At 42.3% G+C, this 72089-nt stretch overlaps 1 protein-coding gene across 3 annotated transcripts; it reads right to left on the bottom strand.

The window, feature by feature from the left end:
* Positions 1-17703: 17703 nt before the first annotated feature.
* On the bottom strand, positions 17704-57922 carry LOC132832860 (uncharacterized). Of its 3 annotated transcripts, none has more exons than XM_060851049.1 (7): positions 57677-57922; positions 43352-43527; positions 40622-40735; positions 37330-37516; positions 24890-25592; positions 23738-24022; positions 17704-20054 (listed from the first exon to the last, which is right to left on the bottom strand). In XM_060851049.1, the coding sequence occupies exons 5-7, from the start codon at positions 25439-25441 to the stop codon at positions 19869-19871; spliced, it is 1023 nt and encodes a 340-aa protein (XP_060707032.1). In that variant the 5' UTR covers positions 25442-25592; positions 37330-37516; positions 40622-40735; positions 43352-43527; positions 57677-57922; the 3' UTR covers positions 17704-19868. The 3 variants fall into 3 exon arrangements, with proteins under 3 accessions (XP_060707032.1, XP_060707029.1, XP_060707031.1); XM_060851046.1 differs by having other exon boundaries at positions 17704-20057; positions 57677-57921; XM_060851048.1 differs by lacking the exon at positions 43352-43527 and having other exon boundaries at positions 17704-20057; positions 57677-57921.
* Positions 57923-72089: the final 14167 nt, after the last annotated feature.

Consider the following 72089-nt stretch of genomic DNA (forward strand, 5'->3'; position numbering starts at 1 on the left):
TCCTCTTTCCTCTCTCAAGAACCTGCGGTAGATACCATGTTACTGCTCTTCAAGAAACCCAACATCACTTCTTTCTTGATTTCGAAATGTCCCAGCATATTAACATGCTCCACACTAATCCCATAATACCTCATCTCCTTCTGTTGGGCAAATACCGATGCAAAGAAACTCATACAGGATCTCAGTCACATCCTTGTCTTTCCTCCTTACTGGATTACACCGGCCCTGGCTTTCATCAGCAGGTATTTAAGCGATGTCCTCATGTCAAATGCGACTTTGTCAAAATAACGCTCTCTAGCTGCTGCCTAACATTGCCTTAATTTGCCCTCCAATTTAGTTCCTTCTGCCATGAGAAATGCAAGGTTACAGAGATGGAGTGCATCTGGGTGGGATGATTTTTTTGAAGGGTCAATGTGGGCTCGATTAGCCCAATGACTTAACTCCCCACTGTAAGGATTTTGTGAACTAAAAAAAAACTTTTTTTTTAAATCAAAGAACTGTGGTGCAATTAAAGTTTTATCGCACATTCTTGCAACTAAACTTTTTAGGTTTTCAATTTAAAGCCCAACTTTTCTGAAACAATATTTTATGTTGACTCTCATATTTTCAGATAAAAATTTCGTTGCAGATTATTGAACTTAAAATGTAATGCAGTTTCTGAAAGGAGCTGTCCGAATGTAATTTCTTTTTTCTTCTTTCACACAATAAACCTGGAAGATGTTGATGAATGTTAAACCAGAGATTCTCTGATGGGTATGAATGTCAGCACTCTGAACATAAGTTGAAACAGAATGTATATGTTCTCACATTGTGCAGTCGGCGATACTTTCTCTTTTCCGATATTATAATAAAGGGTCGCTTCCAAATTAGGATAGGGACAGTTGTGTTGCAGGCGTTTCAAAGTGTTGACGCCCCTGCATGGAGTTTCATAGATCTGATTATAAACATGCCAGTGACTGACGACAGGTCTTAGTTGTTGTAGGATCTCAGTGTAGTTGTGTGGTTATGAAAGCAGTACAATGGGAATTGGTGGTAAATTAAGGAACTAAAGGAGTTCTTGCCGAAAGGTCGCACGGGGTCATACACCATTATTGGAATAGTAATATTCCTGGTGCTTTATGGATTGAAAGAACTCATGGAAAATGCAATCCCGTGTCCTTGTACTTCCCCAAATACAAATTTAAACTACGCTGGTTTATTCTTCGAGTTCCCCGCAGGTGTATTGCTTCAGATCAGTCTACTGCTGCATGTTGAATCAAATCGATTCTGCTCCATTTGTAAGATTAACTAGCATTGCTGTTGTAAGAAGGGCGCAAGTCGCACGAGCATCAAACAATCTTCCACAAGCACGGACAAAGGTAACGGGGTCAAGGACAAATGTTGCAAAACGTCGTTTTTTAAAAAATTTTTTTATTATCCAGTTCCCTCAGAGCCAGCTGTCAGAGTGACCTGAACCTCTGACACTCCTGTTTATTTTGTTGTTTTTTTTTCTTCCTTTTTTTAACCCCCACACTACCGCCTAACTGCGATAGTGCTTATTTTTTTCCCTCCAGCACCCATGTTGTGTGTGTGCAGGTGTGAGACAGTGAAAGACACACGGTGCATGAATCTTTGTTCAAATTTCCACCACCAGGAAGAAAGGAAACCCCCAAGTGGCCAGTGACAAGCAGTGCCCTTGACATCAAAGGGCAATGCTGTGTGATAAAACAGTGAAGGGGAGGGAATGATTCAACCAAAGTAGAGTTGGAGGGGGAAATAATGCACTCCACTAAAACGTCGTTTTATTTTGTCAAGTGGTTGTTCTGCTCACTAAATTATTCATTGCCCCAATAATATGGCTCAGCAAACTGTTTTTGGACGGTGATTATTACGCCTGTGCTTTGATAATGAGAGACGGGAAAGTGGACAATAAAACATGTACAGAATTCAACTGCAAAAGGGATTCCAACAAATTTTTAACCGGGCAGCAGCATCATTGTGATTATTCGCGGGTGAGTACTGTTAGCTCTAGAGAGTCATTGTGTGGGGAATTATAGCACTGACATCAATTCCCATAACATCGTTAATGAAGGAAACGCTTCAATTTGTTTTGCAAATGACTATCAGATCCAACTGGAGAATCTGGGTGGAGTGCACCCTATTATCAAAGGATAAAGAGACCCGTGCGAAAGCTAGAGGTTCATATGGAGGACCGATGAGCACACCGCACCAGCAACACCATTCATCTGCTTTCTATCCCCTTATTAATCAACAACCTATGAAGGTGTACAGCGTGTAACAAGTTGTTACAGTTTTGACAATATGGATGAAATATCTTCATCATCATGAAGAATTTTCATTCTTGGGACCAAGTGGTTGAGAAACATATCAGCTATGATAAGCGTTATCCAAAATTTAGCATCTCAGTATAATCTATATACTTTAATAGGTAACCTATTACATATGGCACAAATAACATTTTCCTCCCTGGTTATCACTGTGTTCTTTAGACAGTGTCTTCTCACCACATGATGATGTTTGAAATAGAGCCATACAGTCACAGAGCTGGAAAACACAGAACCAGACCGCTTGGTCCAAATTATTCATGCTAACAAGTATCTGGTCCCATTACAGCATTTGGCCTGTATCCCTCTAAACCCTTCCTATTAATATACCCACCCAGATGCATGGGGGAGACCAGCATTGCACAATATTCCATAAGTGGCTGAACAATGCCCTCTTTAACCATAACGTGACCTTCCAACTCCTGTACTCAATGCTCTGACCCGCAAAGGAAAGCATACCAACACCCATGTACACTATCCTCTCTACCTGCAGCTCCTCTTCCAAGGAACTATGAGCCTGCACCCAGCCCCCACCCCCACCTCTTTGGACCTTACCTTTAAGTGTATAAGGCCTGCCCTGATTTGCCTTTCAAAAAGGCAGCACCTCACATTTATCTAAATTAAATTCCATTTGCCACTCCTTGATCCATTGGACCATGTGACCAAGATCCCATTGTACTCTGAGGTAACCTTCGTCATCTCCAATTTTGATGCCATCTGCAAACTTGCTAACTGTACCTCTTACGTTCATATTCAAATCATGTATATCAATGAATTTAAAGCAGTGGACTCAGCACTGATTCTTTTGCACACCACTGGTCACAGGCCTTCTGTCTGAAAGCCAACCTTCTACCATCACCCTGTGTCTTCTACCTTTGAGCTAATTCTGTATCCAAATGACTAGTTCTCCCTATATTCCATGTCATCTAACCTTACTAACCAGTCTACCATGAGGAACCTTGTCAAACATCTTACTGAAGTCCATATAGGCCCCGTTCATTCCTCTCTGCCCCATCAATCTTATTCATAATTTTTTTCAAAAAAAACTCAATCAAGTTAGTGAGACGTTATTTCCCATGCACAAACCCATATTGAATATCCTTAATTAGCCTTTGTTTTTCCAAATGTATGGATATCCTGTACCCCAGGATTCCTTCCACTGATTTGTCCCCCACTGACATTAGTCTCACTGGTCTATAGTTCCCTGGCTTCTCTTGATCATTTCTCATAAATACTTGCACCATGTTGGCCATCATCCAGTCTTCCAGCACTTCACCTGTGTCTGTCAATGATATAAATAATCCAGCAAGGCGCCCAGCAACTTCCCTAGCTTCCCACACAGTTCTCAGGTAACCTTGATCAGGTCCTGGGATGTGTCCACCTTTATGCGTTTTAAGACATCCAGTGCCACCTCTTCCATAATACGGACATTTTAAAAGATGTCACCATCCATCTATATTTTCCATGTCTTTCTCAACAATAAAAACTGATGCAGAATATTTGTTTAGTATCTCCCCCACCTCCTGCAGTTCCATACATAGGCTCTAGCTGATGTTTGAGGGGTTCTATTTTCTTTTTAGTTGCCCTTTTATCCTTAATGTATTTATAAAATCTCTTCAGATTATTCTTGACGCTATTGGCGAGTTATCTCATGTCTCATTTTTGCCCTCCTGATTTTCCCCTTTAGCATATTGCTATTGCCTTTATCCTCTTCTAAGGATTCACTCAATCTCTTCTGTGTATACCTGACATAAGCTTCTTTATTTTTCTTGACCAAATCCTCCATTTCTCCAATCATCCCACATTCTTTACACCTTGTCTTTCACCCCGACAGGATCATACTGTTTCTGGACTCTTGTTATCTCATGTTTGAATGCTTTCAATTTTCCAGCCATCCCTTTACCTGCAAACATCTGCTCCAATTCAATTTTTGGAAGTTTTTGTCTAATGCAGTCAAAACGATCCTTCTTCCAATTTAGATCTTTAACTTTTAGATCCTGTCTATCATTTTCAATTACTATTTCAAAACTCATAAAAAACATGGTCACTGCCTCAAAAGTTCTCTCCTATTGACGCCTCAGTCACTTACCCTGCCTTGCTTTCCAAGAGTAGGTTAAGTTTTGCTACGAGAAAGTGCGAACTGCAAATGCTGAAAGTCAGAGTTGGCTTCACACGTCATCTCTATAATAACTCCCCTCAAAATGGTGATGCACCACAATGCAGACAAATGATAATTCAGTAGTAGTATTGAAGCATTGCGACAGAATTAATGGTGCACTCTCAGTTAATTAAGGCCCCATTTGCCACTTGAATAAAAATCATTCCATTGTGGCATTTCACGAAAATACCTTTTCTCAGCATTATTTGGTAAATCAGCATTATCAAAGTCGTCTTATCATTTGCTCCAACTGCAGATTGGATTTTGCTGCACATATATTAACTATTGTGTTTACTTTAAAATGAAAAGCTCTGCATCCAATAAACAATCCTACTCAATATTTTCTCTGTATACATAATCATAATTTTCGTCAACTCACTTTTTTTCTTTATACCACTATAAATAGCAAAAGGAAATTTACAATTGTCATGCACATATAACAATGTACAGATTTTGACAAGGGTGGGCAGTCATTTCTGCAGCATAATTAGCATTGGTACATGGGGACCCTGCTGTATTCTCAGCATACCAGACTATAAGCAATTTACCTGGAAAATGAAAATCCCATGAGGAAAATCATGTACGCCCTCTGAAAGTATCTGACCATATTCTAAAATCAGAGTGAAAGAGGCACACAAACCTACAGAAATCGTAGAGTTTGTACAAAGGTGCATGAGTGAAATAATTTAGAACAGTCGAGCACATGGTGTCAAAAAGTAAACATGTTCAAAGTAACTAACTGCACCCTCAGAATAGTTCTGAGCTCAGATCCTTTTGGGCTGAGTGACATACCAGAGTGAATTCCTACCCAAGTAGTAGCAGCTTTCTGCTCGATCAATGTATACTTGACTAAACATGTTCTGTGGAATTGAAGAAGGGTGATTGGCAAAGCATTACATTTTTTTTGTAATAATTGGCATTGACAAGGTGCAATCTTTATCCCTTAAAACATGCTCAGATCAATTAAACTAACATGTGATGCTTCTCCATGTGGAAGAAGTGCCCTGATCTCTTATTTTGTCCACTGCACTTTTTGTGAGGCCCCAATCTGAGTAATAGCACTTAGGCTAACATTTTCTGAATGAAATTGTTGATGTCAACTCACACTTGATTCATTGTGCCCGACCTCATATCCAATGTACTTAAAAGCCCTAGTAATGTGGCATCCAATTTTTATTTTGGAATTCAGCTTATTTAAGATAATTCAAGCCCAAACCCACACGCACACATGCACATGTCTCACAAAGATGCCAGAAAGCTGCTCTCGGGGGCAGTAAATAATGGCAGGGTCTGCTTTTTACTGGAGACAGCCCAATATTTGTTGAGAAGAACAATAATAGTCAGTGGAGCAGAAGGGCACTTCTGCAGCAGAAGATGTGACACCAAGACGGTGTGCTGCCTCTCTGTTGCCAGGGCCAGGGCTGTCATGGAATGGCTGCAAGGCATCCTGGAAGGGGAGGGTGATGAGATAAAGATTGTGGTATATGTTTGCACCAATGACATGGGAAAAGTGAGGAAGAGGATGTTGCATGAAGAATTCAGTGACCTACGCTTAGATTAAAAAGCAGGACCTCAATAGTTGGTATATCTGGATTACTCCATGTGCCAACGGGTTTATAAAGGGGAAAACAGGACGAATGAATAAATGGCTCGCAAGTGGGAAGGTTTTAGATTCCTGGATCAATGAATTCATTTTTGGCTAAGGTGGAATGTTTAAAAATAGGTCAATGTCCACCCGATCCACACTGGGATCAACATCCTTGCAGATAGGTTTGTTAGTTCTATTCAGAATAGTTTAAATTCATCTGGCAGAGGGAAGGGACACAGAATATCTGTGAAACAAAACACATCATGCTACAAGCCAGGAAGCAAGTCACACTCAGCTTTGCTCTGGTGAGTGTCAAGGGAATGAGAAAAGCTGGATGGTCTTTAATGTTAGGAGTGTAATAGGTAAAGCCAATGAGTTAATGGCATGGTTTGACACATAAAATGAGGTACTGACACCATCACAGAAACATGCTTGCAGGAAGGACTGGAGTAGCAACTGAACATTTGGGGAAATAGAAACTTTAGGTGTGAAAGGAGGATAAAAAGGGTAGTGTACTACTATTGATTAAGGAGCCAAAAACTGCAATAAGGAGATATAAAAACTTGGAAGGGTCCTCAAATGAGGCTACGTGAATGGAACTTAGGACTGTTACGGGGGCATCTATGTTACTGGGCCTCCATTAGACAGTTCTCACAGACGTGTAAGAGTAATAATCATGCAAATATACTCAGGATTCCAATTTTCCACAACATAAGTCGGGATAGTCATCATAGACAGGGCGCATTTCTGGGGAACAGAAGGTCCAACATGTAGAAGGCCCAACAAGGACAATGTGGTACTGGATCTGGTTCTGGGGGAAGAACATGAACAAGTATCTGATGTAGCAGTGGGACTATTTCAGTGATAGTGACCACAGGACGGTCAGATTCAAATTTGTTCTGGACAAGGGAAACGATGACCTGGAAAAGACAGCTTTGGATTAAGAGAAGACAGATTCTCTATCACTGTTTTCCCCCATTTGTAATTTTAAGACACGAAAACAAGTTGCTGGAGAAAATAAACAGGTCTGACAGCATCTGAAGTGAGAGAAAATGCTAATGTAACCCTTCATCATAACGGTTCTGTCCTGGTATGAACTGCTCTGTAGCAGAGTCACTGAACTCGCAACGTTACTTCTGCGAGTTTCGCCAGCGATTTCTGCTTTGTTTCAGATTTACACAATTTGCAGTTCTTTGCTTTTTTTTGTTTAGTACAATTTTGAAGACAGGGATTTAATCATATTTATGTTGATCCTTAGCAGCAGCAATACAGGTGATGATGGATTTTTGTAACGTTTTATCTTTAGAAACCGTAACTCAAGTGGCATAAAAATAAGAATAAAATATTCCTTAAGAATAATGTCGAACACTCCGCATATCATCTGAGTTACAATATTTCTGTATCATCAGTGCTTTGTTTATTACACATTTTTGCAAACCATTGCCCCATCTCCAGCTTCACTCCTCTCTAATGATTTTAAACATACTTTAATATAGAAAAGTGGACATTGTGATGACCATGTGATGCTCTGTTGTTCATTCAACATGCAGCATCGATCTGCAGTACTGGGGGTGTGAGTGAATTTGTCATATTGCGGAGACGCTATTAGATTACTTCTAGTCGATTTTCACTTTAGGCCTTCCAAGCAATGGAGCATATCAAAGAATTGCCCATATCAGTGGCAAACGTTTATTTAATCTCGAGTTTGGCTACATTACTATTTAGCTGTATGCTATCAATTAGGGTTCAGTTCACCAGATTGAGGCATCAACCGTTGGGTTATCCAAAACTCCCATGAAGATGAATTTCTGGGATATGATGCCATGATTTACAGGAATTGCAATGATCTGGAGTATATTTATGTGTCTTGAATTATACTGGCTTCCTCAGCTGCATTGTGCATGGAAATTGTGGCCTCAAAATAGCTTTCATGACTCTACCAATGGGCAAAACTTCAATTTCCATCTCAATATGGGGTGACGTGTCTCCAGTGTTCATATGGTGATGAATTTATCAACCCAATGCGAGGCTTTTACTTCTTTGTTTCTGGTTCCGTGTAAATTAATCCCATTCTATGCAGGAAGCACACCAAAAATATACAGGATCGGCCTCTCTCCTCTGGTATGCTGTGTTCAATTTCACATCCATTTCAACAAATAAGTTACGCAATGAGTTTTGTTAAAGGTGTGCAGCATTCCCTAAACGGAGTATTGTGTTCAGATGGAAACTAATAAAACCTGATAGAATTGGACTCAATAAGTAAACAAAACGAAATTTTCTACAATATGTACGACGACTGGTAGTTTAAACTGTCAGAGATGCCTGAACAAGCTAAGAAATAGAAGCAACAACAGAAGTTGGTGGAAAAGTTCAGCAGGTCTTGCAGTATTTGTGCAGAGAAATCCAAGGTAACATTTCAGGTCCGGTGACCCTTACTCAGAACAGCAAATAGAAGGCTGCGGAAAACTGAACTTAAGTCTTTAGGATTATCAAGGTTTTTGATGGAATAGACATTGAAAAAAGACATACACATGTTATTAAAAAGAAAAAGCGGAAATGTTATCTGTCCATAACAAATTTGGTCAGGATTTACCAGTCTATGATTCGCTGCATTACCTAGCGATCTAATCGAGTAGTGCGTGATAGTCCTGTGCAAACGCACACAAAGTTCTTTCCTTTCTCAACTTTGGGATAAAGAGGCTGTTAATGACAACATGGATACAGGTTTTACTTCAGAATACAGCACCAGGAAAACCATTATCAAAACCTACTTAAAGCACTGAAATTCGCGGAGGTATATGATGAAGGCCTATTAGATTCATAGAGTTATTCAATTGTACAGCAATTGTACTCCGTCATGCCTCGGTAGACCTAGTTCCATTTGCCACATTTGGCCAACATACCTCCACTCTAACTTCATCCACATGCCTTTTAAATATTGTAATTGCACTAGCCTCCACCATTTCCTATTGCAGCCATTTCCTTCACACACCACTGTCTTGAAAAAGTTGCCCCTTCGGTCCCTCTTAAATATTTCCACTTTCACTTCACGAGCAAACAGCAATTTTCAGATGTAACTTTTTGCAACTTAAATGCACCGATCAATCGCGGATTATCTTTGCTAGCTTCATCTTAATTTCAACATTTCCAAAGCTACAGTTAACATACATCCGTACTGGGGGCACGCATTGGTCTAGCGGTGTTCTGCTAGATTACTAATCAGAGATTTACATTATGTTCAAGGGGAAATGGTCCGAATTGCACCTCAGTAAAATTTGCAATTGAATCGAATTGGGAAATGCCAGTCTAACAATGATGACCACTAAACCGTTGTCGATAGTCTGAAACCCTGATACCAAGAAGCAAATCAAACTTAAACAAAATGGGAGCGAAAACATGGAATCGGGAAAGCCAGTGCGCAGTCTTTTAAATATTTTGTGGATTAATCCTCCCTTGTAGAAAACAGGTAAACGAAATGTGGAATATATATGAATATATATATGAATATATATGGTGAAGCCCCAGTGGAGTTCTCATAAAATTTCCCACAACAAAGTGAGTACTCAGGCTGCTGATGCAGTCGGTCAGCCATCCACATTAAGTTGCCCGCTGGCAAACATTCAGACAGCATGTGCGTCTGTGACAGTTTGCCCGACTTCTGGCCACAGTGGGAAGTCGGTGGATGGGAAGCCCTTACTATCCTAGTCGCTGTTAAATCACACTCTCAAGTGCTCAAGAACAAGAGTATGGAATTGTTTAAATCACGAAACATCCTGCAGAGAATATAAGGGCAGGTGAACTGAGCAAGCAGGATGCTGACAGAGAAAACCATGGCTGCTCCTATTCTCCAACAGTTAGACATATTCGCTGTGAGGCAAACTAAGGCTCACGGCGGTGACATGACTTAAAACAAACCCGGGAAAGAACACCTCTTGCCCAATATGACAAACAACTCGTTCAAAGACGCTCCTTGGACTGAAACCTGTTGATCTTCCAACTGAAGGAGTTGACCCCGACTGAGTGTTGCAGACAGGCACATTCCAAGGTCCAGGACTACGTGTTGAGGGGCGCGTTGAAGCTTGGGGCAGCTGTGTACCTGGACACCTATATCTCTCTGCTCATCTATACTACCAAGTCTCTTACCATTAGCCCAGTACTTTGCATTCTGGTTACTCCGACCAAAGTGAATCACCTCACACTTGTCCACATTAAACTCCATTTGCCACCTCTCAGCCCAGCTCTGCAGTTTATCTATGTCTCATTGTAACCAACAACATCATTCATCATTATCCACAACTCCACTGACCTTAGTGTGGTCTGCAAATTTTCTAACCCACCTCATGCCCTCATCCAGGTCATTTATAAAAATGACAAACAGCAATGGACCGAACACTGACCCTCGCAGTACACCACTGGTAACTGGACTCCAGGATGAAAATTTCCCATCAACCACCACCCTCTGTCGTCTTTCAGCAAGCTAATTACTGTTCTAAACTGCTATTTCTCCCACAATCCCATTCTTCGGCATTTTGTACAATAGTCTACTGTGAGGAACCATATCGAACGCCTTGCTGAAATCCATATACACCTCATGAACTGGCTTACTCTCATCTACCTGTTTGAGAAGGTGACCAAAGAACTCAATAAAGTTTGTGAGGCACGACCTACCCTTCACAAAACCGTGCTGACTATCCCTAACCAAATTATTCTTTTCTAGATGATTATAAATCCTATTATAACCTTTTCCAACACTTTACCAACAACTGAAGTAAGGCTCACTGGACTATAATTACCAGGGTTGTCTCTACTCCCCTTCTTGAACATTTGCTATCCTCCAGTCATCTGGCACTATCCCTGTAAACAATGATGATTTTAAGATCCATGTCAAAGGCTCGGCAATCTCCTCCCTGGCTTCACAGAGGATCCTAGGATAAATCCCATCCGGGCCAGGGGACTTATCTATTTTCACACTCTGCAGGATTTCCAATACCTCTTCCTTGTGAACCTCGATCCCACCTAGTCTAGTAGTCTGTATTTCAGTATTCTCCTCGACAACATTGTCATTTTCCAGAGTGAATACTGTCGAAAAATATTCATTTAGTGCTTCACCTATCTCCTCTGACTCTACACACCACTTCCCACTACTATCCTTGATTGGCTGTAATCTTACTCTTGTCATTCTTTTATTCCTTAAATACCTATAGAAAGCCTTAGGGTTTACCATGATCCTATGCGCCAACAACTTCTCATGTCTCCTCCTGGCTCTTCTAAGCTCTCTCTTTAGATCTTTCCTGGCTACCTTGTAACCCTCAAGTGCCCTCACTGAGCCTTCACATCTCATCCTAACATAAGCCTTCTTCTTCCTCTTGACCAGAGGTTCCACTTCCTTCATAAACCATGGCTCCCGCGTTCTGCAGCTTCCTCCCTGTCTGACAGGTACATACGTATCTAGGACACGCAGGAGCTTTTCCTTGAATAAGCTCCACATTTTTAATGTGCCCATCCCCTGCAGTTTCCTTATCCATCCTATGCTTCCTAAATCTTGCCTAATCACATAGTAATTGCCTTTCTCGAGCTGTAACTCTTGTCCAGTGGTATGCACCTATACCTTTCTATCACTAAAGTAAACATAACAGAATTGTGATCGCCATCATCAAGGTGCTCACCTACGTCCAAGTCTCACACCTGGCCGGGCTCATTACGTAGTACCAAATTTGCTCCTTGTTGACCTATCTACACACTGTGTCGGGAAGCCGTCCTGCATACACTGGATTAAAACTAACCCATCTATAGTACTCGTACTACAGTGTTCCCAGTCAATACTTGGAAAGTCTTGACTGTATATCCAGAACAAGTTCAGATGAGAGGTGCGGGACACTCTTCTCACTATTGACCGTATTAACTTCGGTCTCAACACCAAACAGAAGGTAAAACGGCGTGAAATCGCAGCAGGAACTGGAGGTGTGTTGTCCTTGTCTGTGTAATGCGGCAAGAAATCTATCTAACGTGCTGTTATTAACACTGCAGTTATCTTTGCTTAATCTATCGTCAAATGCTGACAACCAGCTTTTCATACTAATGTACACGAATACACGAGTAGACACACATTAAAATGTGCCCATTCAATTCTATATCAACTCAAAGAAAAAGAACTAATAATCACACAAACCGTTATGCAGGCACATGCAAACTAAAACACACACGATCGGTTGGTCATAATTCACATACATCGGATAATGCAGACACACACCCACACCATTAATGCACCCCGAAATGCATTCTCAGGATAAAGGGACGTAAAAGGGATGTAAGATATTTCTTCTGTCTAAAGGTTGTAAGTCTTTGGAATCCCTTGCCACAGACAGCTGTAGAGGCAGTGTCCTTGTGCATATTTAAGACTGAGATAGATTCTTGAACAGTTTTAAAATCAAGTTTTATGAGAAAAGGCCAATGTGTTTGGGGAAAAAATTAAAAACCGTAAACACCAGGTTATAGTCCAACAGGTTTAATTGAACGCACTAGCTTTCGGAGCGCTGCTCTTTCATCTGTCAGCACAGTAGCACAGTGGTTAGCACTGCTGCCTCACAGAGCCAGAGACCCGGGTTTAGTTCTTACCTCAGGTGACTGCGTGTGCTCCGGCTTCCTCCCCCAATCCACAAAAATGTGCAGGGTAGGAGATTTGGCCATGCTGAATTGCCTGGGGATGTGTCTGGCGAGTCGGTATGGACTTGTTGGGTCGACGGGCCTGTTTCCATACTGTAAGTAATCTGATGAGGGTGCAGCCTTCACCAGACCTGATTTTAGAATATGGCCAGATCCTGTCAGAGGGTTCCGGGCGTACAGGATTTTCCTTGTGGGATTTTCATTTTCCAGGTAAACTGCTCATAGTCTGTTATGCTGAGAATACAGCAGGGTCCCCGTGTACCAATGCTGATTATTCTGCAGAAATGACTGCCCACCCTTGTCAAAATCTGTGCATTGTTATATGTGCATAACAATTGTAAATTTCCTTTTGCTATTTCTAGAGGTATACAGAAAAAAAGAGAGTTGGCGAAAATTATGATTATGTATAAAGAGAAAATATTGAGTAGGATTGTTTATTCTTACATGTGGCTATTGTTTATCCAGAATGTATCGGACACAATAAAAAAGATTGCAACGAAGAATGCACACTAGCTTTCGAAGCGACCCTCCTTCATGAGATTGAAGGAGCGGCGCTCAGAAAGCTAGTGTGCTTCCAATTAAGCCCGCTGGACGACAACCTGCTGTTATGTGATTTTTTACTCAGTTGAGTGGAGTGAGGTTTGTTCTTTCGCCTGGGCATTCAACAGCGCCTCGCTCCGATCAAAGAGGTAACTGCAGGCAGGGTGACACGACTCCATACGTCAACACCGCTAGTAGTAGTAGCATTCAGAGACTTCTGCTGCCATTTGTGCCGACAGAAATGCAACTTAAAGGGAAGACAGACGGCTTTCTTACAGAGAAAAGACCTTTTGTTTTCCTTCTTCAGGATGAGGTGTGAAGGAAAATATGTTATAATCGGGTTAATAAAGTGAACGCAAACGGGAAATCAAGAGACAGTATAACTACGTTGAAGAATTCACAAATTTACAACGAAAGATAAATGATTATTTGTCCGTCTGAATAACGATTTGGACCCACAGTGTCGCCTTTCGTTCTGTGTCTCCCTGCTGTTTCTCTGCATTAGCAATCTTTCCTTGTTTCTGCCTGTCCATCGTAAACCGTCATTATGTACTATTCCTGTGGCTTTTCTACTCCATTCTGAAAGCCTCAATTGTTTCTGCCTCCAGCATGCTCTCAGGCGGTGCATTTTGGTGGCCAACCTCTCCCCGCAGGAACATATTAACAAATGAGATTTCTCTGTAGAGTTTTCATCGTCCTTTTGACATTTACTTCATTTTTTTTCCACTGTATAATCTGTACGTCCTTACTTATCACGATCTGCTTGTACTGCTCGCAAAATTTTTCATTTTACTGAGGTCATGCAACAATAACTCAAATCAAATCAAATCTGTCTTGTCTGGTTCTTGATCATTCCATGGAATTATTATGGAACACCTCGCCGACAAGCTCTCTCAATCTTTACATCCTTCTAAAAGCTGGTGACTAAAAATGATGCAAAAACACTGCAGTTGAGGTCGAAACAGTGTTTTATAAAAATGTCCTAATAGCGTCCCTGTTTTAGACCGTCTGTTAAGCCTTTTTACATTTTAAATCTGACCTGTCTAAATCAGAGAATCGAGCATAAATACGAGAAAGCCTTTGCTACTGTTGCTACGTTTTTAGAGTTACAGGTTATATTTTATATTGTATATTGCTCGCTCTAGTTTATCTACAGAATGTTACTTTCGTATAAAACGCAGCAGTCTGTCTGTGCTCTTGCCCATGCTCCGCAGTAACTTGCAAACATGGACGCGTGGAATGTGTGAACAGGATGGGACAGTTCTGCGCTTTGATCCTAAACTACAATCAGTGCGATTATGTTGATCATCCAACTCCAGCGCTCGAGGTAAGTTTTTAAAGGTTCATATCAGTGACTCACCGCTCCTGGCAGGCCCCTGGTCCAAGCTCCAGCCCTTCCAGCTGTTGCTGCAAAACAGAGCTTTTCCTTGATCCGATCCGCCAATGACTTCTCATGACCCTTCCTGGTTCTTCCGAACTCCCTTTTTAGGACTTTCCCGGCGAACGTATAACTCTCAAGCACCCTAACTGAGCCACCACGCCTCATCCTGACATAAACCTTGTTCTTCCTCTTCATAGATTGGCTACAGTGTGGAAACAGGCTCTTCAGCCTAACTAGTCCACACCAAACCTCCGAACAGCAACCCACCCAGACCCATTCCCTTCTGACACGGGGCGAATGTGCAAACGCCACACAGAGCCTCCCACGACTGGAGTCGAACCTGGAACCCTGATGCTGTGAGGCAGCAATGCTAAACACCGAACCACCATGCTGCCCTCTTGACAAACGATTCAACTTCCTTCATAAACCACTGCTCCTGCACTCACCAATTTCTTCCCTGCCTGACCGGTACATACTTATAATTGACCCAGAGGAGCTTGTCCTTAAATAAGCTTCACATTTCAATTGTGCCCATCCCTGCATTTCCTTCCCCATGGTATTCATTCTAAATTTTGCCTAATTGCATCGTAATTGCCTTTCCTGCAGCTATAACTCTTGCCCTGTGGTATATACCTAGCTATTTCCATGGCTAAAGTAAATATAATCGAATTGTGGTCACTATCACCAAGTGCATACCTACCTCCAAATCTAATACTTGGCCAGGTTCATTATCCATTACCAACTCTAATGTGTCCTCGCCCCTTGTTGTCTGTCTACATTCTGTGTCAGGAAACCCTCCTGCACACATTGAAAAAGAATTGGCCCATCTAAAGTACTTGAACTATAGCGTTCCCAGTCAATATTTGGAAAATTAAAGTCCCCCATAACAACTACCCTAACACTCTCGTTCCTACTAAGGATCACCTTTACCGTCCTATCCTCTACATGTCTGGGACTGTTTGGAGGCCGATAGAAAATTCCCAATAGGGTAACGTCTCCTTTCCTGTTTCTAATCTGAGCCCATATTAGCTCAGTAAAGTAGACCTCAATTTGTCCTTTCTGCAACTTTCATACTGTCCTTGACTGGCAGTGCCATACCACCTCCTCTTTTACCATTTTATCTGTTCTTACTGAAACGTCTAAATCCCAGAACCTGCAATAACCATTCCTGCCCCTTCTCTTCCCATTACTCTGAAATGGCCACAACATCGAAATCCCAGGTACCAACTGCTGCAAGTTCATCCACAACATCGAAATCCCAGGTACCAACTGCTTCAAGTTCATCCACCTTATTCCAAATGCTCATGGCTTTGAAGTAGACACACTTCAACCAACCTCTTGCCTGCTGGTGCCTTCTTGCGATCTTGAAATCTTAGTTCTTCCTTCACGACTCTCACCCTCCTGTAAACTTGAACTATAATATCGGTTCCCATCATCCTGCTGAATTAGTTTAAACACACCTGAAGCGCATTAGCAAATATCTTCCACCCCCCTCCCCAGGATGTTGGCATCCTCTGTTTCAGGTAAACACCATCCTGTTTGTAGAGGTCCCACCTACCCCAGAAAGAGCCCCAATTTTCCAGGAAACCAAAGCCCTCCCTCCTGCACCTTACCTGGAACTCCTCTTTCTCCCTGTTCCTCGCTTCGATAGCATGTGGCACAGGCAACAAACCAGAGGTAACAATTCTTTTGTTCTAGCTCTAAGCTTCCACCCTAGCTACCTGAATTTCTGTTTTCCACCCCCATCGATCTTCCTAACTTTGTCATTAGTGCCTATGTGGACCACAAGTTGGGGCTGATCCCCCTCCCCTGAAAGGAGACTGAAAACACAGTCACGGACATCACAAACCCTGGCACGGGAAGGCAACACACCAAGCATGCGTCTCTCCCGTTTCCTTAGAACCTCCTATCTGTCCCACTAACTGTGGAGTCCCAATCACTTATGTTCTGCTCTTCTTCTCCCTTCCCTTCTGAGCAACAGGGACAGATTCTGTGCCAGAGCCCTGTGCCCCATTGCTTACCCCGGTAAGTCACACTCAACGGTATCCAAAACGGAATATTTGTTGTTGAAGGGAAAGGCCATAAGGGATCCCTACACTGCCTGTCATTTCCATTTCCATCCTCTGACAGGAACGCATCTACCTTCTTCTTTTACCTGAGGTATATTTCCCTACGTATTTATTAAATAGATAAAAACTTCAGCAGAAAGAAATTTGAAGAATATGAGAGTGTAATAAATGTAATTAATTTAGCAGTATCTCTTCAGCATCTGCAGGGAGTTTAAGCACTTTCAGTAGACAAATGATGTCATTGTTTGTGATTGCACTGGCACCTGGTTGCCGGCATTCTTGCCAGCCTCAGCATTTGGTGCCACTCCTTGTTGGCAAGTAAAAATAATTGATAAATAGATAAAGTCATGCCTCAGCAGACCATAACGCTGCTCTCTCATTAGGGACAGACAATGACTGGTGTTTTAACATGCGGCTGACCATGCCTCTGCAAGGAGAATGGTTGAATTTGCAGGACTATCATGGTCACCTCAAGTGGATATGTGAAGTTAGAATGCACTGGTAGTGTGACCCTACATCAAAAACCAGCCTTCTGGCCAACTGAGCAAAGTAATAAATAACAGCAACCTTTAATTTGATGGTTTGGGTAGATCTGAGGTATATAGTCAGAGAAAGCTCGGGCACGCACAGCATGCAACCACTGAAAGGTGAAACAGGTAGATTAATAGCTGGGTGAAGCAAAGAAAGGTTGCATATGAAAGATATCACGTTGATATTGTGAGTGAGAGACGTCTGCATATTTCATGTTCAGGGTGAGAAAGAAACCAATGAAGACAATGAAAAGTCATGAGTAGAGATTGAAAGCTAATTGAAACATAAATATAGGAGCATAGAAATAATAAACGGGCTAATCAGAACGTGGAAAGATTAATCCCAAAAAGAAGATTATTAATGAATTTGGAGGTTGTGATTGAAGTATCATGTCAATACTTCCATGTCTCTTTACCATGGGAGAAGAATTACAAAAATGCGCCAGAGTCTTTTTATTTTGACAGGCAACTGTTTATTAGGTTTTTAATTAGGTTTTCCATTTTTCTCACACTTTCCGTTTCATCTTCAACTCAAAAATGACAACATCAAAATAAAAAGTTACACCTTGAAATTACCTCAGATACCCATCTACTCACCATGTCACCTCTCACCACTCCAACCCAATTACAATCAATGTCCCCCATCATCATCAACATGTTATGATCCTAAAAATTATCTTACAACATGCAATCCACATAGTAATTCCCCCATTGTCCAATTAAGTTTTCGAGCCCATCATGATCACCACAAAGTGTCAAATTGTGACGATGGCTCAGCGGTGAGCACTGCAGCCTCACAGCGCCAGAAGACCCGTTCAATTCCCATCTCGGGTGACTGTCTGTGTGGCGGTTGCACATTCTTCCTATGTCTGCGCGGGTTTCCTTGGGAGGTTCTGGATTCCCCCCACACTCCAAAGATATGCAGGTCAGGTGAATTGGCCATGATAAATTGCTCACAGAGTTAGGGCATTAGTCAGGAGGAGAATGTGTCTGGGTGGGTTACTCTTCGGAGAGTTAGTGTGGACTTGTTGGGATGAAGGGCCTGTTTCCACACTGTAAATAATCTAATTTAAAAAAATTCTCACCTGGGTTTACTGTCTGCTTTAATTTGTAAAATTAGACTTTTGTGAGGCTTTCAGACAATTTTCTATTTCCAACATTTATAATTCAAAACTCCTTCAAGAGAAGAGACGCTGTTGGAACACAAATGTAAATTGTCCCATTCTGTTTTTGAAAATTGCTAAGTTTTCACATTCTGAACTTCATTTGTTTCCATCATTGCCGCTTCATCATTGTTTCAAACCTGAAAGAGTATCTCAGACATCTGCATAAATAGTCGCCTTCTTCAGCTCTTTGCATATTTCATTTTACTGACCCGTTCTTTAAAATTCTTGTTCGTAGAATCCTAACAGTGCAGAAGCAGGATATTTAAACCATCAAGTCCACACTGACCCCTGCAAACAGCATCCCATCCAAACTACCCCACTGCCCTATCCCTGTAACCTAACATACACTATGGATGATCCACCTAACCTGCGTGTGTATGGACATCACGGACAATTTAACTTGGTAAAAACACCAAGCTAGCAGAAATTTGGAATGTGGAAGTCAACCAGAGCATCCGGAGGAAATGCCACGCAGAGATGGAAGAACATGAAATCTTCACACAGACAGTTGCCCAAAGGTGGAATCAAAGACAGGTCCTGGCACTGCGAGGCAGCAGTGCTAAGCATTGAGACAGCAAGTCAGCCCCTTGGATGAATATCATCCAATGTTGTGTTTTATCCATTTTCAACTCATCCAGTATCTCCACTCTTTCACAAAGATTTAATTGATAGCTTCATCAGTAAAGACAGGTACCTCCCCAGGTATTCCCCCTGCTTTTGCGTACTTTGGCTCATAATTAACCTCAACCCTTTTTATCACACTTCTACTTATATGTCTTGGAAATTAAAAAAAATAACTCTACTATTCAAAAACTCAGAACAGAAAACAGCAAGTTAGAGATCAGCTCATCGAAAGACAATTATTAGCACATCTTGGAGTATAGGCTTTAACCATCATCCACCTCTCCATTTCACCCTCTCATCTCTTTGTTCTCATCTCCCATGCCCACCTTTTCTTCGCTCTAAATTTGTTTAAGATCTAATACATCTGAAAAGTTCTAAATTAAAATATCGTCATTCTGAAGCATTAACTCTATTTTTGTTTCTTCCACAGATTCTTCCACGCCTGGTTCAGACAACAAATTCAAAATAGTTCCCTTTGCACGCTAATAGCCCTTTCATTTGTGGGTCAAAATATTTCTTAGCTGCTTTAGGAATATCATTGAAATGATTTATTATACTCAAGCAGAGTCATTTGATACTTCTGTTTGGTCTAATCATTAAAGAAACTGTAATTAATTAGATTCTCTGACCATATTTAGAACGAGTCTTAATTTTTTTTTTAAGTAACCTTGATAGTTCCTAATTCACTTTATGTTTGTTTCTGAATTGATTTTCCATTTCAGAATACTCCCGACTTTGGTATTGTAAGTCGTCTTTTCTGAATTGTGCACTTGTATGAACTCCTGGTAATGGTAGGCACAGCTAACTTACCATCACATTTTATTTCTAAGATTCATTTTGAGATCCTTCATCTTCATGTTGAGGCCCTTCAGTCATATCCTCTCTCACTGTGTAGTGCACTCCAATGATGGATTCATTTTTGTCTGAAGCAGTCTTGATTGAGATAGTGGTAAGCAATGGCAGTCTTGGTATTATCTTCTCTCTTTCACTGCTCGGACTTGACTGTGTTTGCTGCTAAATCATTTCCAAGTATGGAATACAGATGATCAATCAGCAGTTTATAAACAACACCATTGATCAACAGACCATGTACCAAAACTCAATTTAAAATCACTCTACACAATTATATAGGTGCACAAATCTCATCAATAGCCAGTATTATAATATTTTTAGTCAGCGAACTCTTTGCAGGAACATATTTTTTACTAGCATCTAAGTCTTACCTGAAATAGTATACCACATTGTGACAATACTTTTTGGTTCTTACATGGGCAAAATGTGTGACTTCCCTTCAAGTATAGTATTTACATCATGTCTTTCATCCTCACTCTCATGGGGCCATTGCCTAAGTAGCCTGCCAATCTGGAGGGTCAGCATTGAAAGAAGCCAATTTCATGCAAAGACCATCCCAATTGACAGTCATCTTGGCTAATCTGCTGTTCTGAACAAGAGCAATTGGTCATGTAGAATGTGCCAGATTCTGCAAACCCTCTTTCTTTCTTACTTTGTATGATGGCATGGGACAGATATCTTTAATTAGACCTTTCTTTTCTTCAGACCTCCAGTACCAGGTAAGGTAAACATAGTGTCTAGTACCCCACTGCTACTCCAGAATGGCTCCAAAATTCCTCATTTTGAAAATTGTGGTGTCTTTTTGACCTCTTATCAAAGTTCTGTGACTGTTGGCTGGTTCCTCTCTGACAAAATGTTCACATTGTTGTTGACATAGAGTGTGAGATAGAAAGTGACAGAAAGTAAGATTGAGCGAGAAAGAATGAAAAAGGCCCATCTATTCATCATGATGGAGATCATCTCCATTGGAGTGAAAGTACCGGAACATCAGAAAAACTATGTTCTGTCACGAGAACCAACCTTTTAAGGGGTCAGTCTGTAATTAGCTTATATGTGGTTCTCACAGGCAGCTGGTCATTTGAATGATCAGCTATGTCCAATGAAATTTTAGTTTGGAGTCCTTGGAATGTGGAAACTGTAGAATGGAGAATTAGTCAAACATGAGTAGGACTGCTCTCAGAGAATATTATTCAGGTAGCCACGTTTCTCGTTTAGAGAGGTATGATGCTCCTTTGGATCTGGTGTCAGGCCATCATTGAGGAAAGTCTTGGAAAACATTGGATCATGAAAATTAAGTCGGTATAAGCATAAAACAAGCACTATGCTGAGGAAACCCTGCAGTGATGCCTTGGAGCATAGATGACTGATCTCCAACACACAAAATCTTTCTATTTGCCAGATATGACTCCAACCAATGAAAAGGTACCACCAATGCCAATGAGCTCAATCTTTTTTAAAGCCTCTTGATGTTATATTCAGGCGAATGCTTCCTTCTCCTCTCAACAAAAAGAAAATTGAACAAGGGGCAGTGAACTTCTGGACCTAGTTCCAGGGAATGAAGCGGGCGGGTGTACAAGGTGACAGCGGGAGAGCATGTTAATGATAGCAACCACAACACAGTACTTGTCATATTTGTTTTGGAAAAGAGAAAGTTGGTCTACAGAAAAAGTGGGGTATGGTTTGCAAAGTTCTTGAGTGGCTTTGTAGAAGAAACAAAGGGATAATGGAGGGTTCAGGAAGTTTAAATGTGCACATACTCCCAGGTCTGGGCCAGTTGTATCCCTGACCACAGTGGGACATGAGAAGAAAATTACAGCTAGCCTGACCAAAATTTTTAAATCATCTCTAGCCAGAGGGAAGGTGCCTGAGAACTGGAGGACAGCGAATGTGGTTCCACTTTTACAGTAAAGGTGGTAGAAATAAATGAAGAAACCATAGAATAGTGAGTCTAATATCAGTGATAGGCAGACTTAGAGTCACAGAGATGTAAAACATGGAAACAGACCCTTAGGTCCAACCCGTCCATGCCGACCAGATATCCCAACCCAATTTATTCCCACCTGCCAGCACCCAGCCCATATCCCTCCAAACCCTTCCTATTCATATACCCATCCAAATGCCTCTTACATGTTGTAATTGTACCAGCCTCCACGACATCCTCTGGCAGCTCATTCTATACACGTACCACCTTTTGCATGAAAAAGTTGCCCCAAAGGTCCTTTTTATAATTTTCCTCTCTCACCCTAAATCTATGCCTTCTAGTTCTGAACTCCCCGACCCCAGGGAAAAGGCTTTGTCTATTTATCCTATCCAAATACTAAAGCAGGAAACTAATCTCGATATTTTGAGGTAAGATTTGGTCAGGGAATGTCAGCATGGCTTCGGTCAGAGAGAATCCCATATCTAACAAATCTGATGGCGAATTTTGAGGAGGTGACCAAGTGTTTGGATGAAGCTAGTGCATTTGATGTAGTTTATGGTTTATATGTAGTTGATGGACTTCAACAACATGTTTACAATATTCACATAGGAACCATATAAGGAAGGTAAAAGCTCATGGGAACCAAGGTAACTTGGCATATTGGATCCAGAGTTGGCTTAGTGACCGGAGACAGCGGATGATGGTAAAATACTATTTGTGCACCTAGACCCCAGTGTAGTGATGCAACACAGGATTTGAGATATTGATAAATGGTGTAGATGAGAATGTTGGAGGGATGGTAAGCAAATTTGTGGATGACACAAAGACTGGGGCTGGGTGGTTGTCAGTGATGAGGACAATGTTAGGTTGTGGGAGAATATAAATGGATTGGTCAGATGGAAAGGTAACTTATAAATGTGAGATAGACATTTACTGCAGTTCTGGTTGTCTTACGACAGGAATGCTGTGATTGCACTGGCAAGATTGCAAAGGAGGTGCACCAGGATGTTATGTGCGATGGAGGATTTTAGATATGAAGTGAAATTGAATAAACTCAGTTTCGTTTCTTTGAAGCAGAGAAGGTTGAGGGGAGACTGAATAGAAGAGTATAAGAGAGGCGTGGACAGCTTGAATAAATAGCAAATTTTCCCTTAGTCTAAGGGCCATAACAAGAGGCATAATTTTAAATTGAAAGCCAAGGAGATTAAGAGGGGATTTGATGATTTGTTTTTCACCCAAGGTGTGGTGGGAGTCCGTTTTATACTTCCTTGGAGGTTAGTTGAGTTGTGAAACCTCAGCACCATTGAAGTATCATAACATTCAAGGCAATGGGCATAATGCAAGAAATTGGGGTTAGTTTTTGCAGTGCAGACTCGATGGGTTTAAGGGCCTCCCATGCACTGTAGTATTCTATGATGACTGAGAGATTCAAGGCTTTTGGAAATTTGGCCACTTTTTATTCTGGTTTTCTGTCCCTGGTATTCCTAAGCTCTACCCATACAGATTCCACTTCGTTGGAGTTTCTCATCTTTCTCACTATTCTTTAATCAGCAAAGCTACCTCACCTCCCTTTCTCCTTTGTCGGATCTTTCTCAAAACTGTGTACCCCTCACTGGTTATTCAGTTCCTTCAATGGTTATTCTTGAGCAACACCTCCAGAACTCAACCATATAATAATTGTTTATATCTATTTGTGTGACAAATTAATTCAGCAATTCATTCAAATTAATATTTGTAACAATCAAATGTTAGCAGCAAGTCATTGCTAGCTAATCACTCCCAGGTTAAAAAGAAAGACTGCAAAATTCATTTTAAATGTTTTTGCTGGTTAATTATTACTGACTTTGTCACATTCACAATTATCTATAGGTGGGCATGATCATTTCACCAGCTGATATTTTCCCTTTTGAAATACACTCACCTGGCCAGACATGTACGTTGCATAGTTATTTTGATGAATCTCAAATACAACATCACTAATGATCGAGATTAATTTCTTCATGTTCTCACTGCCTGTTTGTATAGCCTCAGACATTCCACTTTCCAATGGCTCCATAATCCGTTCGTTATTCTCTTTAATATACTTGAATCGATATTTGTGCTGATATTCGGTTTGAGGCTTTGTGTCATCAGCTTTGCAAATGTAGTAGAATAAAATCAATGCGGCCACAAGCACCAATATGCAGTGCAAACTGATACCGATCATCTATTGAGACATTATTGAAGAATCAATCAAATATTTTAAACAACACTTAAACAGAGCGGCTCCATGCTCGAGATTTAATGGTCTTAGTTGTGTGGAACAACTTTCAGCAGAAGCTCATTTCAGCCAAAGTATAATTCAGAGATAATTTGATTTATCTGATTTAGTCTGACAGTCCATCTGCACGAATAGAATGTCTTGTATGAATGAATGTGTGTATAACAGTGGAGTGTGTACTATCAAATGTGTGTACATCTGTATACAACAGAATGTTGCTGGAAGACATACTTTGTAGGACGGCATGTGTAATAACAGAATGTAACATGAGAGAGTGTCTAGAGAGAGGGCAATAAAGTAAGTATGGGAGAGTGAGTAATAGAAAAAGAAAATGAGATCAATGATATGTTTGGTGCAAGCTATTTGAAAGTATGGTTACTTTCATAAAGACCAACATGAAATGCTTGGGAGTAAATGACCTGGCCGGTCAAAATTTAGCCTCCACTAGATTCCTCCTGACGTGCAAAAATCTTAATGGATAAAGCCCTTAATGGAATCTAAGTCCATCAGCGGTTCCAACCCTAGTGTCCGGTAGTCTTTCCTTATTCTCCCAAATGTCCAGGAGGTCTTTAATGAACTGTCCCTCCATCCGGGATGCTCTGGGATTCTGCATCTGCATGGCTGTCCCTGACGACCTACTACATTATTTCCCCCAAAGAAACCTTAATGCTCCAGTTGGATCCGATCGCCAGTTGTGAAACTAATTAGGTGTTTTGTTATGTTAATCATACTAGGGTAGGGAAAGGAAAGCTACTGTTCCATATTACTTCAAAACAGTCATTTGCGAGAAGGAAAATTATAGGAAGTACTCACCCGCGAATGATTACAAAGACGACCGTATTCATGTAAAAAGAATCTGGGATTCCGTTCGCAGGTGAGTTTGGCGCATATTGTATTGTTCACTTTCGCATTCTTCATTATCATAGAACAGGCATAATAATTACCATCGAGAAACAACAGACCGATCCATATTAGTGATAGGCTGAGTGCTTTGCAGAAAATGACAAGAATGACCTTGGCCAACTTCGTCGAACAACACTCACGCTTCCATGCCTGGAAGGAATTGAAACAACAGAAAGTTCGCCAGTTCCACTCTTTCCTCCAATAGCATCCCGACTCTGGGCATTTCTGTTGTTCACATTGGAGCAGCACACCAAAGACAAACAACATTATTGCAGGCAGCGAGAAGAACATCCAAACATACTGAACATTTGAGGCTGCAGACGTACACGGGCAAGGAATTTGCCTTCCGATGACCTCCTTCAGTTGATAAAGCACGACGATCCCTCCTGACCAAAATACAGCTGAAGTCGCTGTCTCGCTGTTTTGCAGGAACCGAAGTAATTTTGAAGATTTTCCTGGCATTGTAACGGTGATTACTGCCAAAAAAGTTAAACTGGGGATACGGCGAGCTCAGCAGCAGCCAACGCGAACAGCTGATGACCAGATCGGAGACGCCCCACCCAGAAGTTTCTGAGGCTGTTCAAATTAGTGAACTGCTACATTTCGATCGCATCTGCATTTAGAATAATTCCTTTACGGTCAGAATGGGGTGGTATCACAGCTTGCCCGATAGGCACCTTTAATTTTACTTCATTCCTAATCAACAAAACCATAGGTCGCAGCAGCAGATGGAGGCCCTTCTGCCCGTGGAGACAGCTTTACCATTCAATGAGATTATGGGTGATGTGATAATCCTCAACTCCACTTTACTTATATCTCTCCACAGCCCTTGATTCTCTTAGTGATTATAAATTTAGCTCGGCCTTAAACATACTTAGCTAGCCATCCTCCATAGCCCTCTGTGGTACAAATTCTTCAGATTCACTCCGCTCTGAGAGAAAAAATTCTTCTGCATCTCTGCCTTAGATGTGCAAACCCTTATTCTGACTTGAAGACCTCTGGTCCTCGAGTCTTTAGCAAGGGGAAACAGCCTTTCCACATTTACGCTATCATGTCCCCTCAGAATCTTATGCGTTTCAATCAGCTCATCTCTCAGGGCAAGACATGTTCCAGTGTCAAGTCTAACAGGCCACTTTGCCACCACTATTCTGTGTCATTGTTGTGGCAAGGAAATCCCACATTAATCAAGATATGGACCCCCACCAAAGAAGATAGTGGATTATAAACCAGAATAGTGCAGCAGAAAACGTCCAATTCAAATCCAAAAAAATGTCATGGGGGATCGGTTATGGCAAAAATAAATCAAGAAATTACACTTGGAATATTGTGTCCAGTTCTGGTCACCCTACTATAGAAAAGATACAGAGGCCTTGGAGAGGGTGCAAAAAAGGTTTATCAGGATGCTGCCTGGACTGGAGGGCTTGCCTTATGATGGAAGGTTGAAAAAAACTCAGACTTTTCTCTCTGGAGAGAGGGAGGAAGAGAGGATACCTGATCGAGGTATATAAGATAATGAGAGGAAGAGATAGAGTCAGTAGCCAGAGTCTTTTCCCCAGGGAAGGATTGACGGGTATGAGGTGTCATAGTTTTAAGATATTAGGGGAAAGGTATAGAGCAGACATCAGAGGTAGGTTCTTTACCTAGAGAGTTGCGAATGCATGGAATGTGTTGCCAGCGGTGGTGGTGGAAGCAGAGTCATTAACGACATTTAAGCGACTGCGGGACATGCACATGAAGAGCAGTGAGTTGAGGGGTGCATACATTAAGTTATTATATTTTACATTAGGATTAAACCGCGGCACAACATCATGGCCAAAGGGTCTGATCTGTGCTGTACTTTTCTATGTTCTATGTTCTAAGTTGAAGATACTGATAAACACGAAATGCCTTTTTTTTAGTACAATTTTAAAATCCACAGAGAAACTTTGAAGTTCTAACAAAAGGTCACTTAAACTGAAATGTTTACTCTGATTTCTCTCATCAGATGCTGACAGATCTGCTGAGCTTTTACAGTAATTTCTATTTTTTTCTGATTTACAGTGTCTGTAATTCTTTCAGTTTTATTAAGCTTTTTAGAAGCATCTTCTGACAGTGAAATATAAGTTTTCAGGGTTCCATCTGTCAGCTTACATGTGCAATGCCCTGTTTACCTTTTTGTCACTTCAATTAGGTTTACTATTTTATTAAATGACATAAAGAATAGTCCCACATCCTTATTCTCAAACTTTGGTAGATCTTGTACCAGCTTAAGTATTTCCTTACTTTACCTTAGATTAAAACTGGAATTTTCCTCATCGGAGAGCTTTCCAGCCTCTTTGTTGTCAAAAGAAAACTATTTTAAGGTCTTCTGGTGCATTGGTAGAGGCCCAATCTATGTGCCTACAGGAGTGCAGTCAAGCTTTACCTGCTCTGGAGGTGTACCTGACATAACTGAGGAGGTTGTTTGATTTCCCTATCAGGTAATTGTCAGGTGTGGGTGCCGAGATGGGAGGGACTCAGATGGGTGGTGGCAGTAGAGTGGTCAGTGGATAACGTTCTCAGGTACAGAGTAAGTAGGGTGCCAGTGGGGGAAGTTGGGATTGGGGTTTGTTGCCATGTAAGAGGGCGCCAGGTAAGGAGCATGCTCACTGGGATGGTACCAGTGTGCCAAGGATTTCTTTAATCTTTTATGGGATGTGGACATTGCTGGCTAGGCCAGAGTTCATTGCCCATCCCTAAGTACCCAGAGGGCAGTTTAAGAGTCAACTGCATTGCTGTGGGTGAGGAATCACATGTAGGGTAAGGATGGCAGTTTCTTTTCCAAAAGGACGTTAGTGAACCAGTTAGGTTTTTCCTGACAATTGACAACAGTTTCATAGTCAATATTAGACTCTTAATGCCAAATGTGTTTTGCTTAAATTCAAATTCTACCATCTGCTGTGGTGGGGTTCGTGCCTTGGTCCCCCAGATTATGGCCTGGGTGTTTGGATTAACGATTCAGTGATAATGCCAGCAGGCCATCACCTCCCCATTGATGGAATGCAAGAGAAGGGAGCAGAATGCCAAATCGGGTGAGTGATACAGTGTTTAGGTAATGCAGGGTGGTTGGGAGTAATGAAGTTGGGGATATTGAGGAGACTCCCGGCTCAGCTCTAGCAGAGTGATGGCATAACTGCAGATTTGGATGAGGCTGTGGACCTCAGAGGTGGGGTGTATGTGGTTGGATATTGGAATGGATTTTGGGTTTTTGCATCCCGGACAGTATTGGGGTACATGATGGATGGTGCAGTCAAGTCCCAGGGCAGGGCTTTTAGTCCATAGGAGGGTGTTCAGTTCTGAGTGTGCGTTGGGTCAGGGGTCAGTAGTGGTGGAAAATGGGTCAGGGTTTGGGTCAGATGATGGTGGTTGAGGGGAAATGGTATCAGGTGTTAACAGCTGGGTTCGGCAGAGATGGGATTCATTTGCAGTTTCTTCAGTGAGTGCAGAATTCCTGTATGAAATTTCCACCTACGTTGGAATAACAGCGGTCTGGTCTTTAGTAAATCTGAGAAAACATATTTAAGGAAGAAATAGATGTATTTCAAGCCACTAGACACATCAAGGCATTTGGGGAGATGGGAAAAAGTTCACCTTGAGAAAGTGAAGGGGAAGAGAAGGGTAAAACTCCAAGAAGTACAATGACCAATGAGAGGCAAAGCTACAGGTTAACATGGAGCTGGGGGTCGGGAAGAAAGGGGGTGGGGCGAGGGGGGTGGGGCTGTGTGGTTGGAGTGTTTGATGTGAGGGTTGAATTCAATGGTTTGGAAAAATATGAAAAAAAATAGAAAAGAAAGGAGACCTCAGGAGAATTTATTAAAGCCTCCAGCATAGTAAATCGGACAGTGTATTTGAAAAAAGTTTGGAATCAAATTGCAAACACTCTGGATAAATGAATGACAATGAGAAGACGGATGGTCAATGTAGGACTGAAGGTGTTGTATCTGAATACACGTCATAGGTGGAAGTAGGTAAAAGAGATTGTGATGCAAATTGCAATTAGCAGGTGTGATGTGGTGGGCATTACAGAGACGTGGCTGCAAGAAAATCAGGACAGGACGGTAAATATTCAAGGATATGCACTCCATCGAAAAGGCAGGCAGGTGTGCAGAGCGTGGAGAGTTACATTATTTGCAAGAAATGGAACTAAATCAATAGCAACAAACAAAGTGGGGTCAGATGATGCAGAATCTGTGTGTGTAGAGTTGAGGCACACAAAGGTTAAAAAAAACATAAATAGAGTTATCTACAGACCTCCAAACAGTAGTCAGGATGTCGTGCACAAAACCAACTGGTAGAAAAGGCATGTAAGAAAGGCAAGGTTACAGCAATCATATGGGATTTCAATATGCAGGTGGACTAGGAGAACCAGGTTGGTAGTGAATCGCAATAAAAGGACTTTGTGTAATGTCTATGAGATGGATTATTGAAGCAGTTTGTGGTGGAGCTCATGAGGGAGCAGGCAATTCTGGATTTAGTGTTGTGCAATGAGGCAGATTTGATAAGGTAGCAGAAGGTGAAGAAACCCTGAAGAGGCAGTGACCATAATATGATAAATGTACTCTGCAATTTTAGAGGGAACAGTTAGAATCAGAGGTAATGGTATTGCAGTTGACTGAAGGCAACTATAGAGGCATGAGGGAGGAGCTGACTAGAATCGACTGGGAGAGGACCATAGCAGGAGAGACAGTGGAACAGCAATGGCAGGAGTAATCTACGAGGCACAGAAAAATTTCATCTCAAGGAAGAAGTATAATAAAGGGAGGATGAGGCAACCATGGCTGGCCAGGGAAATCTGGGACATCATAAAAGCAAAAACATGAAATGTGGTGAAGAGCAGTGGCAATCCAAAGGATTGGGAAGCCAACAAAAATCAACAGAGGACAATGAGAAATAAGAAATAACGAGGGAGAAAATTAAATATGAGGATAAGCTAGCCAGTAATATGTTTTAAAATGCAAGAGTTTCTTAAGATATATAAAGGGTAAAGGAAAAGCAAAAGTAGACATTTGGCCATTAGAAAATGACCCTGGAGAAGTAGTAATGGGAAATAAAGAAATGACTGAGGAACTGAATAAGTATTTTGCATCAGTCTTTGTGGTGGAAGACATGAGTAATATCCCAAAAATTCAACAGAGTCAGGGCGTGGGGGGCAGAGGTGAGTATGGTGGCCAGAACTGTTAGTTGGCCAAGGCGAAGGTGTTAGAAAAACTGAAAAGTTTGAAAGTGAATAAATCACCATAACCAGACAGGGCAAGCCCCAAAATTCTGAAGGACAAAGCTGAAGAGACAGTGAAGGCTTTAGTAGTGACCTTTGAGGAATCACTGGAGTCAAGGACGGGCCCAGAGGACTGGAAAAATCAGGAATGTACTCCTTGCTTAAGAAGGCATTAGGGAAAAAGATGGGACTTATAGGCCAAATAAACTGAACTCCGTCGTTGGTAGGACTTTGAAGTCTGTTGTGAAGGATGTGGTTTCTAAATATTTGGAAATGCATGGTAAAATAGGGCAACGTCAGCATGATTTCATTGAGGGGAAGTCATGCCTGACAAATCTGGAAGAATTCTTTGCAGAAGTAACGAGCAGGTTAGACCGAGGCGAACCAATGAATGGCATCTATCCGGGCTTCCTGAAGGCATTTGATAAGGTGCCGCATCGGAAGCTGCTGAGTAAGAAAAATGCCCATGGCTTTCAAGGCAAGGTACTAGCATGGATAGAAAGTTGGTTATCTGCCAGAAGGCAGAAAGTGGAGATAAAATTATCCTTGGAGAAAGTGAGGACTGCAGATGCTGGAGATCAGAGCTGAAAATGTGTTGCTGGAAAAGCACAGCAGGTCAGGCAGCATCCAAGGAGCAGGAGAATCGACGTTTCGGACATGAGCCCTTCTTCAGGAATGAGGAGAGTGTGCCAAGCAGGCTAAGACAAAAGGTAGGGAGGAGGGACTTGGGGGAGGGGTGTTGGAAATGCGATAGGTGGAAGGAGGTTAAGGTGAGGGTGATAGGCCGGAGTGCAGGTGGGGGCGGAGAGGTCAGGAAGAAAATTGTAGGTTCGGAAGGTGTTGCTGAGTTCCAACTCTCGAACTCAGCACCACCTTCCTAACCTGCAATCTTCTTCCTGACATCTCCGCCCCCACCCCCACTCCGGTCTATCACCCTCACCTTAACCTTCTTCCACCTATCACATTTCTAACACCCCTCCCCCCAAGTCCCTCCTTCCTATCTTTTATCTTAGCCTGCTTTCTGAAGAAGGGCTCATGCCCGAAACGTCGATTATCCTGCTCCTTGGATGCTGCCTGACCTGCTGCGCTTTTCCAGCAACACATTTTCAGATAAAATTATCCTCTCAGGTTGGAAGCTGGTGACTAGTGCCATTCCACAAGTGTCAATGTTGGGACTACAACTTTTCACTTTATCTATTAATGATCTGGATGAAGGAACTGAGGGCATTCTGGCTAAGTCTGCAGATGATACAAAGGTAGGTGGAGGGACAGATAGTATTGAAGAGGTGGGGAGGCTGCAGAAAAAATTAGACAGGTTTTGAGAGTGGGCAAAGATGTGGCAGACAAAATACAATGTGGGAAAGTGTGAGGTAGTCTACACTTTGGTAGGAAGAATAAAGGCATGGAAACCTTTCTAAATGGAGAGAAAATTCATAAATCCAAAGTGCAAAAAACTTGGGCCTCATAGTACAGATTTCTCTTAAGGTAAACTTTCAGGTTGAGTCAGTAATTTAGGAAGGCAAGTGCAATGTTGTCGTTCATCTTGAGTGGGTGAGAATATAAAAGCAGGGATGCACTTCTGAGGCATTATAAAGCTCTGATCAGACCATATTTAGATTATTTTGAGCAATTCTGGGCCCCATACTTCAGGAAGGATATGTTGGCCCTGGAGCAGATCCAGAGGAGGTCCATGAGAATGACCCCAGGAATGAAATGCTTACCATATGTGGAACATTTAAGGACTCTGGGTCCATACTCGATGGAGTTTAGAAAGAGAAGACGGTGTTTGCAAGGTGTTTCCATGCGCAGGAGAGACAAGGACTTGAAGGCACAGCCTGAAGGTAAAGAGAAGACCCTTTAGAACAGAGATAAGGAGAAACGTCTTCAACCAGAGAGGGATGAATCTGTGGAATTCATTGACACCGAAGGCTGTCGAGGTCAGGTCATTGAGTATATTTAAAACAGAGATAGAAAAGTTCTTGATTGCCAAGGGATACAAGGTTGTGGAGAGAAAGTGGGAAAACGTGGTTGAAAAACCTATCAGCCCTGATTGAATAGTGAAGTGGACTTGATGGGCCGAATGTCTGAATTTCTGCTCCTCTGTCTTATGGTATTATTGTCTTAAGATCTTTCATTATTATACTGACACTTGATGGCCCAAATGGCCTAGCCCCTATTTCGATGTAGGGCTTATTTCCAAAACATTGAATTTCCTGCTCATCGAATGCTGCCTGACCTGCTGTGATTTTCCAGCACCACACTTTTTGACAGATGTTGCAGTGTCCACCATTCACACATTGCAGTGTAGCAACTTACCAAGCCTCCTCTAACATAGAGCTGTGCAGCATTGAACAGACCCTTCAGTTCAATTCATCCATGCCAACCACATATCCTAAATTAATCTAATCTCATTTGCCAGCATTTGGCCCATATCTTCGAGTAAAGAGTGTGGTCTGCAGATGCTGGAGATCAGAGCTGAAAATGTGTTGCTGGTTAAAGCGCAGCAGGTCAGGCAGCATCCAAGGAACAGGAAATTCGACGTTTTGGGCTAAAGCCCATCATCAGGAATGAGGAGAGCTTCTTCAAGGAAGGCATCCTTGCAAGAGGATTCGCAGTAGGTTAAAATCTTTGAGTAAAAACTGAGGTCTGCAGATGCTAGAGATCAGAGCTGAAAATGTGTTGCTGGTTAAAGCGAATTTCCTGTTCCTTGGATGCTGCCTGACCTGCTGTGCTTTAACCAGCAACACATTTTCAGCTCCGATCTCCAGCATCTGCAGACCTCACTTTTTACTCGAAGATTTTAACCTACTGCGAATCCTCTTGCAAGGATGCCTTCCTTGAAGAAGCTCTCCTCATTCCTGATGAAGGGCTTTAGCCCGAAACGTCGAATTTCCTGTTCCTTGGATGCTGCCTGATCTGCTGCGCTTTAACCAGCAACACATTTTCAGTTTTGGCCCATATCTGCCCATATTAAATGTTGTCATTTTACCAGCCTTCAGCACATCCTCCAGCAGTTCACTCCATACACGCACTAGCCTCTACATGAAAAAATTGCCCCTTAGGTCTCTTTTAAAATCTGTCCCCTCTCACCTGAAACCTATGCCCTCTAGATTTGGACACTCTCACTCATGGGGAAAGACCTTGGCTATTGACCTTATCCATGCCCCTCAGGATTTTATAAACTTCTATATGGTCACTCCTCAGCCTCATGTTCCAGACCCAAAACCTCCACCACTAAGAAAGACAAGAGCAAGAAATGCATTCCTATAACACCACCTTCAACTCCTCTCCAGGCTACTCACAGAACTATCTATTGTCAGTTGTGATCTGCCCTGTGTTACCATCCTTGTGCTCTCTTTCAAATGACACTGAGTGCCCCTACCCCACAGTGCACTGAAACACTTCATAAAGGCAACTCATCATAACATGTGGGCGGCACAGTGGCACAGTGGTTAGCACTGCTGCCTCACAGCGCCAGAGACGTGGGTTCAATTCCTGCCTCAGGCGACTGACTGTGTGGAGTTTGCACATTCTCCCCGTGTCTGTGTGGGTTTCCTCCGGGTGCTCCGGTTTCCTCCCCCAGTCCAAAGAATGCGGGTCAGGTGAGTTGGCCATGCTAAATTGCCCATAGTGTTCGGTAAGGGGTAAATGTAGGGGTAGGGGTATGGGTGGGTTGCGCTTCGGCGGGTCGGTGTGGACTTGTCGGGCCGAAGGGACTGTTTCCACACTGTAAGTAATCTAATCTAAAAAAAATCTAATCTAAAACTTTCTAAACTGCAACCTAAAAGGGATGGGCAATAAATACAGGCCTGGCTAGCAAAGCATCCATCCCATGAAAGTAGACAAAGAAAATTTCTACAAACATACAGTCTGTTTCTGTGTATCACATTGCATTATGCATAACACATCATGGCACAGGATTCCTGTTCCTACCAGATGCGCTCAAGAACAGAGTAGGTTCAATTGCATGGAAAATGTTTAACAAATCAAAGTTAATGGAGAATGTAGGAGTACAGGTTAGTGATTAGGTTAATAGTCACCAGAAAACAAAATATAATGAAGGAATAGAATGTAGGAACATCATGTTGCACCAAGGAATTGTACAAGTTTAGGAAAATTTGGTAACAGAATAAACCTCGGGGCTTTATGTCTGAATGTGCAAAGCATTTTGAATAAAATGAAGGAGTAAACAGCCTAAATAGAGATAGTAGATGATTTGCTGGAAATGCCTGCGATGTGGATGCAGGGCAACCTGGTTTAGGAACTGAATATCTAAGGTGAATCAGACCTTTTGCAAAGACACCAAGGTAGGAAAAGGGGGTGGGCTAGCTTTCTTGATGCAAGGGAAGATCAGTATTGCAGTGAAGAATGATATTAGCACTGGAAATGAAAATGCAGAATCAATCTAGATAGAAATAAGAAACATCAAGGGAGACAAGTCCCTGGTAGGAGTAATCTCCAGGTCCTTAAACAATGGTTTTGCAGTGGGGCACAGTACATTCCATGAAGTACTGTGGGTTTATAATAAATGTACAACAATTGTTGTGGGTGATTTTATAAGCTTACTGACTGGATTAATCAAATTGGCAATTAGAGGTTGATTATTGTCACAACAGTTTGAAGGTGCAAAATATTGGTATTGTGTCATGAGATGGGATTAAGTAATGATCCCGAGTGAAGGATCTTTTAGGGAAGAGCGATCATAACATGCAGGAATTTTAAATTCAGTTTGACGGTGAGTTTGTTATCTCACATGAGAGTTCTGGAGTTAAGCAAAAGTAATTTAATTGGCATGAGGATGGATTTGGTAGGATGAGGGTTTGGTTGAACATTATGGCTCAACAATGGAGTTAAAGATACCACAAAAACAAAGACTAAAACAGACAGATTGCGGATGGCCAGTGGCAGACTGAAAGGTTGGGAAACTTTTAAAGATTGACAAAGAGTTATGAAAAAAAAGTAATAAAAAGAGCAAAGGCAAATTTTGAAAGAAGCAAACTATAAAAATGGAGAGCAAAAGCCACGATCCATAAGATATTTAAAGGAAAAAAAGCAGCTGTAATGAATGTTGGGGATCATTCGAGGATGAGAGTAGGCAGTTAATAGTGGGGAACACAGAAATGGCAGAGATGCTATAACAATATTTTTGTTTAGTTTTTGCACTGGGGGACAATAATATCAAACTATTAGTGACTGAAACAACTCCACAGATGCTGGTATCCTGTCACCAGGTCACTCTGAAGAGTCCTTGCTAGTACCACCTCTTCAGAATTAGCTGTCAGAATGCTAGAATTTCTGACACTCTTTTTATCAGTCAGCCTGGGCTTCCTGATTGGATCAGATTAACAGCCCCTATCAGTGAACTCATTCTATGTGGTCCAGCTTGATGATCTTCTTCCAATCACTACAGATACAGGAAATGCAGAATTTATAGAAAGGGAGGAACAGTCATCATCCACGGGAAATAGTACTTGGCAAACTATTGCATTTGAAGGCAGACAAGCCCCTCGGGAGTGATGGCCTACATCCCAAGGTTTTAAAGGGAGTGGCAGCAGAGATAGTATATCCACTGGTTAAAATATTCAAACATTCCCTGAATGTAAAAATGTGAATAAAACACTGTTAATCAATAAGGCAGGGAGTCAGAAAGCAGGAAGCTGTGGCCTAATTAGTTTCACATCTTTTATTGGGTAATTGTGAAAATCCATTATCAAGGAAGTAGAAATATTTGGAGATTTAAAATGCAATCCATCAGAGTTAATAAACTTGTGAAGGCTCATTAGTCTTTACGTAGGTTCAGTTTGATTCTAAATTGATTCTCTTCCTGTAAAGAGAACCTGAGCAGTTTAGGCCTTTAATTTTTTGCAGTTATGAAGAATGAGCAATAAGCTATTTGAGGTAATAAGATGCTGAAGGGGATTGTCAAAGTAAACAGAGACGATGTTACCACTTGTGACACAATCTAGAATGAGAGATCATAGGATGTGTGGTAACAGATGTGAAATGGCATCAAGGAGAAATTACTTCTCTCAAAAGGTCATGAATAAACATGCAGTGGATTTTGGGGTTGTGTACATTCAAGAAGGAGATAGACAGATCTTTGGGTTGTAACGGGTAAAAGGCTATGGGGAGCAGGCAGGAAAGTGGAATTGAGGCCAAGATACAATCAGCCATGATCATATTAAGTGGTGGGGAAAGCTCCTGAGACTGAGCTGCCAATCCAAATGGAATTTTTTTGTTCTTTGTCAACTGTTCTGACCTGCAGTGGAATAAAATTTGTTAACTTTTTACAATGTGTAGTTGAATATACTGATAAAACATTTGGAAGAAGTTTGCACTTTATTGTCAAGAGATGTGCTTTCTCATTTTCAGTAATGATATATAGGAAATGATTCCATTTATTTCTACTTCTGATGGAGAACAACAGGACTATTTGACTGAGATAAGCGCTTGAGTGCCTTTTGCAAATAAGCCAGCAAATTGTGGCTCCGACTCATTGCAGGAGAACTTCCAAAACTAAGGAACTGCTGTTGTTTATAGATAATCTAGAGGCAAAATTAACTGAGGAATTGAGGGATAACGTACTCATATAAAGACACTTTACATTTAATCCTACTTGGAAGGAAGTCACACAATTTATTTTGTCAAAAATGGAGTTGTCATATTGTCAGTAGCAATATGCAGTAATTTTGCAAAAACTTCTATTCCTGGGAGTGAACAATGGAGTTGTTTGCCCAAGATAAGAACTTGAACACATGCTTATCAGCAACCAATGGATTTCCTGCAGATGTGCAGAGTTAGTAATTTTCTTAGAAAAGGAAGCTTTACATTTAGACTCCCTACAGTTTGGAAAAAGGCCATTTGGCCCAACAAGTTCATGTGGACTCTCCAAAGAGTAACTCAACCAGATCATGTGCCTGCCCTATATTTAACCGTGACTAATACATCTCACACTACAGGCAATTTAGTATGGCCAAATTACCTAACCGAAACATCTTTGGATTTTCGGGAGGAAACTCAAGCAGCCACTGGGACAACATGCCAACCCTACACAAACAGTCGCCCGAGGCAGGAATCAAACCCAGGTCCCTTCAGGTTTTAAGGCAGCAATGCTTACCACTGAACCAGTGACTTTGAAGAGCTCTTTGACATCATGTGATATTTGGTTGTTTTGCTTCTTTTTCAAATGTAACTTGGAGAGGTTTTTGTTTTATCTTGCTCAGTTGGAGGAAAGCCTGCAAAAATAAGTTGAATTTGGGAAACGCTTGCAGTGTACAAGCTGCTCAGATTCATCTCTCCCATTTCTGAAAAGAAAATACAATTTGTCAATTCAAGGCGATAAATATGTGTTCATTTAAAGACCAACTGAAGCGCCATCTTAAGCTTAAATTCCCTGAGTAAGCTATGTCTTATCTATTGAGAAATGTTTTTTCCTGTTTCTCTGAAATGAAGGAGAATGTTTTTGTATGTGTGGTTTAGGGATATTTACAGGAACAGACACTTACACTTCAACATAAAGAATAAACGCATCTTTATTCTTTTATAAATCACATAAATGTGATCATTGACAAATTTATTTGATGGATCACTTTTTAAAACCTGGTATGGATAAGGTATTTTTTGGACATCTTGATAACTGGGAACAGTTATTTTATTTTTATATGATGTACTGAGGCAGTGCATTTGTCCAGCCTTGATAATAACAATAACCATGAGCTTAAACATCTGTTGTGCCCAACACTATGCTGCAGGGTATATAATTTGGTGGTTCTCACATTACAAAATGTCCTAACATCTAAGTGTATTGTTAATTGTTCGCCCGCCTGTGAAAATCCTGGAACTGCATAGCAACTCTCCCGTTTCTAAGCTCGAGATCAGAACAGATCACTTTACTGCAACAAAGTGACAATTCCATTGCAAATCAGCTGGAACCAAACCCTGGTCCCTGATGCTGTGAAGCATCTGTACTAACAACTAAGACGCCATGCCAGCCCCTGAGATGAATATCATCAAATCTCGGTATTCTATCAATTTTTAGCTCATCCAGTATCTCAACTCTTTTACTAAGATTTGGACAACATCTTCATCAGTAAATACAGGTGCCTTCTCATGTGTGCCCTCTGCCTTTGTGCACTTGGATCCTTAATTAATCTTATCCCTTTTATCACATTTCTATTTATATATCTGAGAAAGTTACCAAATTAACCCCACTATTCAGAAAAGCAGAACAGAAAACAGGAACTTAGAGATCAGTTGTTAGCAAAGATAATCATTAGCACAAGTCTAGAATATGAATTTCAGCCATTATCCATCCTTTCTTTCCATCCTCTCATCTTCCACTTTATTCTCCTCCCTGTTCCCCTCCTTTTCTTGGCTCTCAATTTGATTAAAATCTGTTACATCTAAGAAGTTCGAATACCAAGATTTATCACTCTGAAGCATTAACTCTATTTTTGCTGTCTCCGTTGATACCTCCACTCAGGGGTGAGACAACAAATTCAAAATCACTTACTTGGTGTGCCAACAACTCATTCACTCATTGGTCAAAGTATTCCTTAACTGCTTCAAGATTATCATTCAAATGATTTATTATGCTCAAGCAGAGTCATTTGATATTTCTGCTTGGTTTAGCAAGGTTAGATCTCATGGAATAAAGGGAGAACTAACCATTTGGATACAGAACTGGCTCAAATGTAGAAGACAAAGGGTGGTGGTGGACAGTTGTTTTTCTGACTGGAGGCCTGTGACCAGTGGAGTGCCACAAGGATCGGTGCTGGGTCCTCTACTTTTTGCCATTTACATAAATGATTTGGATATGAGCATAAGAGGTACAGTTAGTAAGTTTGCAGATGACACCAAAATTGGAAGTGTAGTGGGCAGCTAAGAGGGTTACCTCAGATTACAACAGGATCTGGACCAGGTGGGCCAGTGGGCTGAGAAGTGGCAGATGGAGTTTAATTCAGATAAATTGCGGTGCTGCATTTTGGGAAAGTAAATGGTAAGGTCCTAGGGAGTGTTGCTGAACAAAGAGACCTTGGAGTGCAGGTTCATATCTCCCTGAAAATGGAGTTGCAGGTAGATAGGATAGTGAAGAAGGTATTTGGTATGCTTTCCTTTATTGGTCAGAATATTGAGTACAGGAGTTGGGAGGTCATGTTGCGGCTGTACAGGACATTGGTTAGGCCGCTGCTGGAATATTGTGTGCAATCCTGGTCTCCTTCCTATTGGAAAGATGTTGTGAAACTTGAAAGGGTTCAGAAAAGATTTACAAGGATGTTGCCAGGGTTGGAGGATTTGAGCTACAGGGAGAGGCTAAACAGGCTGGGGCTGTTTTCCCTGGAGTGTCAGAGGCTGAGGGATGACCTTATAGAGATTTACAAAATTATGAGGGGCATGGATAGGATAAATGGACAAATTCTTTTCCCTGGGATAGGGGAGTCCAGAACTAGAGGGCATAGGTTTAGGTGTTTGAGGGGAAAGATATAAAAGAGACCTGAGTGGCAACTTTTTCACATAGAGTGTGGTACGGGTATGGAATGAGCTGCCAGAGGAAGTGGTGGAGGCTGGGACAATTGCAACATTTAAGAGGCATCAGGATGGATATATGAATAGGAAGGTTTTGGAGGGATATGGACTGGGTGCTGGCAGGTGGGACTAGATTGAGTTGGGATATCTGGTCGGCATGGGTGGTTTAGACTGAAGGGTCTGTTTCCATGCTGTACATCTCTATGAGTATGACTCTATCAGTAGACTTGTTTCTTAAATGGTCATTGGAAGACATGTGAATGAAAATGGAATCGTGTAGGTTAGATGGGCTTCAGATTGGTTTCACAGGTCAGTACAACATCAAGGGCTAAAGGCAGTAGCGCTGTAATGATCCTTGTGCTATGTTCCATACCCTCTAGAGTTATGATGAATGAGGGGCTATCTAATTGGGTAATAAGATGGTACAGGAGATTGACAGATGAAATATAGAGAGTATATTGCCTGTTATAGCACAATCAAAAATGAGAGATCATTGGATGTGGGGTAGCAGATTTAAAATAGCATTGAGGAGAAATTATTTTTTTCAAAGGCTCATGAATCAATGTGCAGTGGATTTTAGGACTTTGTGTAAGATTAGGATTTAATCAAGGAGGGGATAAATGAATCTTTGGTTCCTAACTGGGTGAAGGGTTATGGAGAGCAGGCAAATAAATTGAGTCGAGGCCAGGCCACAATCAGCCATGATAATTTAAAATAAAGGAAAATGGTTCTGGGACTGATTTGCTTACTCCCGATCTTAGTTCTTTGGTTCCTTGTCAACTGTTCTGTCCTGCAGTGGATTGCAATTTGTTGACTTCCTCCCATTAACTGTTTGCAATGTGTTAGTTGAATATTCAGATAAAATACTTGGAAAAGGAATGTACCTCTTTATCAAGACATGTGTTTTCTCATTTTCAGTAATGATATCCAGGAAATGATGAAAATTAGTTCTGCTTCTGATGGAGGATCACAGAGATAAGCACTCGAGAGTCTGTTACCTATAAGATAACCGATTAAAGCATCACCTCAGTGCAGGCAGACTGCCAAAACTAAAGAATTGCTGTTATTTATGGGCAATGTAGAGGTTAAACTGAGGAATTGAGGGGATACCTTATTCAAAGCAGGATACTTTATATTTAATCTTGCTTGGATTTCTTATGCTTTGAATGATTGCAGGAGAAGGACTTTACTCAAACTATTTCATCAAGAAGCTTTTGTATTTTCAGTGATAACATATCGTAATTTTGCAAGAGGTTCTACTCCTCATGGTCAACCGCGGCATCGTTTGCTTAAGATAAGTGTTTGAACACTTGTTAACCAGAAGTTTGTGGCTTTCTTCGAAGAGTATGTTGAAAGTTGACTCTGAAGACTTTAAAATTATGTGACTGGTGATATTTATTAGTTTTGCTGTAGATCCTCTGATTGGTCTTTCATGAAAACCAGCGAAAGTAACACCTTAATTTTATGTTTCCTGACCAAACCATACCTTCAAGACTCCAGAGATTTTATTGACAAATATCTTTTTCTTACCTGGAAAAGATGGCGAAATGTTTCCTTCATGTGCTTTTTAGAAATATTTACAAGGACAAGCACTTACACAGTTACTAATGTTGAAATGTATGTTAACCAGCAGTAGCAACTTTATTGCTTTATAATGGGTCATAATGTGTTTATTACTAAATTTGCTGATGGATCACTTTTGCATTTAGTTAGAACAAAATCTGACTCGGGCTGGAATCAAAATTAATCTCTTTTAGAAAGGATGTGTTCAGAACAGTAAAGGGAATATGTTGCCAGAGTGAAATTGTAGTTTGGAAAGCTTCCACAGTTGGAGATTTATTCAAAAATACTTGGCTGAGAAAGTATAAGCTCTTGATTGTATGAACACTCAGGGAAAAAACTGCACAGTGCATAGGACAGGTAGTGAGAATTAACATTCAATTGAATCTACAAATTAGACAGGGATGCAAGATTTCTCTGGATAACTGCAAAGTGGTAGCATTGAGCGGTAGGTGGGATTTTGTTTGATGTGTTTTAATGTCTTTCAACTGTGTTATATTTAAATAGCTTAGTTCATATCATCTTACTTTAAAATTTTATTTTGCATAATAAGCTTCAGATTATTGGTGAATAAATCAGAAGCCTTTTGAGCTTATGTTTCAATGTGAGACTGCCACTTTTAATTTCACAAATCAAACCTATTAGGACAAATTTCATTCTGGGATCTGGGAGGATTGAACAGGGGAGGAACATAATTAGGGAGTGGTGAGAAATTGGAGCTTTGTACTGCTTGAAAAATATTTGACTCTATTAAAATGTTGAACAAACCAGGGATTCATCAGTACAGATTGTATACTTTGGAATCAAAGTGATTCCAGAACCAGTGGAGTAGGAAAGTGGAAATGTCAGAATTGGAATGTTGAAAAAGAAAAACTAAATGGGCAGCACAGTGGCACAGTGGTTAGCACTGCTGCCTCACAGCGCCAGAGACCTAGGTTCAATTCCCATCTCAGATAACTGTCTGTGTGGAGTTTGCAATTCTCCCCGTGTCTGTGTGGGTTTCCTCCAGTTTCTCCCACAGTCCAAAAGTGTGCTGGCCATGATAAATTGCTCGTTGTGTTAGATGAAGGAGTAAATGTAGGGGAATGGGTCTGGGTGGGTTGCTCTTTGGAGGGTCAGCGTGGACTTGTTGGGCCGTAGGGCCTGTTTAACACCGTAAGTAATCTATCTAAAAATTTGACCGTCATAGGTATTTCAATGGTGACAATAAAAAGCTCACCATCTCAGGAAATTCATGATTTTTTTGAGAAACAGAACAGCTTGTAACCCAATGGACGTTTGAAAACAAATAGTTAATGGTTTGAGTCTAATGTAACACTTCTTCAGAACAGTTCCATTTCTCTCTCCAGAGATCCTGCTAGACCTGCTGAAACCTATCAAACAGTATTATCTGTTTTTGTTTCAGGTTTCCATCATCTATAGTATTTTATCTTTTACACAGAAATGATTTTTCAAGTTACTTACTGATCTGCACCTATGCTCTGTCATTGTTTGTAAATAGCCTTTGAACAATGAACTCGGGCAATGGTTTTGTGATCATAAATAGTGGACTTCAAAGTTTAAAAATCACACAACACCAGGTTACAGTCCAACAAGTTGATTTGGAAGCACTAGCTTTCAGAACGCTGCTCCTTCATCAGGTAGACACAGCCACCTGATGAAGGAGCAGTGCTCTGAAAGCTAGTGCTTCCAAATAAACTTGCTGGACTATAACCTGGTTTCGTGTGATTTTTAACTTTGTCTACCCTAGTCCAACACAGGTGTCTCCAGAAAGTGGACTTCAACTAACTCTACTTTGCTTTTAATCAGGGCTTCGACAGTATTTCACAAATTGGCTCCCAGCATTTCTAGCTGAAAATGTGTTGCTGGAAAAGCGCAGCAGGTTATGCAGCATCCAAGGAACAGGAAATTCAACGTTTCGGGCACCGCCCTCCTAACCTGCAATCTTCTTCCTGACCTCTCCGCCCCACCACACTCCGGCCTATCACCCTCACCTTGACCTTCTTCCACCTATCACATCTCCATTGCCCCTCCCACAAGTCCGTCCTCCCTACCTTTTATCTTAGCCTGCTGGATACACTTTCCTCATTCCTGAAGAAGGGCTTATGTCCGAAATGTCGAATTTCCTGTTCCTTGGATGCTGCCTGACCTGCTGCGCTTTTCCAGCAACACGTTTTCAGCTCTGATCTCCAGCATCTGCAGACCTCACTTTCTCCTTTCCCAAGCGTTTCTAGTAGAGATTAGAGAAGTCAATAGCATGATGGCATTTGTCTTTGGATTAGTGAAACAAGAGCCCAGCCTAATGTTATGGAGTCATGCATTTGAATTCAATTGTTTGGAATAATTCCAAAATTCCATATATTCCATTTTAAAAGGTGAAATTTGAATTTAATAAAAACAGAGAGTTAAATTGATGGCCACCTCAAAAGAAATTTCAGAAGTCAGAGTTATTGAAACTGTTTGGTCCTTCACATTTCCTGCACTTGAAAATATAATGGACAATTTCCTCAAACAGTTCACCTTCCTGTTGATTCTTACTTGACTTTGACCAGGACATGGTGAATTCTCATCTCGGTACCTTCATCTACTTTTTCAGGCAAATTAATCAGGAAATCCTGAACCATCACATGTTGTAATCCAATGGTTTTAGTTGGCCAGCAGCAAAAGCTAACGATTAACCTTCTCTAATTCTGGACTGGTGACCTGAAAATAATTAATTTTGATTGCAGGTTAAAATGACTCATTTTCAAGTTGACCATTCTCAGTTCCTACTTACCAGCACTGTTGGTGTGGTCTCTTGTTCATTTTAAATCAACATGGATGGTTATTTGCGATCCTGCTTACACCTTGGGTTTTAGGTTAAGCCTGCTCTGCAACCTCCTATGTATGAATGTGCACTCGCTCCAGTCGATGTGTGCATGTGGGTCTTCCAAGGTGGGCATCCTCCAAGGTGGACTTCTGGACAGGCAGCAGAGAAAAGTGGCCGAGCAGAGGCTGATAGCTAAGTTCGGTACCCATTGGGAGGGCCTCATCTGGGACCTTGGGTTCATGTCACATTACAGGTGACCACCATTGCACTATACACACACAGATACACACACACTCTCTCACACACACACACAGGCACGCACACAGACACCCCACACACCCTTACGGGCACACACATTCCCACACTCACACATGTACCCCCTCACAGACTTAAGACACCCTGTACTCACTACACACACATACATTTTCTCACACTCACAACCCCCAACCCAGACAGACAGACAGATACACACACACACAGATAGACAAAGACCCACATGCACACATGTTTTGTGGGGTGAATTTGTACTTGCAGGGTTACATAGTACTTTGCTCAAAAACTGCATGCATTCATGTAGAATTCTGAGCTCAAAAACTGCATGAATTCATGTGAAACTCCGTTATCTGACCTTTTAGATTAGAATCAATCTAAACATCATGGCAATGACGGAGAACATAGGGGGCCAATACCTTCAACATATTGTCTAGCTATCACCATTGTAAACAGCTAACCTGAGAGTGCAACTTTTTAAAAAAAAGATTTTGTGATTTACACATGAAAGAAGTGAAACTATCATGGTATTCTAACAGATGAAAGGCTTGACAGACATTCAATTTTTCAATGTATAATTTCAGTTACATCACACTGTAAATTTTTGCTGTAAATTCTGTGTGTTAGGATTGAGCCCTTCACTACCAACTGATGAAGGAGTGTCGCTCCGAAAGCTAGTGTGCTTCCAATTAAATCTGTTGGACTATAACCTGGTGTTGTGTTATTTTTAACTTTGTACATTCCAGTCCAACACCGGCATCTCCAAATCATGCACTTTTCAAGTAATTGCTCAGGTTTGTTTTGTGAATAACCATTCCATCATGTTCTGGTCCTCAGTGTAATTAATTGTATATGATATGGATACTCGTCTGCCAAATTTCACATCACTTTTGATACCATTTCACTTGCCCCTTTATTTCCTCTGGTGAATACAATTGTGCCCATAGGTCAATGTGTCCTACCCCTCCATTAGCTTAAGTCTATATTTCAGTGTGATATCATATACTTCCCAACTTTAATAAATGTTCATTGCTTGAAGGAATCAACAAAAGACAAACTGTTACTCACAAAAAACATGCAGCAATAACTTTCTGGAATAAACTGTTTCTGGAATAAACTGTTTCTGGAATAAACTGTTTCTGGAATAAACTAAGTGAATGAGACAAGGAGATACCAATATTAAGGGATTGAAAGCAACATGTGAGTTAGCCATCCCTGGAAAGTAATTGAAGGAACAAATACAATCTGTTTCCTGGTAGAGAGAAAATACTAACTGCTTGATAAATTTTTAGCTTATAACAAATAGGCAATTAACTTTGTCTGCAAAAAGAATGTTCTGATGTTATTGGGTTAGTTGCAGATAAAGCTATGTTTTGAACAGACAGCTAACCCTGAATGTAACAAGAGACGGTGGAACTACTTCAGATAAGAAGGCAATCTACAGACTTCAGATCTACAGGAAAATAACTAATGTTGGGGATGAAGGAATTGATTGAATCATCGATAATGTCGTACTACAAAGAGAGAGAAAAGTGAATAAGATCAGAACTCCATCTTTAGCAGAACTTTGAAGAACCACACTGCATAAGGATCAAACCCCAGACATTTCCAAAGACAGAAACAGTTGATGGAATCCTAGCCAGATTCTACCACAAACTGGGTAATAACCAAAGTCAGTTGTGAGGTTTAACTTGTTTACTTGAAAGGTCTTATTTTGGTTACTACATGCAATAAAGTTTAGTTCATTGTTTCAGTACTTAATTGTTTGTGAGATTTCTGAATACATATTTGAATTAAAGATAATTTGTAGGATATTCTGAGAAGTTCGAGCAGGAATGCCGTCATAATTTCCATCACACTGCTCTAAAATTCTCAGGAATCTTTCTCTACTCCACTGCTCTACACCAGAGGTAGACTGGACACTTACAGAACAAAGTAAGACCGACTTAGAGTCTTTCATGATTTTGCATAGTAAATTGTGCCACATGACCAGGATGGTCATAATTTCTATTTTGGTATCAAGTTTGCTTAGTAAACAAATTCCTTCTACCTATTTTGTGAGATTGTTGACAAGGCTAATATTCTAACGTCTGGAACTTTAGGAATTCCACCACGTATAGAGACCATTGAATGTAGGTCTGCTGTGGACAATAACAGAGTGCCCGTAAGAAAGAGCCACAGGAGAAGGCCATTTGGCCTCATTCAGCCTGCTCCACCAGTGGAAAGGACGATGCCTGGTCCAACGTTCCTCATATCTGCTTTCCTGTGTTTTCTCCACAACCATTATTCCCTTCGTAATCAAGAAGCAATCTAAGCCTTAAATCTACACAAGGATGCTGACACCACCTCTCACACACATCGCTCTCTCTGGCAAGAAAGTTCCAAAGACTCTCAATCTTCTGAGAGAAGAAAGTTCTCACCATCTCAGGCTTAAGTTGGTGCTTTTTTTTCCTGAGACTGCGCTCTGTGATCTGAAACTGTCCTATGGGGTGACACAGCCTCTCAGTACTTACCCTGTTAAACCTCTTAAGACTCCTATATATTTCAATGAGATCACCTCTCACTGTTCTAAACTCCAGCGAGTGGAGCCTTTGCTCATAAAACAATCCCTCCCTACCAGGCATCATCTTAGTGAACCTTCTCTGAACTGCTTCCAGTGAAAGTACATCTTTCCTCAAAAACAGATTGACCAAAACTGCACACATTCTTCCAAGTGTGATCTCACCAGCACCTTGTACAGTTACCATCAGTTCTGGGGAAGGGGCACTGGACCCAAAACGTTAACTCTGATTTCTCTCCACAGATGCCTATGCCACACCAAGCATTTCTTATTAATGTACTTTCCAAATGTTTTTTAAATTTTATAACTGAACCCAATTCCACCACTTCTTCAGGAAGTTCATTTCACACACAAACCACTCTTTGTTTAAAAAAAAAACCTCATCTCTTTTTCAATCTTTCTCCTCACACCTTAAAAATATGTCACCTAATCTTGAATGTCCCCGCCCTCTGGAAAAGACACCTGCCATTCACCTCATCTATACTTGTCGTGATTTTATAAACCACTATAACATCACCCCTCAACTTTCAATGATCTAGTGAAAACAGTCCCAGCCCATGCAGCCAATCCCCATAACTGAAACCCTCCATTCTCAGCAACATCATCAGAAATCTCTTCTGAACCCTCGCCAGCTTAATAATATCCTTCCTGTAACAGGGCCACCAGAACTGGGAACAGTATTCCAGAAGAGGCCTCATCAATGTCCTGTACAACCTTAACATTATGTCCCCATCTCCTATACTCAATTGTCTGAACAATGAAGGCAAGTACGCGAACCACCCCATCGATATGTGATATAAACGTCTAAAGGTTTATGTAACTGAGTGTTGTTAGAGTCTCACTCTCCAATAAAGTGGAGAACAATCCAGTACACTCCTGATTCGTGCCTTGCAAATACTTCGTTGGCTTTTCGGTCAGTGAGTTACTGGTCACAGGATTCCCAGCCTCTCACCTGCTCAAGGAGCCACTGTATTTATACAGTTGTCCAGTTAAGTTTCTGGCGAAGAATAATGGTCCCCTCCCTCCACCACCTAACCCAGGTATTGATGGTGGGGAATCAGCAATGGCAATGCTGTAGAATATTGAGTGTAGTGGTTTGGATTCTTTTTGGCTGAATAGCCATTGTCTGCACCTGATGTAGTGCCAAGATTATCAGTCACTTCACAACCTGAGCCTGAATGTTGTCCAGGTCTTGCTGTGCCATGGACTGGGACCCCTGCAGTATCTGGGAGTTCCAAATGGTGTCAAAGATTCTGCAATAATCCCCTTCTGAACTGATGTTGGAGGGATTTCATCTGGCAGATATCAAAACTAGGATATCGAGGAAAGGGAGGTCATTTGATTGTTCCATTTCAAACACGATTTGAAATCTTGGAAGCAGCAACCCTTGCAAATGTTGCATGCAGGTCTGACTAGCTTGTAAGGTAAAGTCATCAAAGTTCCAGAGAATTACTCCCTCCTTAGGAAGAGAAAGCTAACGATGGGTTAACCAAGGTAACTCGAATCAAGAGTGAAGCCATGTTTTTTGGGAACTGACTGACCGTTCCTTTATCTCTTTCGCTTTCAGGACAGATTACCTGAAGGTGTTGAGCATATGTTTCAGAGTGTGCACGAGAAAGGTTTCCTTTTATATTAGGGCAGCATGGTGTCTCTGTGTTAAGCACTGCTGTCGTACAGCACCAGGGACCCAAGTTCAATTCAAGCTCTTGGGTGAATGTATGGAATTTGCACATTCTCTGCATGTCTGTGTGGGTTTCCTCCGGATGCCCCTGTTTTCTCCTGTGGTTCAAAGATGTGCAGGATAGGTGAATTGGCAATGAGAAATGCAAAGTTACTGAGATAGATAAGTTTGTAGGTGTAGATAAAATGCTCTTCTGAGGATTGGTATGGATTTGTTGGGTCAAATGGTCTGTTTCCAAACTGTAGGGATTGCATTACCAACCTGAAGAAAGAGGTTGAGAATGAAAGTCCTGCTCAGTAACTTCATTGGCTTGACAATTAGACTTTGCTGTTGGTGTCACTCTGCACTGCAAGCATGCCAGCCAGCCCTTTGTCTTTGCCTTGCATACCTCACAACACTACTCCGGTCCATTCATTTCCAAGTTTTACAGTTTTTCTTCCCTCCAAATTGGTGTTATTTGAAATTTAATGTTGACCTCACTCCTTGTGTACCTTCTCCACAGCCGTAATATCATATTCCTCACTCTGTTCTATTACCCTAATGCACTTTAACGGGTATGATCCACAGTACTGCATGCAAAACAAAACTTTTCTCTCTACCTAGGTGTGTGACAGTAATAAATCAAATCAAATAAAAAGTCTTGCAAATTGTGCTGATGAATGCAAGATGAAAAGCTTCGACAACATATATTTTTCTTCAACATCACTTAAGGCTATAAAAATGCAAAGGAAGAACTGGGATTTATTCTGAAAGGAATTGAGATTTTGAGAAACGGGGCATGTGTTTATCTTATTCAGAAGCATGCTTAGAATACACTTGGAATTTTATGTGTTCTTCTAGTCTTTAGAGGATATACAAGCACTTGAGAATTTGCAAAACTTATTCAAACTGATGGAATTTTGTACTTTTTAACTGTTGTCTCAGGAAAAGGCATGATCCTCCACGACTCTTTTCTCATGTAACGAATGATGTGGTGTGACCCTGATGATGTCATTGATACACAAAATACTTCCCTTTTTAGAGGAGTCAAAAACTAGGCCTGTCCATACGAACTGCAGGCCATTAATAGATAGCTTTCATTGTCTTTTCGCCATGACTGATTGTCAGACTGAAAGACAGGTGGCAGCAATGAGTCAATTTTAATCTCCTCACACAACACCAGGTTATCGTCCAACAGGTTTAATTGGAAGCACACTAGATTTCGGAGCGACGCTCCATCATCAGGTGATAGTGGAGGGCTCGATCGTAAAACAGAATTTATAGCAAAAATTTACAGTGTGATGTAACTGCATGTCCATACTCCAAACTGTGTGAGAATTTTTTCTGACAAGGCGCAGTGGCAATGATCAATAATTTCAAAACAAAATTGAGCTCACATTTGAGGAAGGCTTACGGGCATAGACTAGGGAATGGGACTGACAGGATTTCTCTGCAGAGAGTTGCAAGGACTCTGGGGGGTTGAATGGAAGTTTTCAGTGTCAGAATAAAACTGTGACGCTATGTGACTTATGCAAATTTGTCTACCCACTTTGTGAATGGTGGTTGGTATTTAGAGGGTGTCTCCGCCTGGCCCAGTGTTGCTACCCAGAATGAGAGGAAAATTGTTGACCTGCTCTGTGAGAGACTGTCTATGGCCTCATAGAAAACCTGGAGATTGAGTACTCAGTTTCTGAATGCTCTCATGCATTCAGAGGAGTGGAAATAACCTTGTACTGAACATTGCTTCAACCATGTCTAGAGTTGTATGTGTTATTCTGGTTTCAATATTACAAAGTAAAGGACACAGAAGCACTGGAGTAGATCGACAAATATTTAGATTAGATTACTTACATTGTGGAAACAGGCCCTTTGTCCCAACCAGTCCACAATGACCCTCCGCAGAGCAACCCACCCATGCCCATTCCCCTACATTTACCCCTTCATCTAACACGGCCAATTCACCTAACCTGCATATTTTTGGACTGTGGGAGGAAACCGGAGCACCCGGAGAATACCCACGCAGACATGGGGAGAGTGTGCAAACTCCACACAGATAGTTGCCTGAGGCAGGAATTGAACCCAGGTGTCTGGCATTGTGAGACAGCAGTGATAACCACTCTGCCACCATGCCACGCACTGGAAAATTGAGTGGTAGGTACAAAATGTATTTGAAGTGCAGGTTATAACTACTGTATTAGGAAAGATTGAATGATCCAAAATTCTTCTCAAGAAAACAAACAAAGCATATCAGTATTTGTAAAGAATAAAGTAACCATAATCCCACTCCTTCTTTAGAAAGAGAAAGATAACTGGTGGTGAGCTTAACTTGAGCATGTTCACCTCAGGCAGGGGGCAAGGAGGTATGACTATTATGGTGTTCTTAGCTGGCACAGGAAGGGAATTCACAAAACTGAATATGGTGTGGTTATTGGTGGAGTCAGTGCTGATAGCTGATGCTTGCTGGTAGATGAGTGACGTAGAAGTGATGCACTGAGCAAGGTGAGAGCTGCTGTTGTGATGGAGGATAGACACCACCTAAAGATGCATTCACTGGCCTTGACTGCCGAGGTGAGGACCTGGAACTTCTTTCTGCACTGCTACCATGGGCCAAGTCTTGGACTGGTCTCCCCATTCCATTACTGTACTCCCTTTCAATGTTGGTTCTGGAGGGCCTCTGATCCTGCAGAGTTACAGCACTTCTCTCAGTGCTAGAAACTAAAGCACTGCATCTGAGAAACTGGAAGCCCCGTCTGCTTCTCCATCTGGCATGTGCTTCTCCTTGCAATTACTTTCCTTTTTCTTTTAATTCGTTCACAGGATGTGGGCATCACTGGCCAGTTCAGCATTTAATGCCCAGCCTTCAGAGCAGTTAAGAAGAGGGCAGTTAAGTGTCAATCACATTGCTTTGGGTCCAGGGCCACGTGGAGGCCAGACCAGATAAGGATGGCAGGTTCCTTCCCTGAAGGGCATTAGTGAACCAGAGGTGTATTTCCGACAATAGACACTAGTTTCTCATTGTCATCATTAGATTCCTCATTCTACTGTCTGCCATAGTAGGATTCAAAACTGGTTCCCCAGAACATTGCCAGGTTTTCTGGATTAATTGTCCAGCAATAATACCACTAAGCCATCACCCCCACCCCCACCATTGCAGACTCTCACCTGCAGCATTTTTGTAATAAGTGAAGCTTCACTTTAAGAGTGGCAGCCTGTCTGTGAGAATCATAGGTGAATCGAAACACGTATGCGTGGGACACTGGGCTACTGTTGATCATAAAGGAACATTCCCTGCTGGCTACAGAGATTGATATTCAAATAAGGATAGAACATCATAGTTTGCATGCTGCGTGGTGCATAGGACAGGGCACAGGTTAATCACAATGGTCCTGCCTGAAAATGTGATTTATCCCATTGATTTCCTCTTTGGGGGGACTAACTCCTCCATATCTATGGATTTGAACGTTTGGAACATGTTCACCATTTCATTTCGATCACTCTTCAACCATCTTAATTAAATGTCATACAAAACTTTAATCCTTTATTCCTCTGTATCGCTCAGTTGATTCTGTGCTTAACTTTTTTCAAGGCCAGCATAGCCTTCCTGAGGTGCAGTGTTCAAAACCAAATTTGGATTCAGTTCTCCAGATTAGGCTTTAACAAAGGAAAAGCTTCCTCAGCAAGATCACAATATCAGTAAATGAAATTCAGTTCCACCCCTACATTCAATTGTCCCTCACTTCCTGTGTGGTGTTCATTTATTGTCGCCATAAAGTACATAGCAAACCTACTGTGACTGAAACCACAGACATTTTGAATCCTTAAGCACAGCTCAACTCCATAAGCTGTCTGTTGACTATTGTGCTCATCAAAACATAGAAGGAAGGATCAGCGCCTTGAACCTGTCCTAAGATTCAGTATAATCATGGCTCATCATCGAGCTCAGGACCTAAACCTACTGACCATTCCCCACCCCACATCTCTTGGTCCCATCAGCTACAGGAGTAATATCTATATCCTTATTGAAAATACGCAATGTTTTGAACTCAACCTCTTTCTGTGTTAACAAATTCTCTGAGTAAAGAAATTACTCCTCATCTCAGTCTTAAAAGGCTTATCTCTTATCCTTAAACTATGACTCTGGCTCTGGACTTGCCAACCATTGGGAATGTCTTTCCTGTACCTGTTAGAAATGGGGTAAAGTGTTGTTTTTGCAGATATAGGAAAGGCATTCAGAAAAGGGGTACAGCAAGAGAACTATTAACCCTGCAGGTATTTAGGGACTTTTCAGTGTATAATTGTGGTTAATTAAATACTAACTTTGGTGTGTAATTACTATAACAAAATCTTCTTTTTGTAAAATTATGCTTTCAGCAAAAAGCTGAGATAACCGAAATGCTTGAACTATACAAAATGATACAAGTTAATGAAATGTCCGAGGATGGAATGTACCAGCAGAATTGATACAAAATGTTAAACCAGATCTTGACAAAATAAATGTCTGTGTCAGCATTTACAGAAAGGAAGGTTGCCAACCTGGGGAAGGGGGAAGTAATACGGGTGGAGCACAGCTGGGCAGTGGTATCGTACAGTAAGAGAGATTGGGTAATTAGGAGTCTGGAGAGATGACCTCACTCAGCTCAAAGGGTATAACTGTACACTAACCTAAGTTCTAATTTGCTCATTTGTTTCTGCATTTGATGCCCTTTCTTGCAAGATCGTAGAATAAATTGTCTTGTTTCCAGTTTTGGTGGGCTCGTCTAAATTTTATTAAACTTGTTTCTAACAGATTTGGGGGCTTGTTCCGGGATCCCCAGCTCCGATCTCCATTCTTGGAGAAACGGAGAAGGCGCACCTCGCTGATTTCTGCGATCTCTAGTTTCCCCTTGTTGCCGATGCGGGTTTGGGCGAGCATGATCCGGACAGAGAGACCGTGGAAACAAGGCGGGCAGACGCGTCATGGCGGGTTCGGACGGGTAACTCTTGTGCACAAGACCCGGGTAAGAAAAAGGTCTTAAATAAGTATTATTCGGGCGACCGGGGTAAGCAGCGGGTTTTGTTTTGTTGTCAGCCTTTGCCATGAGTGAGGCGCACTAAGACACGGCGGGTTGGTCGGTAACTCTTATGGACTTAAGACCCGCATTCGTGGATGGCTGGGATTTGCAGCAGTACTTGCTGTTTCGCCGTGGTTCTAGGTGCGCTGAAACGTGGTGGGTTGGTCAGCATTCGCGGACGGTCGGGATTTGCAGCATTACTTGCTGTTTCGCCGCGGTGCGAAGGGCACTAAGACGTGGTGGTTCGGTTGGGTTACTCTTGTGTACATAAGACCTGGGTAAAGGTAAATTTCGGGCGACCTAGATTGACAACAGTTTTTGCTGTCTGGTATTGCTGCGGGACAGGCCGCGCTGATTTGACCAGGTAACCTTTGTGCAAAGACAAAGGTATGAAAATTGACCTTTAAGTATTACCTTAGTGGTCGGTTCTGTACGAGAAGTACAGCGGAATTGGCAACTTAAAAAAATAGAGAATAAAGGTCTTTTATTGGCTAGATTAATCTAACAAGTAAGGTGTCTAACTGATTCGATCACCCAGCCTTAGACCAGTTATTAAGAGGGGAAATCCCCATGTGGAGATTAGGACCCTGAAGTGGGTGTGGAAGAAGGTAACACTGAACCTCAGAGAGGTTAATTAAAATTATATAAAGAAAACGGCCGAGTATTAAAATGGGAAATAAGAATAGCAATTTAAATGTAAAAAGAGACATGAGAGGGACATCCGAAGACCACATCCCAATGGACAGCCCTTTAGGAAAAATGTTAAGAGATTGGAAATACAATCCTCGGATGCGAGGAAAGGATAAAAAACAAATGATAAAATGTCAATGAAAAACAGCCTTACAGTCAGGAGGAATCAGATTATGCCTCGTGTCAGAAGGGCTAGTAACTGAAGGGCTATTGAGGGTATACTTCGTAACTAATTCAAAAGCTAGAGGAGTCGTTGCGGGAAACTCAAAGTGTCTGTAAGACATGGTGTCAGTGTGTGTGTGTGAGAGTGAGAGAGAGTGAGAGAGAGAGAGAAAAGAGCTGTACAGCTAATAGAAAGTGTAACCCTTTGTGATTCAGTGTGAATGCACATTTGTTTGTTGGTGATTGAATGTTCCTGGGAGCTTGAGATCCGTGACTGTTTTGCATCTGATTTCTATTATGGAAATTTTAACATTAAGGTTAAGGATTTTGCAAGATTATGAAATAAAATGTTCTTTTTACAGGTCATGACTGCCTTATTATCAGTTTCTAACTAATCTCTTTTATCCTTACATAAAAGCGATTTATGGAGGACAGTTGAAGTTTTAACTTGAATAGACAAATTCTTTTAAGGCAGCTCTGGTTATGTCACGACCTATAGCATTGTAATTGAGCATTGACTGGTCAAGACTACTTGGGAGGACTAGTTTTGGATTTGAATAAGGGGACTGGAACCAGGTGATTGGTGGGTTTCAGAGTTGGGAACTGTGTGTATTTTGCATTTTGAATATTAAACACTGAATAAATGAATTTATAATATAGGAATATATATTTACAAGTAAGATTCCAAAATGTGTAGTTACGAACAGGCTTTAAAGAAAAGCAAGCATAAATTGATAAATTGTATTTGAGATTACAGGGAGCAAGGAATATTGCAAAGTTTATTTAAAAGAATCAAGGTCTAAACAAAACATTGGGTGATGAGGAATGGCCATAAGGTTGCCCTAAAGCTGTTCAGTTGGTTAAACTGGCTCAGCAATTGATCTGGCAACGTAACATGAGAAGCAGAAACAGAAGGCAAAAATAATGATAAGCCACGGTTAATGAGGTAATAAAGAAAAGGACAAAACTAAAAGGATAAGGAAACCGGAATGGTGGCGGGCAGCATGTTGAAAATAAAGTGAGGAAAATGGATTGGGGAGGAGATGTTAAGGGGTCTGGTAGACAGGAACAAGGATCAAAGTGGAAATCCTCACAGGCGGGATGTTTTTACTGTGGAGAGAAAGGTTACTTTAGGAGAGAGTGTCCAGATCTGAAAAAGGAAGTAAGGGCAGTGCCGTTTATGAACCTTGATGAAAAATAGGGGTGTCAGGAATTCCTGCCCCCGAGGACCCACCAGGATCCCTTGATAAATTTAAAGGTGGGACTTTACAAAGAGGATGTAGTTTTCCTAGTCAATACGGGGGCAGCAAGGTCATCCTTAAATTTTAAGCTGAAAATGTGTTGCTGGTTAAAGCACAGCAGGTCAGGCAGCATCCAAGGAACAGGAAATTCGACGTTTCGGGCCAGAGCCCTTCATCGAATTTCCTATTCCTTGGATGCTGCCTGACCTGCTGTGCTTTAACCAGCAACTGATTTTCAGCTCTGATCTCCAGCATCTGCAGACCTCACTTTTTACTTAAATTTTAAGCCCAAGGGAGTGGGAAACAAAAGAAAGTTAATTGGATTATGGCAACAGTTTTGTGATTAGAGGCATAAAGAATCAGTTTTGCGTTCATGACGAGATATTGCCACCAAATTGGGGATTGAATGAACTGCAAAAGGTGCTATGGAATCTGTTGAGGTTCTTAAAAATGAATGTGCTCGAGCAAAACAATTACAGAAACAGAATGAGAAGTCACAAGTGACTGGTAAACAAACAGAACTGCACAATTACAGTTTTTAAAATATCTTAATCACTTGCTGTGTTTCCATCCTGAACTATACAATATATATAATTAATATTTATAATAATTCAATTGTGTTAGCCTGAATCAATATTAATTGGCAGGATTCCTTCATACATTCTCAGTGACCTGTCAGCTTGATTCATGGTTAATTTGAAACATGTCATTGTTAATTAAAGAATGGAAAGCTACGTTACTGGCCAGAGTGTGTGCAGGCAGTGGTAGCAGTAGCCTTATTGGTAGAGGAAAGTCGGAAACTTACTTTTAGGGGAGCCTTAGTAGTCAGCACCCCACATCAGGTACGGTCAGGAGAAGAAAGGGGCATGATTAGAAGAGCTGCTCTGAGGGAATAAAAAAAGATATCCGGTCGGTGAGGGAGTGATCCCAGCCAAAAACAAATTCCCCAATGTGGACCCACGTTGGAATGGTATGGATGAACACGATAGAGGAAAAATGAGGGATGGTCATTTTGGGTATTAAAGGGGCAGCACCTAAAACTCAGAATTTTTTTTAAAAAGCCTTTGAAGTAAGACAGGAAAAGGAGGAAGCCCTGTCAGCCTTTTTACAGAGATTAAAGGAAGCCACTAGAAAATATTCGGGAATGAATCCCAACGATCTGGTAGCACAGGGACTTTTAAAGGTCCAATTTATAACTAAATCATGGCCGGACATACAAAAGAAGTTACAGAAATTAGAAAGCTGGAGTGAAAAACAGATAGAAGATCTGTTATATGAGGCACAGAAAGTGTATGTGAAAAGGGAAGTGGAGAAACAAAAACAAAAAGCTAAAATAATGCTTTTGACGAGAAAGTTAGAATCAGAGAACAGAGGAGGACAAGAGAGACAGAGAGCAGCTGGTAGGGGAAGGAAGCAACTGGCAGGATGTTATTACTGCGGAAAAACAGGACATTTTAAAAGACAATGTCCAAGGTTAAGACAACAAAGAGAAGCGGTATCATTGATGATTTTTGATGAAGATTAGGGGAGTCAGGGAGTCGCCTCCTGAGACCCACCGGGAACCCTTGATAAATTTAAAGGTGGGACCTGAAGGAGAGGAAACAGTGTTTTTAGTGGATACGGGAGCAGCACGATCATTCCTAAGCTTTAGACTTGGCGGTTTTAAATTAACTAAGAAAGGTCTCAAGGTTTCTGGAGTAAAAGGCAAAGAATTCTTAAATCAGAAAGCAGGACAATGGCTCACAGACTCTAGGATCTTGAAATATGAGACAATCTTAATAGAACAGGATGACCTTGTGTTAGTCACAGACAGTTGCTTGAATCCAGCTGCATTTCTGTGGCGGAGAGAGAGGGGTGGCCCTTGGTAATCCAGAACATGATTGCCTTGATATTACTGAATATCAGACTAAAGTGTGAATGAACTTAAGAGACGTACCGTTGCATCGACAGCTCCTCCCGGATGATTGAGGGTAAAAAGCACAATGAATATACTGTAGTAGACGGGATAGAGGGAAGCATTGTCGAGGCTGAAAGACTGCCTAACGGCTGGTCAGAGTTCAATGATAAGTTTTTAAAGAACTATATTGGGGCGCTCGGCTCTTCTTTGTCTATTCTTAGGAATAAAGGCCTGTTGGTACAGACATCGCCACTCGAGTTTGCAGTACATCGAATACAACCAGGTCCTGATCAAGACCTGGAAAGATACCAAACTGCACCCGAGCTGGGAGGGACCATTCCTAACCCTCTTAACTAGTGAAACAGCTATCCGGACTGCTGAGAAAGGGTGGAGTCATCACACTCGCGTTAAAGATCCTGTGAACGCCCCATTGGCGGAGTGGCACGCTCATCCTACAGACAACCCTCTGAAAGTTAAGAAAGAAAGAATGAACTGAGACAAAAGACTCTTTTTATGTTTGGTGTTACACACACATATATATATATATATATATATACATATAGTTATTGATTGTAAGGGCTGTGTGAACTCACCTCTCCCTGACACCTAAAAGGTTAAGACAGGATGGTAGGCAGGGTTCAGAGATGGGTAGATACTGGTATAGTATTGTAATGTTAGTAACACTTAACTATTCAAGGAAGTGGGAAAAATCACTTCACTACGCTGTGCCAGAATTATACTAAACAAGGAGGACTTGACGACTGTTGGGTCTGTGCAGAGGTCCCACACCATGGTGAAACTGGAATCCCCACCTCAGTAATACCGCTCACTAAAAAAGAAGTATATGATGTACAAGAATTCGACGTGGGTTCAAATCATACAAAGTGGAGATCTGAAAGGAGCAAATATAACTTTGCGAGATGGTTCCCAAGGCCAGCTCCGAAAAATCAGGCGCTATTGATAGTCTTAGAATTTCCCCACCAAAAGGAGCAGTGAATACCACCTGTTTCTGTAATCAGAATGATGCTACACCTTTCCAACTAGGAAAATCATCTTGCATCCACACCAGTCAAGCCACCGCCACGATCACTCCCTGAATATTAAATGGAACATACTGTGTATGCGGTCTGAAGGCCTATCCATTTATTCCCAGGGAAAAATATGTTCATGTGATCGAATATGTCATGTTATGAAGTTGACGAAACACTTCCTCAAAACCAGAAAGGTTGGAGTGGCTGCTGTTACCTCGCTTATATAGTCCCTCACCTCTGAATAGAAAAGCATGAGCCCAACCTGAGAAAGGAGGGGGGGATAAGACGTAAGACCCAAGTGGTCTCTGAAGGAGACTGTCTACTGTGGACACTACTCCTAAACTACGGCAGGGGTGGAAATACAGAAACTGGCGGCTGCCCTTGAAAATTTAATTAATGATACCACCGGCGTGATGGGAGAAACTCAATCCCAAATATCGGCCATAACCACCGAAATGATTGCCACAAGACTGACAGCTTTACAAAATCGAATGGCTTTAGACTATCTTTTGGCCGAAAAAGGGGGAACCTGTGCTCTGATTGGTAAAGAACGTTGCACCTTCATCCCAGACACTTCTTCCATAGTGGAAGATAAGGCAGAAATAGTCAAGAAAAAGATAAGCAATATAAGAGAAATTGGAGATGAACTCCAAAAAGATGAAGAATGGGGATGGGGGTGGGGTAGCTGGAGATTGACCGGGTGGGAAAATGGTTAGTGAATATAGGCATTTATGTACTACTAATAATTGTAGGTTTACTGATAGGGTTTAATGTGTTAAAATGGATAAAGGCTAAGCTGGTAATGTCTTTGGGAGGACAACAACCAATAATGGTACAAACTTAGAAGGACAGGAATGACTAGATTGTGAACCTTGACACCATAGGGTGAAAAGAGGGCAGAAAATAAGATTGCAAAAACAACAAATGGTTAAGAAAAGAAATGGGAGAATGTTAGAAATGGGGTAAAGTGTTGTTTTTGCAGATATAGGAAAAGCATTCAGAAAAGGGGTACAGCAAGAGAACTATTAACCCTGCAGGTATTTAGGGACTTTTCAGTGTATAATTATGGTTAATTAAATACTAACTTTGGTGTGTAATTACGATAACAAAATGTTCTTTTTGTAAAATTATGCTTTCAGCAAAAAGCTGAGATAACCAAAATGCTTGAGCTATACAAAATGATACAAGTTAATGAAATGTCCGGATGGAATGTACCAGCACAATTGATACAAAATGTTCAACCAGATCTTAACAAAATAAATGTATGTGTCAGCATTTACAGAGAGGAAGGTTGCCAACCTGGGGAAGGGGGAAGTAATGAGGGTGGAGCGCAGCTGGGCAGTGGTTTGGTACAGTAAGAGAGATTGGGTAATTAGGAGTCTGGAGAGATGACCTCACTCAGCTCAAAGGGTATAACTGCACACAAGGTAAAAACAATGACTGCAGATGCTGGAAACCAGATTCTGGATCAGTGGTGCTGGAAGAGCACAGCAGTTCAGGCAGCATCCAACGAGCAGCGAACTCAACGTTTCGGGCAAAAGCCCTTCATCAGGAATAAAGGCAGTGAACTGGAAGCATGGAGAGATAAGCTAGAGCGGGGTGGGGTGGGGAGACAGTAGCATAGAGTACAATGGGTGAGTGGGGGAGGAGAGGAAGGTGATAGGTCAGGGAGGAGAGGGTGGTGTGGATAGGTGGTAAAGAAGATAGGCAGGTTGGACCAGTCCGGACAAGTCATGATGACAATGCTGAGCTGGAAGTTTGGAACTAGGATGAGGTGGGGGAAGGGGAAATGAGGAAGCTGTTGAAGTCCACATTGATGCCCGGGGTTGAAGTGTTCCGAGGCATCCTGTATTCCCAATTCCTCCGCCTCCGCCGTATCTGCTCCCAGGAGGACCAGTTCCACCATAGAACACACCAGATGGCCTCCTTATTTAGAGACCACAATTTCCCTTCCAACATGGTTAAAGATGCCCTCCAACGCATCTCGTCCACATCCCGCACCTCTGCCCTCAGACCACACCCCTCCAACCGTAACAAGGGCAGAACGACCTGGTGCTCACCTTCCACCCTACCAACCTTCGCATAAACCAAATCATCCGCCAACATTTCCACCACCTCCAAAAAGACCCCACCACGAGGGATATATTTCCCTCCCCACCCCTTTCCGCCTTCCGCAAAGACCGTTCCTCCATGACTACCTGGTCAGGTCCATGCCCCCCTACGACCCACCCTCCCATCCTGGCACTTTCCCCTGCCACTGCAGGAACTGTAAAACCTGTGCCCATACCTCCTCCCTCACCTCTATCCAAGGCCCTATAGGAGCCTTCCACATCCATCAAAGTTTTACCTGCACATCCACTTATATCATTTATTGTATCCGTTGCTCCCGATGTGGTCTCCTCTACATTGGGGAGACTGGGCACCTCCTAGCAGAGCGCTTTAGGGAACATCTCCGAGATACCCGCACCAATCAACCCCACCGCCCCATGGCCCAACAATTCAAATCCCCCTCCCACTCTGCCGAGGACATGGAGGTCCTGGGCCTCCTTCACCGCCGCTCCCTCACCACCAGACGCCTGGAGGAAGAACGCCTCATCTTCCGCCTCGGAACACTTCAACCCCAGGGCATCAATGTGGACTTCAACAGCTTCCTCATTTCCCCTTCCCCCACCTCATCCTAGTTCCAAACTTCCAGCTCAGCACTGTCATCATGACTTGTCCGGACTGGTCCAACCTGCCTATCTTCTTTACCACCTATCCACACCACCCTCTCCTCCCTGACCTATCACCTTCCTCTCCTCCCCCACTCACCCATTGTACTCTATGCTACTGTCTCCCCACCCCACCCCGCTCTAGCTTATCTCTCCATGCTTCCAGTTCACTGCCTTTATTCCTGATGAAGGGCTTTTGCCCGAAACGTCGAGTTCGCTGCTCGTTGGATGCTGCCTGAACTGCTGTGCTCTTCCAGCACCACTGATCCAGAAGATAACTGTACACAAACCTAAGTTATAATTTGCTCATTTGCTTCTGCATTTGATGCCCTTTCTTGCAAGATCGTAGAATAAATTGTCTTATTTTCAGTTTTGGTGGTCTCATCTAAATTTTATTAAACTTGTTTCTAACATACCTAACCTGTCTCGTCCTATTAAAATCTTGTGGGTTTCTATTGGACCTCTCTCTGTCCCCATTCTTCTAAACTCCAGTGAATACTATCCTAACTGATTCAATCTCTCCCTATATGTCGGTCCTTCCATCTCAGAAATCGATCTGGGAAACCTTTGCTGCACTCCCTCTATAATAAGAACAACCTCAGATCAGGTGACTATAACTGCACACAATATTCCAGGTGTGGCCTCACCAATGCCCTGCAGAATTGCAGCAAGACGTCTTTGTTCCTACACTTGCATCATCTCGCTATCATACTTTTGCTTTCTCTACTGTGTGCTGTACCTACATGATTACTTTCAGCAACTGGTGCCTGGGGACACCCAGATCTAATTAATATTCCCCTCTATCAACTTAACAGCCATTCGAACGATAATCTGTGTTCCTATTTCTGCCATAGTAGATAACCTTCCATTCATCATGATCATCTGTCACACCACAATTGACTTCCCTCATTATTGTTGCATGGCAACAAGAATCTTAAAGGGCAAACATCCGCAATAAACTGCTGTTGTACTGTTTGAAACCTATCTCTTATCACCCAGCAACTGCTGCTATGTGCATGTGACTTTTCTGTGAATTGAAGTCCATTGGTATATTTTAACTGGAGTCCCAAAAGTCCCAAAGATGAGCTGAATAGAATTGGAAGAACTATTTCTTTTCTGGGGGTTTCTCAGCGCCGAGTCATGTGGAACGGGAAGTTGACCCGAACACCATCAAACAACTCACTCCAAGGTACATATCAACGCAAAAGCAGAACAGTTCCCCTTGGATTTGTACAATTACAAAGAATATCTTCAACTAAGTTGATTCCAGAGTTGAGGGGGCTGGCTTTTGAGGAGAGACTGAGTAGAATGGGATAATATTTATTGGAATTTAGAAGAATGGGGTGGGGGGTATCTTATAGAGACATATAAAATTATGAAGGGAATAGATAATATAGAGGTAGACAGGATGTTTCCACTAGTGGGGAAAACTAGGACAAGATGGCATAGCCTTCAAATTACGGGAAACAGATTGAAGACTCAATTGAGAAGAAATTTCTTCACCCAGAGGATTGTGAATGGATGGAATTCCCTGCCCAGTGAAATGGTTGAGGTTTCCTCAGTGAATGTTTTCAAAGCTAAAATAGGTAATCTTTTGAACAATAAAGGAATTAAGGGTTATGGTGAGAGGGCAGGTAAGTAGAGCTGAGGCCATGAGAAGATCAACCATGATCTTATTGAATGGTGGAAAAGGTTCAATGGGCCAGATGGCCTACTCCTGCTCCTAGTTCTAGGTTCTTATGTTCAGTTCTTATTAACATTCAGAGTCTGCAATACATATCAGGCCCTGATACAATCTAAGCATCCTGCCTGTAATCTTCAACCTCCCAACGACTCCAGGCCTCTGGTGAACTCGCAGCCTCCGGCTCCTGGCCACATACGACTCCCAGACACCACAAGGGGTCCTCTTGGCCTGTTGTGGTTGCCTCCCAGCTTGGTGTAGCAGTCTCCCTGTGCACTGTGGTGTGGCATGGTAGCCTCCTAGCATGGCGTGGTGCCCTCTCAGCCCAGCGTGGTGGTCTTCCAACAGTACATGATGATCTCTTGACTTGGCATGTCCTTAGCCTAGACTCTTGGTTTCGAGGTGATTTGGGCAATTTCCCAGACTCTTGACTCTTGAGGTGAAATCCAGTGCAATCTGCAGCCAAGATCCTGGATGATAGGTGTCAACGTGGATCGGGTTGGAAGGTGTATGTTTTGAATTTTTATTTCTGCAATGCTAGACTTTGTATTTCACTATTTTTCTGAGATCATTGTCACTGAAGAATCTGTATCGAGGTACTCTTGTACTGCAGATGGTGCTTAACCGGCAAATTATAAACTTTTTACTATAGTAATTTGAGTACATGTGACAATAAAGCTAATTCTAATCTATTCTAAATTGCATGACTCGCTGACCACCATCAACATGCGGGCTAATAGCATTATTGTTAGAACCATAGACCCAGCTAATGTTCTGGGGCCTGAATTTGAATCCTGTCGTGAATATTATTAAATTTAATAGCAATAATATGAAATTAAGGATATAATTGTGACTCTGAAACCATTTTCAATTACCAGAAAAACCCATCTGGCTCACTAACATTACTTAGTCTCGACAGCGAGACCCACACATCCAATGAACTGGATTCTTTTATAAAAAAAGGGTTGTCATTAATGATCAAAGGTTGTGTTTCTGTAACAATTCCTCATCTCCTGACATCTCAAAGCCTCTCCACCAGCCAGAAGATTCAAGTCAGAGGTTTGATAGGTTACCACCATTCTATTAGATCAGGGCAATACTCCAGAATTGTGATGTAACCCAGAATATAACAACTCCTTCACTGAGCACATGATGTTGGGTTTAATAGAGACAGAATAACTACAGATACTGGGTTTACTAACATACCACTAAACTGGATATTGGCTGATCTGAACATCAAATCCATTCTCCAGCCATGACCCTATCATGTTTTAGGAACAGGGACTCCAGAAGAAGACACACCTCCAACCTCTCTGGGTGACTAGCCAGAAATCTCACATCCTCAGATCCAATTTGAGAAAAGCTTAGCCATGATGCAGCAAGCCTCAGGGTGTCAGATGAAATGGTCTGGATAAATTAAATTTTCTGATAAAGTCATGAGTTCAGATAAAGTAGCCAGGTAGCAATTGAGGTGTCATAGAGTCATACAGCACAGAAACAAATCCTTCGGTCCAACCGGTCCGTGCCAAACATAATCCCAAACTAAATTAGTCCTCCCTGCCTATTCCTGGCCCACATTCCTCCAAACCTTTTCTATCCATGTATGTATCCAAGTGTCTTTTAAATGTTGTGATTATGACTACACCAATGACTTCCTCAGGAAGGTCACACTTGACCTACACTCTGTGTAAATAATTGCCCCTCATGCTTACTTTTAAATCTCTCTCCTCTGACCCTAAAAATGAACTTTCTAATCTTGAAATCCCTCGTCCTCGCTCTTGGATACTTCGATTGGATCGAAGTTAGCGTCGAATGAAGAAAAAGTTACATCTGTGTGACAGAGATAACGTGAAGGTCACTTGATTCTGGCTGGCCAGAATGTTTACTATAATGATGACAGTTAAGAGGTTGCTTACTAATTTGTATACCTGTTTCGTTTGATTAACTGACTTCAGCCATTTTCTCACTTTTATTTCTTTCTGGCAAATTATCTGGGGTGTCATAAAGTCATAGAGATGTACATCAAGGAAACAGACCATTCAGTCCAACCCAGCCATGCTGACCAAATATCCCAACCCAATCTAATCCCACCCGCCAGCACCCGGCCCATATCCCTCCAAACACTTCCTATTCACATACCCATCCAAATGCTTCTTAAATGTTACAATTGTACCAGCCTCCACCACTTCCTCTGGCAGCTCATTCCATACCCGTACCACCTTCTGTGTGAAAAGGTTGCCCCTTAGGTCTCCTTTATATCTTTCCCGTCTCACCCTAAACCTATGCCCTCTAGTTCTCGACTCCTCAACTCCAGGGAAAAGAGTTTGCCTATTTCCCCTATCCGTGCACCTCATAATTTTGTAAACTTCTATAAGGTCACCCCTCAGCCTCCGACACTCTAGGGAAAACAGCCCCAGCCTGTTCAGCCTCTCCCTATAGCTCAAATCCTCCAACCCTATGGCAAATGTCTTATGTTGTTACAAAGATTTAGTCTTCATTAATGTGTGATTTGGACATATCAGAGCCATCAGACTGAAATATTTCTCTCTATTTCTCTTTCTGTGGACACCGCTTGACTTTTTAATTGTCATAGGGTTGAACAATCCCAGCCTTGCGCTAGTGGCATGGAGTCCAGGGGTTGGCGCAGTTACGCAACACATTCCCAGTTACTACACACATTCCCAGGAAATCATGGAAAGTGGAATGTCTATCTACTCCATGCAGGTGTGTCAAAAAATTTAAAATTCTGGCTCTCCCCCTAATTTGCAGCAGACAAGTTTGTTCTCCATCCCCATCCAAATCAGTGCATGGTGAAGTCAGCAGCTGTATAGAAGTAGTCCTCACCACAGTGGTCCAGGGGAACATTGGAGAATGCAGTCTCCCAGTCCAAAGGGTGACCAAAAATAGGAAAGACCATCCCTCCAATCCTTAGACAGGCTTTCCCTTGGATCCAAGGTGTATGGATTAGATTAGGACCCCTACAGTGTGGAAACAGGCCCTTCGGCCCAACAAGTCCACACCGACCCTCCGAAGAGTAACCTACCCAGACTCTGACTAATGCACCTAACACTATGGGCAATTTCAGATAGCCAATTCACCTGACCGGCACATCTTTGGACTGTGGGAGGAAACTGGAGCACCCAGGGTAAACCACACAGACAGAGGGAGAGCGTGCAAACCCCACACAGACAATTGCCCGCAACTGCAATCGAACCTGGGACCCTAGTGCTGTGAGGCAGCAATGCTAACCACTGAGCCAACGCGCTCACTATCTTTTCTTCCCTGAAATAATTAATAGGTTTAAGGCCGTCCCTCAGTCTTCTCCAGTTCCAGAACAGTGAATGGCAACTGAGCAGCAACATCAGGAGACTCAGAGTCAAAAAGTGTAGCACTGAATAAACACTGCTTGTCAGGCAGCATCTGAGGAGCAGGAGAGTCGCTGTTTCTAGCATAAGCTCTTCATTAAGAGCTTATGTTCTAAACATTGATTCTCCTGCTCCTTGGATGCTGCCTGACCTGCTGTGCTTTTCCAACATCACACTTTTTGATTCTGAGCTCCAGCATCTGCAGTCCTCACTTTCTCCTCTTCAGTTATAACCTCACTGCGAAACCTCTTCCAAGGTTGCTCACCTTGAAGAAGTTCTCCTCCTCTGCTGGGTTTGGGATGAATTATGCAGTGGGTGACTCATTCGTAGTGGTCCAATTTACAGAAAATTAAATCGGGCCACACACACATTGAGTTATTGACTGTTTATTAGTGAGCCCATGGGGAGAGACAAGTCAACCGAGTAGTCACAAGTCACTCCAACGAGATACAGAACGTTGTGTGATTATATAGGTTACAAACTTAACAATTTGCAAACCGTTAATTGCATTATAATGAGCAAGTTTGGCGTTTTGCCCAGTCACTAGCCTCAGTCACGCAGTGTATTGATTAGTAGCTGATAAGCAAGTGTTAGTCTATAATAGGTTCTTGCAAAAGAAGAACATTCCCATGCTCTTCATTTATCAGGTATCAGTACAGCTGCAAGGTCAACCACCTCACTGAGCCTGGGAAATGACAAGCTTAGCAAGTAGGCACTAGTATGAGATTCAAAATGGTTTCCATGCTTTTAATACGTGGCAAGATGGCTGCTTCAGATCTAACAATTTTCCCACATCCTCCCTCCACAAGGATTTCAATGCGTCTCTCTTATACTGCACCCCTCAGGTCATCTTTGCTGCCCTGAAGCTCTTCAGCCACTTCCTGAAGCAGACCTGCTACTACAGCCACACCTCCTTCCTCAGTGCCTGCCTATACAATTGACTAATCCCTCATGGACTCCTGACTACATTCAGATCATGTTATACATAACAAATGTTTGGAGGCATATGGGCCAAGCACAGGCAGATGGGACTACTTTAGTTTGGGATTATGGTCAACATGGACTGGTTGGGCTCTAAAACTCTAAGAGTGCTCAGTTTATGATGGTTCCCTTTAGAGCAATCCAGGCTGTCACATTTGCACTCTGTCCCCACTATTCTGTGAATTTATTTCCCTCAACTGCCCAGCTTATATTCTTTTGAAATAATTCGTTGTCTCTCTTTCCAACACTCTCCACCACTGACTTCACTCCTACTCACAGTGAAAAAACTTTTTACTCATAACCTCCGTATCACTTGCCAAAGTGTCACATCTGTGTTGCGAATCCTTGCGCAATTGCCATGTGGGAATAACCTTTATTTGTTTGCCTTACCTAAACTGTCACAATCCCGAACATCTGTCCCACACAGAGAAAGAAAAGTCAATAAATACCTATCTATATAAAATAATTGCTTTCATCCTGCAGGCATCAAGATAGGTGACGCCTATGTGATATTAGTTTTGGGCTGTTAACCCAAAGAATCATGTTCTGGGGACGAAGAATCCTGTCAGGCAGGTGGAAGAATTTAAATTCAATGAAAGTCTGCAAATAAAAGCCTATTGATGACCACGAACTCATTATTGATTTGTTGAAAAACCCATCGGTTTTGTAATGCCCTTTTGGGAAGTAAACAAGTAACCGTTCTCACCTGCTCTGGCCTATATGTGACACAGCAAATTGGTTGACTCTTACGTGCCTTCTGGGCAATTAGGGATGGACAATAACCCAACCAACAATTCCATGAATGAAAGAAAACATATCTGAATGCTCACTGTAGTCAGTGTCACCAAAACAATCAACACCCAGGTACCTGCTGGTGAGTCTGCAAAGTTCACTATTGAGTTAAAATCAGCAAGAAATGTGATTGTCTGTAAAGGTGGCTTGGAGTATGTGTAGTTCCTGAAGACCAGAGGAAGAGATTCTGCTCGAGTGCTGCAGGTTTGATGCAGTGGACGTGTGCTGGCAGGGGAGATACCACGGGGTTGAGTTCCGAGTCGTCGGAGCTGGTGAAGATCATCGCAGGATTGTGATAGGATGTTGGAGGTTCGTTTGGTTGTGCTGACCTGCTCTTGGTGGATCTTCATGCTGGCTTTGTCCTAATGCCAGTACAGGTACCAGCCAACCTCAAAGCTATGGCCTCAGCAGCCGCTTGCAGCCCAGGCCAGGGCATTTGCAACACAGTCAGGGTGACTGTGAAGAAGGTGGAGGAGCATACACCAGTCGATTGGACAGTGTTTGCTAAGGAGATTTTGCTGGAATGTTGTGGGTTGGAGCTCAAGAGGGACTATGCAGGCTGGAGAACTGTGAAGCCCCTCTTTGAGTCTCCAGCAGACTGGTGGGAAACATCGAGGGGTTCTTCATCCTCAAAGATGTTCAGGAGGTGAGAGAGAGGCGGGGAAAACTGTCCCAGCTCCAGGAAAGTATGCAGAACCTGCTCCTGCTGCAGACAATGGGGGTCGATGTCACGGGGGACCTCAAGGAGGTGAAGGGCCAGCAAGCCTCGCTCTTTGCCTCGGAGGCCTCCAAGATAACCTTCCGGTCCAGGGTCCGCTCGGTGGAGCTGGACAAGACGTGCTCATGTTTCTTCTTCCAGAAGGTGCACAAAGAAAGCTCTGTGCTCAGCAGCCTGAAGGAAGAAGATGGCTCCATAACGTCATCTCAGGCTGACGTCATGAGGATCAGTAAATCCTTCTATGCCAGTCTGTATGACGCGAAGTCCCAGTCCTTCCTGTCGTCTATCACGGACGTCTTAGACGACAGAACACGTGAGAGGCTGGACCAGCCGCTATCTCTGGACGAGCTGATCAAGGCCCTGGAGTCCTTCGAAAAGAATAAAACCCATGGAAGCGACGGCTTACAGGTCGAGCTCTATTCCGCTCTGTGGGACTTGATTGGCCAGGACCTGCTAGAGGTGTATGTCAGTATGCTTTGGGCAGGTACCATGAGTGAATCCATGAGGAAAGGCATCATCACCCTCAGCTACAAGCGGAAGGGGGAGAGGGAGGAACTCACAAAATTGGAGACCAATCTCACTGTTGAATGCGGACTACAAAATTCTGTCAAAGTTAATCGCCAACCGGATTGGGTCTGCTCTGGGGTCAGTGATTCACCCCAACCAAACCTGTGCTGTGCCGGGCAGGAAGATCGCTGAGAGTCTCGCACTCCTCAGGAATACGATCGCCTACATGCAGGACAGAGGGTTGGACGCCTGCCTGGACCAGGAGAAAGCCTTTGACAGGACATCACACAGGTATATGAGAGATGTTCTCTCTAAAATGGGCTTTGGGGAGGGAATCTGCAATTGGATCAGGCTGCTCTACACCAACATTGTCAGTGCAGTCTCAATCAATAGCTTCCCAGTCAGATTTGGAATCAGGCAGGGCTGCCCTCTCTCTCCTGCCTTGTTTGTGTGCTGCATAGAGCCATTTGCCGATCTATCAGGAAGGATGCAAGCCTGAGAGGGGTGACAATTCCTGGCAGCGGGGGCCTGCAGATCAAGGCCTCCCTGTACATGGATGACATTGCCGTTTTCTGCTCGGATCCGGTTCGAACAGGCCTCGGGGACCAACGTAAACTGAGGCAAGAGGAAGGCTATGCTCTTCGGGAATTGGGCCGACCAATCCTCGATACCCTTCACCGTCAGGATCGACCAACTGAAGGTGCTGGGTATTTGGTTCGGGGGTGGGGGGGGGCGGTGGTGGGCTGGGGCAAGAGCCAAGTCTTGGGAGAAGCGTATTGGGAAAGTGATGCAGAAACTGGGCAGATGGACGCTCTCCATCGTGGGTAATAACCTGGTCATCAGGTGTGAGGCACTGTCATTGCTGTTTTACGTGGCACAGGTCTGGCTTATTCCCAGAACCTGTGTCGCAGCATTCACCCGGGCCATCTTCCAGTTTATATGGAAGTCAAAGATGGACCGGGTCCGAAGGGACTTGATGTATAAAGATCTGGACAATGGGGGAAAAAAATACACCCAATGCCACCCTCACCCTGATGGCCACCTTTGTGTGTGGCTGCATCAGGCTGTGCGTGGATCCCTGGTACACAAGTGTCACTACGTACTGAGGTTCTACCTGTCCCCGGTGTTGCGAAGGAAGGACCTGGTCTCGCTGCCGCGGAATGCTCCGAGTAGTTGGACCGTTCCGTATCACCTGTCCTTCGTGGAGAATTTATGAAGAAAAACACCTTTGACCACAAGTCCATCAGTAAGTGGTCAGCATGTAGTGTCCTTGAGACCCTTCAGGAAAAGGAGAGGGTGGATATTATCGAGCGGTTCCCTAAGCAGACTGTCAAATCCATTTGTCAGAATGCCTCATCGCCAGAACTTTCCAACAGTACCAAGACATGGCTGGGCTGGTGGTGAGAAGGGCTCTGCCTGTGAGATCATTTATGCACGCCCTGACTCTCTCCCACACTGCACGCTGCCCTTGAAGTGGCTGTGTGGTTGGGGCGGGGGGGGGGGGTGCGGTGACAAGACTGTCACATACCTCCTTCTGGAATGTGCCTACGCAGAAGAAATCTGGGGATGAACGCAGTGGTGTTTGTCGAAGTTCGTCCCGAGCAGCGCCGTGACACGAGACTCCGTGCTGTACAGTCTGTTCCCCGGGACGCACACCGAGATGGACATCAACTGTGCCTGGAGGATCATCAACTCGGTGAAGGATGCTCTCTGGGCGGTCCGAAACCTGTTGATCTTCCAGCGGAAGGAGTTGACCCCAACTGAGTGTTGCAGACTGGCACATTCCAAGGCCCAGTACTCCAGAGACTCGCTGAAGCTTGGGGCAGCTGCTGCCAAGGCGTGGTGGGGAAAGACCACCGTGTAACATCTGCCTGCCTAAAGAAGAACATTTGGGCTCCGCTGATGCCTCAGCAGAAGAGCTGGATAGTAAATGTACAGACTTGTATATAGGAAAAATGAATTTCGATGTCTGTTATGTAAAGAAATGTAATGTATGCACAAGAATGCCATGCCCAATTGTATAGAGACTCAAATAATTTTATGAATAAAGTATATATTTGAAATAAAAAAAGTAAAGGTTTCCAGTCATGCCCATTTACAAATAAAAACCTCATTGTGGTACAGTGGTAATGCCTCTAGTATACTGTGGCCGAGACGAGCTGAGTTCAAGTCCCATTTGTATGACCTGGCCCACTTGCCCCAGACATATGTCACGCCCGAACAAGTTGATTTAAATATTTACTAGACAATACGGTAAATGATGGCCAGGGATGAACCATAGACATCTGGCTATCTGCAACACAAGCCTTCACATTGAGAGTAATTGCTTCTTCTTGTCACTGCCAAACACCTACCACCCAACCCAAGGACATTTGATCACATAACTCTCAGAGTATTGAGTCTAACTGCTTCCCTGAATACTGGCAGTCCCTAGGTTGTGAACATTCACGAGTCATTCACGAGTCAAGTAAGTCAGAACCTAATGCAGGACAATAGAAAATAGCCATTTGTACATACAAGGAAATGTTTGGATGTTAGTTCTTTAAAATTACTCCCCAGTAAGACAGATATTTATAAATTGTACACAATTTAGAAACAGGAGAAGGCCACTTCTCTATAATAAACAGCCAATAGTCTGCTTTTGTACACTGTAAGCAAAGTTTTCC

The sequence above is a fragment of the Hemiscyllium ocellatum genome, chromosome 35, assembly GCF_020745735.1.
Source record: "Hemiscyllium ocellatum isolate sHemOce1 chromosome 35, sHemOce1.pat.X.cur, whole genome shotgun sequence".
NCBI classification, from domain to species: Eukaryota; Metazoa; Chordata; class Chondrichthyes; order Orectolobiformes; family Hemiscylliidae; genus Hemiscyllium; species Hemiscyllium ocellatum.

Bases quoted from the DNA above. Each gene is read 5' to 3' on its own strand.
- LOC132832860 (XM_060851048.1), bottom strand. From the start codon at position 25,441: ATGCCAGGAAAATCTTCAAAATTACTTCGGTTCCTGCAAAACAGCGAG. The intron at 24,023-24,889 runs GTGAGTACTTCC...ATGTCTCAATAG, and splicing joins GTCTTTGTAATCATTCGCGG to ATGATCGGTATCAGTTTGCA. The intron at 20,058-23,737 runs GTGAGTGTATTT...GAAATGATTTAG, and splicing joins CAACGTACATGTCTGGCCAG to CAGCAAACACAGTCAAGTCC.